Below are 72,089 nucleotides of genomic sequence, written 5' to 3'. Positions count from 1 at the left end.
GAGGCCGATGCCATGTCCCAAACATAGTCTTACACTCACTCTCATATCGATGCCGATGCCATGCTCCAAACATGGTCTTATATTGGCTCACATATCGAGGCCGATGCCATGTCCCAGACATGATCTTACACTAGCTCTCATATCAATGCCAATGCCATGTTTCAAACATGGTCTTACACTGGCTCACATGTCGAGGGCGATGCCATATCCCAAACATGGTCTTACACTAGCTCTCTTATCAATGTCGATGCCATGTTCCAAACATGGTCTTACAGTGGATCACATAACCCTAATGTCACGGTATGGATATCCGATCTATTCTTACGATTCAACAGGGAGTCTCACCACATCAAATTTCGTCATGCATATTCGTAACAAAATCGATAATTTCATGCAATATCAATAATTTAATGCATAATAACAATAGAGTTGTAATATTTACGTGCAACTTACCTTGGTATGCAAAAAGTGGGCGACTAGTTGGATTTAGTCTACTAGCTTGGCCTTCCCCCGGTCTAGGCCCGGATTTTGTATTTCTTGATCTAAAATTATAAAAATTCACTGATTTCATCATCATATTAATCAATGCATTTCATAATTCATATTTTTACAAAAAGACCATTTTGCCCCTAGACTTTCACAAAATTATGATTTTACCCCTAGGCTTGTAAATCAACTTTTATCAAATTTCCTATTTAACCAAACCTAGTAGAACCTTTATTACACTTATGGCATCACCCAATTTCAATTATTTCACACAATTACGACCTATTTTGTAACCTTTCCAAAAAGGTCTATTTTAGGTGTTTTTCATGAACACCACTTCACAAGGGTTATTTATTTCACAACTATAACTCATTTTCTTCCATAAATTTTCAGCTTATAACATAAATGCTTTCATGGAAAAACCCTAAACTCTCAACCATATTGTAAAATAGTCCACCCATTAGCTAGATTAAGCTACAAGGGTCCCAAAAAGACAAAAATTATCAAGAAAAGTCATCAAAATCACTTACTTATGAGAGAACTTAATGGCTGAAAGTTTCAAGCTTCAAAAACCCATTTCTTACTGATATTTTCGGTGAAGAAGATGAATGGTAAAAGGATGAAGCCCTTTTGTTTCATTTTATCTTATTTCTAGTCAAAATAAGCTACAAACTTCACCTAATTTTGAATTTTTTATTCTTCATTGTCTCTATGTTCGGCCACCCCTATTGAAATGGGTTTATTTTCCCTTTAAAGACCTCTAATTATGATTCTCTAGTTATTTAACACCATTTTCTATAAAAACAAAACTTTTGCCCTTAATGCGATTTAGTCATTTTTCGCAATTAAGTTCACAACCACTAAAATTAATTAATCAAAATTTTCACGCATCCATGTAAACATGCTATAACACATAAAATACTATTAAAAATAATTTCTCTAGCCTCGGATTAGCGGTTCCGAAACCACTGTTCCGACTAGGCCCAAAATCGAGCTGTTATAATTGGTGGGTTGCCCTTGACACCCACTAAGAAGGATTTTGTTTGGGTCATCGTGGATTATTTGACCAAATCTGCTCATTTTCTTCTAGTTAGGACCGATTACTCTCTACAAAAATTAGCTAAGCTGTATATATTCGAGGTCATTAGATTTCATGGTGCTCTAGTCTAGAATATCTCTTATAGAGACCCTCAACTTATGTCTCAATTTTGGAAGAAATTGCATGAGGCTTTAGGTACTAGGTTAGATTTTAGTACTGTGTTCCATCCTCAGACTGATGGAAAATCTGATAGAGTAATTCAAATTTTAGAGGATATACTAAAAAGTTGTGTTATCGACTTCTGTAGTAGTTGGGAGGAGTTTTAGGCACTGGCTGAATTCGCATATAATAACAGCTTTTAGTCAATTATTCAAATGACACCTTACGAGGTTTTGTATAGTCGTAAGTGCTGCACCCCTTTGTGCTGACTGAGTTGGGTGAGAGGCAGATTTTGGGTCCTGATTTGGTTTTTGAGATTGAGGATAAGGTTCATCTGATTTGGGATCATCTTAATGCAGCTTTCGATAGACAGAAATCCTTCGAGGATCTAAAAAAGAGAGATATTGAGTTTTGCTATGGGAGATCGAGTTCCCCTTAAGGTATCTCTATGGAAAAAGGTCATTCGATTTAGACATAAGGACAAGTTCAGCCCTAGATTCATTGGGCTTTATTGGATTTTGAAACATGTTGGGTTAGTTTCCTATCAATTAGAGTTGCCTCCAGAGTTAGATCATATTCATGATTTGTTTCACATGTCTGTGTTGAGATGATATATGTCTGACCCATCTCATATTGTGTATGTTAAGGAGATTAAGGTAAGATCGGATTTAACTTTCGAGGAGGAATCAGTTTAGATTCTTGATCAAGATATTAAGTGTTTTAAGGAGGAACACCATCCTATTGGTTAAGGTTCTATGGCAGAATCATGGTTCAAAGGGAGCCACTTGGGAACTAGAGAACTCGATTCGACAACAATACCCACATCTTTTTGAATAAGGTAAATTTCAAAGATGAAATTTCTTTTAAGGGGAGAGTTGTAATGCCCCAGAATTTAATTTTTTGTTTTGTTAAATTTTATCAAAGTTAAGTATCTGCTTTAGTAGTTAAGAGCTTTAGATGTGTGTTTGAGGTCATAGGTTTAAATCTCACTCTTGGAAAATTTTGCTATTTTTGTTCCTATCCCTATCTTTGATCATTTGACTTAAATACTATTTTTGCTCAACTTGTGATAGAATGAGCCTACTAGTTCAGTGGTAAGGTGTTAATTTACCCTTTGACCTTGTGTTTGAATCCCTGCGTGTGTAAAATGGAAATATTTTTGTTATTTCTGCTTGAGTCGCCCATGTGATGGAGTTTGGATGGGTTTCGAATTCTTTGGGACATCTGATAGGATTGGGTATCTAATTTAGTGGTTTTAGTGGGGGAAAGTGGCTGGTTGATTTTCAATTATTTTTTTAGAAAAATCCCAAAAAAATTCTCTCATCTTTCTCATGTTTAACATTTTTCCCTTACCCCCTATTATTCATCTTTTGTTTTTTAAATCTTCCTTCTACCCATCTTAATTTTCTTTTGTTCCTTCCTCTTTTGATTTTGCTTCTATTTTGATTTCCATTCTTCTGCATGGTTGACCGTTGTGCTCTTATCTAGTGAGTGGTTGTGGTTACAGTGTATTAAGTGTTATGGTTTTCCTCGATTAGTTTGGTGAAATATCCTTTTCGGGTTAACTGTTTAAGTGAGTATTGATTGTTAGTTTTATGATAGGAGAGGAACGTGTAACATTCAACGATCCTCTAGCAAATTAAATGCGTGTGTTGTTGTTTATGTGCAAGGGTAAGTGTTTACTGCTGATTTGGGGCTGTTGTAGTTGTTTGGGTTTTACATATTTTGGTTTGACTGGTATTTTAGGAATATTAAGCACTATATCCTCTTAATCAATTCGCTATTGTTGGCTAATTTGTTAAGTGTGTGTTGTTTTTAGGTATTGGAATATGTGATTTTTGAGCGTACATCGGATTTTGACCATGTGTGTAACGAAGAAACTGAACAACAACAAACAACACAAATCTAAAAATTTGACAATTGACGCCACATGTTCGTGTGAAACACACGGTTTGGGTCAACTGGGTATGTGGGCCACACGAGCTTGTGGGCCAAAATTTTAAATTTTTTCCCTATGGTCGTATTAGTTGTCCAAGTTGAATTTAGCCCTTCCATAGGGTTCGTATGGTATAAGTTTGTCTATAAATCATTATTTCTAATGCTCTATTACTGTTAAATATGATTTATGAATGCATGTGTAGTATGTTATATGTGATAGTATGATCTGTTATATGCTAATATGATCTGAATCTGATGTGTATAACACGTATGCCATACACACTTTAGATATCTATTTAATTTTGCATGTGCATTAGGATGGGATTATGTATACGGAGGAAGAGTTGACAATTTAATTTATCTATCTTATTTGGAAGCTAAACCACGTATATTTGTTTCTAGCAAGTTACCGCCTATTGATCTGGCAGCTAGACTGCCAAATTTTTGAACAGTGACATACAGTCACTTAGCAGTGTGTAGGGCTAGATGGGTATTTAATACCCTAAGTGATGTATAAGGATGGTCAATGATGGTGTGTAGCGGATGGGGGTAGGATCTGATTTTATATCTGATATGCATCTATACCTATATCTGATTAGGAAACATGTTTAATTTGTAACTGAGTATATATTTGATACATCATCTGATAAAAGCATGTATGTCTGATTAACTGTTTGAAATAAGTTACACACTGAGCTTGTAAGCTCACTTTTGTTTGTTTGCTCTCAAGTAATCCATAGACATAGGATGGATAGGTGCGACGGAAGCTCGGTTAATTATATTTGATTTTGTGATTCTTTTAACTTTGTTTACTCTTTTTTGGTTTCGTTGGACTGTTTTGGACTTTTGGAACTACTTTTAATTTGAATTGTTTTAACGTTTTTAAATTATATTAACTCTGTTTGCAAACTATTGAATTTCCAAAATCAAACTGTGTTTTCCAAAACTCTATGTAAGAAAGAATTTCCGTTGTAAAACTAAGGCTTCGTTTGTTTTCACAAAAAATAACTTTTGAAAAATGATTTCTGGAACATTATTTACTTTTCTGGAAAAGCTAGTATTTTCTGGTGTTTGGATGAATCTGTGTAAAATATTTTACATTGTTTGGTAGATTTTTAAAATATTTCATAAAAGTTGTCTTCAATTAAACAAACATACATTTGAGATTTTTTTTCATTGTTTAATTGAATTTACTTTTATCTATGATTTTATATTTTACATTTTTTGCATATATTAAAAATATTATGTTAAATTCAGATTCATTACAATGTCATTTTTAATTACATAACTACTAAGTGAGTATTTTTTATTTAAAATGTGACATCAACAAAATTGACGAAAAAAATTAACTATGTCAACAATTGGACTTGATTTTCAAATTTGAAAAGTAAAGGGACTAAATTCTTGAAAATAAAAGTACAAAGACTAAATTACAAATCAGAGTGTGTAAATAGACTTATGACATATTTTAACCTTTATACTACAAAACATTTATTATTAATATATTTATAATAGTAATAAATATTTATTATTAAAATATTAATATTGAATATTTTCAATAATATGTGAATAATATTATTTAAAATTATTATTTTAAAATTTATTATTAAAATAAAATTGAAATATTAAATAATCTATTAAAATAATAAATTATATTTATTATATTAATAATTTATTATAAGATTAAATATAAATAATTAAATATGTATGTTTAATAATATTGAAAAATATAATATTTTAAATATTTTAAAAATAAAAATAAAATTTATTATCAATATAATAATATTAAGCTTGATTTAAGTTAATTTTTATAAAAAATAAAATTATCTATAGATGAACTCTTTTCAAAAGGGTAAGTCATTTTACGGAAAAATGGTTTATTTTACTTTGACTTGTAACTCATTTTCCGTTGACCAAACTATTTTCTGTGAAATAAACACAAGAAAATGCAGAAAAAATTTTCGTAAAACTTTTTACATATAAACAAATAGACCCTAAGTGATTTTATTAGTATTTACCCACTAAATTTAATGAATTAGTTAAGAGAATGTATTTTCCCAAATAACTAGAATTTTAACCTTCAAAAGTAGCACTATTTATTTTACAAGTCTCACAAAGATTTCTAGATTTTCAAATGAACTTAGGTAACACTTCCAGATCTGATCATAACATCTAGGTCGAATTTGGTGTGTTACATTATACCATGTTCAACTTGATCATAAACATTTTATAGGATTATACAATTCAAATCATACATTTACATTTGACATAGTTTGCAATTGAATTCTTCATTTTCATATTCATTACTTACCTCAATACACCATGTCAAATATATATAAATACATATGTAATTTGAATTCAAAAAATCAATAACTTAAATAAACATTATACGAACTTACCTAAATCAAACAGCAACAAACACTCCCACAAAGACTACTCGACGATTTTTCCTTTTCAATGGTTATCGATCCATTGATTTGTTTCTTGATCTATATATAATAATTTAGCTCAATTATCCAATTAAAATACCCTAAAATAGATAAATTAATGTATTTGACCCTTTAACAAAATTTTACATTATTACCCTAAATGTTTACTTTTTATTCAATTTAGTTTTAAAACCAAAACTTACATATTTATTACAATTAAGCCCAAAAATCTTGTGCCGAAATCTATGTAGTCCTTTATCAACCTATAAATGACTAAATGTTTACAAGAATTACATGTTAAATTAAATCTTTATCAATTTAGTCCTTAAACTCAAAACTAACTAAATTTTTTTTACAAAATATTCCTGTTTAACAACCAAAGTCCTAAATTTATCATTCAACTTCATAAACATCAAAAAAAAAATCACCAATGGCTAATTTCAAAACCTTTAATATTTTTACAAAATAGTCCCTAGGTTAGCAAAATTAAGCTACAATGATCTCAAAAATGTAAAAATTACTAAGAACGAGTATTAAAATAGCCTACATGTAAAGAAACCTAGCTTGACCGATTCTTCTCAATCCCAAAAATGGTAAATTCGTTGTAGACTCCAAATGAGGAAGATAATGGCCTTGGTTTTGTTTTAGTTTTAGTTTTTATTTATTAAATTACTAATTTACCCTTTAAAAATAACTTCAATTTTATAAATTACCTCACTTTAACCGTCCACTATATTAACAAAGGTCTATTTATCCTTTAAAGCGCTCAAATCATGATTTTATAACCATTAAGCACATGTAAACTAATAGTAATTAACTTTTGCAACTTTTACGATTTAGTCCTTTTTTCTTAATTAACTACCCAAACATAAAAATTACCAGACCAAATTTTAATAAAACATTCTAAGAACCTTATAAGTATTTAATAAGTAAAATTTACTAACTCACCATTCAAAATTATGGTCTCGAAACTACTGTTTTCAACACCACTTAAAATGAGCTGATACATTTTTGTTTATATTAAAAATATCACACCAAAAATATAAGAAATTAAATTGGTGGTGTCCGCAAGTATACAGGTCAAATTGTAATATAGTAATTGTGTTACAATGGAACACAGGAAAGTATTCCAAGGATCGTACCCGAAAGAGGATGGAAGAAATCTATAGAAAATCTCTTTACAATAATAGGTCTAAATAGTAATAATTAAATCTTATATTATGATAGATCATAAAATAGATGAAAATTTAAAATTAAATAACTAAAATAAATTAACAATAAAATAGACAAATGACTAAATAGATTAAATCAATCAGGAAAATTAACTCATTTCAAGGTTTGTACCTAGCTTTGAATTAGGGTTTTAGGGTGGATTCATCCTCAATTAACCAATTATTACCTTCCGGCCTCTAACTAATTAATTAGTTGGTTGATACACACTTATATCTCGACCTCACTTTCTCAATCAGGATAAACTACAATTTAATCAGCCACACTTATCTCTCGATCTCATTTAACTTATGATTACTTCCTAAGGTTGTCGACCTAAGGTTTAGGAATGTGTAACTTATAACAACTAATCCTCTCAAAAAAACCCTAAATCCTCTATTAATCACGTCCCCGTCCACTCATTAATCTCCCTTAAGGAATTTATCCACTCATGTTATTCATTATCTTAATCTCAATTGAATAAAATATGTAAAAAAAACATGATTGGATCAACAAGAGAAGATATTAGAATGATCCTAGATTTGATGTCGAGTAAAGCGCAGAGTAATGAATCTCTCGATTGGAATAATCAAATATCATTGCTTGTGAAGAAGAAATAATTGAAATATTTCAATATTAGGAAAAAAAAACTCTTTGATCAAAACCGATTCCAAGAGGAAAGAATTAAGAGTTTATGAAAACTGAAAGAAAACTAAGTTTAATCCTACTCCTAATCTACGAGGGTTTTTGAAGGAGTCTAAGATGACTTAGTTACACCAAACTTCTAAGGTTTTATTTATAGGAGTGTTGGCAGCCTGAATTAAGCCTTCGTCATATCCTAGGTCTTTGTATAAAGTCGATTGTGAGGACGAAAATAGCCTTGTTATACTTGGGCAGCATACCGACCCTATGTCGCACCATACAAGGTCTATTTCGTGACACAACAATCAATTTGTTCTTTGGATGGTTCATTTCATGCTTTAACGGTTTGGAAAGCTTAGGCATCACTCGTCCCATGCTCCTACGTCAATTGGGCCTATAATTCATTGTCCTACACACTCAATTACACAAATTAGAACTACCTAAGGCCTATTTAGCCTAATAAGTCACAATACTCACAAAATGTGTTAAAAACACTTATTTGTATTAACTTTTAATACTAACTACTAAATACTGAAAATATAATATAAATACTAAATTGGCTAGACTCCTCAAGTGTAGAAATTTACTGAAATTACTACTACATTTGACAACAGGTCATTAGACCAGCAGTTCAAACACCTAAAGGTATAAAACCAATGGTACAAATGAATAAGTTTTGTAAAAAGGAAATAAATAAAATGAAATTTTTCATTAAGTCCTAGCATTGATTTTGAAATTTATAATATACTTGTGGTGGATGCAATAACCTTTAAATATCTTTTTAGTTTGATAGTTCATAAAGTATTTGACATGTGTCTTATGATTGTTATATGAATCACTATATAATGAATTTTATATTAAAATCCTTGAAGGGTTTAGAATGCTAGAAGCATATAGAAATTCTTAGGAATTTTTAATATGTTTCGTAAACATTTATATGAATTGAAATGATTTTAACATATGTGGCAAATTTGACTTAATGAATAGTAGTTAAAGGAATATTATAAAATGGTCTAAATTACCTATTTGTATTTTTATAAAAGGACCATGATCAAAGTTTGTTATGATTATTGTTGGGACTCTTGAAGAAATCAAAAAATATTTCCCCATAATTCTTCCTCACTCATGACTATTAGAAGAATGGTGGCATAAACGTTTATTAAATTTATTCAAATGATCATTTGAAAAGCTAATATTCAAGATTGAAAAACATAGAATATTAGAAATCGTGTAATGTTGTCATGAAGGGGAGTAATTACTCTTTTTTCCTTAATCGAGGTTTTGTTCCACTAGATTTTCCTAGTAAGGTTTTTAATGAGTTGACATGTTATGCGTATTATAGATAAATGTACTCTTTTTCATTCACTAAGAAATTTTTCTCATAGTGTTTTTATCTTTGTAAGAATTTAACGAGATACATTATCTATCGATGGACATCCAAGGGGATTATTATGAATATTTTATTATTAAGTGGATGTCCATTAAGATCAAGATGAGTTTGATGTATTTTAGGACTCTAATGTCCATTAGAAGTAAAGTTTTATATCATGTATACTTCTTATGTCTATAAATATAGAATTTTAAGAAGCTTTCTAAATATTCTTATTGATGAATAAAATACATTCTTCTCTTTTGCTCGATATTTCATGTTCTTTTATTCTCTTTATTATTTATTTCATAATAGAAATTAACATTTCTTGTAAATTTTATTATATAAAAAATCTTTAAATTTTCAAACTAAATTTCATTTGTTTTCGACCATTGATGAACAACACTTTCAATCACATCCACAACTTCATGTTGTTTTACCCAAAATTGCTTTGCAATTTTTTTTTGTTTTATTTTTTTTTCTCAAAGCCCTAAAAACCCTAACAATATACATCTTAGTGCAATATTCGAATTCCACTATTAGATTGATTATTTCTACTAAAATTTTCAAGAAATAAAAATATAGGCTTGCAACACAAGTTTCATTCTTGAGAATCATAAAAGCTTCTACCATCGACGGTTTATTTGTAGGATTTTCCTGATAATTATGAAAAAAAAAAATGATAAAGAAAAATAAGAAAGAAGAAGGTAAGAGATAAAAGCAAAAATTTTCTATTATATTGTCTAAGTTCTTTCGTAAGTTTCAATTTTTGAAATTCGAGATTTTTTTATTAATTTATAATACAAAGTACCCTACTTCTCTGTAACTATATTTACTAGATTGATTGAGTTTTTTTAGTAACTTTTAGTTTTAAAATTTTGGATATTTTAAATTTATAATACAAAGTGGTGTGATTCCGGTCACATCATATTACGATGCAATTCGAAAATGTTCAGATTGGCCCAAACGAGAATGGCCCAAGTGCAAAATGAAGCTTATCATTAAAATTGGGCTGAGCCCAATGTCTATGATGGTTAAATTGAGTTCAAGTGTGGACAAATTTAGTGATGGAATTGATTAATCATGAGACAATTTAAAGGACTTTAATTAAGTTTTCAGTTTAATAAGTTTGCATCTTTACATTATGACTTGCATTATGTGTTCTGCATTTAATTAAGTCATGCATTATGTAACTCATATGTTAATTAATTTTGAGCATGAGTTAATGTCATAAGTGTGTGAAATGTGTTATTTATTTTGACTATTTCTCTTTATAAATGTGTGAGTTATAGTATATTGATTTTTATCATAAGTTATATTGTCCATGTATGTGTTTCTAGTATGTTTTAAATATGTGTTAAATGTGTGTGTTTTAGTTAAATGTCTTAGTTGAATAAGAACACGAAAAGTTTCCAATGATTAATGTCTATTTACTTATGATGTAGGTGATTGTTCATTTCACTTTAACTTATTAACATGATTAAATTGTCTTAATGCATGTTTAATATGTCTTAGGGATGATTTAAGACAAATAAGAAGATCTAGGGGTGTTCACACACAAAGGCTATTTAATTTTGGCATGAAAGAGTGCGCATTCAGTCATTTAAATTGTCGGTACATGAAGAGGACGTTTTTTATGAGTTAAAGTCATTCAAGAATCAAATTTCCATATTGATTCCTTGTGACTGTTCAAATGGACTAAGAGTTACTCTTCAAGTCTGATCGGTTTCATGCACTCAAGCTAGTTATGGTGTCAATAAAAGAGATGAATGCCAAGCCATTGTAACATTCGACCATAAGGCAAGTGAAGGGACAGTAAACAACATATTTAAGGAGCATTAAGCCTTCAACAAGTGAAGAGACATGACTTTAATGTCAAATTTGAATAGTCATATTAGAGCCTATATATAGCTTGTAAAAGAATAGTGGTAAGGTTAGACTACTTGAATATAAACTTGATTTGTGACAATTTTTCTCTCTCGGTTTTTCATTGAACTAAACTGAACTTATCAAACTTTTACGAGTTTGTGGCATTCACCCAATTGTCTTATCACTTCGTTTCCCATCACGGAGTGTGGCGACTTCGCTTATCAAGGTTCTAGTATTCTATCAAGTTTAAGTGGGTCGTAATTTTAATATAGCTACAACTCCTTAAAGTATTCAAGTGCTTTGGGTCAAGGTTTCCACCAATTGAACCATTTCAAAACAGTCCTTCCATTCGAGCTATTTTCCAAACTATTCAAGCTCGAGAAATCGCATCACAAAGTGCTCTTTTTCTTCTTTAAACCCAACATTTATTCTCTTACAATTCAACTCAAGATTTTACTTTCAGCTATAAATAAAATATATATTACTTTTAATGATCTGAGAAGAGCAGAGATGATGTCAATTTGCATGAAAAAAGAAAAAAAAAATGGAGGGCAAAGAAAGATGAAAATGAAGAGAGCGTAAAGCAACAAAGTAAATGAAAAGACAAGAAGGACCAAAGTGAAAAAACAACAAAAATTGATTTTTTAAGAGACTCGATGTGGAAAAAATAGCTAAAAAACTCTTGGGCTTTCCTTGCTACAATTGATTTTTTATATGCATTATTTATTTATTTTTACATTTTTTAATTTTATTTACAATTATTGTTAAGAAAATTTTAAAAATATTAAAAAAATTAACTATAGCTTAGGGATCAAATTAGATATTAGTCCTTTGATTTGAAGTGAAACATTACTCTTTTAACGAAAGTTAATAGTTGAGTGATAAAAATTAACAATTTCATAATGTCACTTATTATTATGTAACTTTTAAAAGTTAGTTGAGTGAAATATAATATCAAACAAAATTTAGAGACAACTGGTGTAATTAAACAGTCGCACATCTTTGAAAACAAGATTTAAGTCAATTTTGACAACTTCCAACTCTCGACCTGACTCGACGTTCAATTCAAGATCATTTTCTACTAGTAATTTGTGTATCGTTAGGATATTTTTAAAATATTTTATATTTTATATAGTTTGATAAATTAGTAATATACATTATATATAAGATTTTGATATAATGGTATATCTTTTTATGTCAGTGTCATTTTAAAATAATGTTATGTTCAATTATTGATTTTCAAATTATATTTTAGTTTTGTCAGTTTCATTCAATTAAATATGATGATAGACATAGTTTTATCAGTGTCGCTATGATCAATGTCATGCTGGTAACACTAGTTAGTCTCAAAACTGCATAATATCATCTCAATAGATAGCACTGCAATTCAATGAAGTCGATGTTTGATAATAGATTAAGCAAGCTCCTTTGAATAAGGACTTATTACACACGTCAACAAAAATTGGTGAGATATAAGGCATTGCTTAATCTAAAATATAACATCAGCTACATGGACAAAAGGTATTAAAAAACTGAAATTACAAGTGCAAGCCTGCCGGATATGGGGTTCCAATTGTGGTCACAAAAGGCACCAGCCTTCTATATTCCCTTCGTCTCCCCAGGGCACAGCTATCGAGTACCCGCCCGAGGATCATTCTAGTGTTTTGCAAAGCCACCTCTCTAGGTGTCATACCTAACTCGGTGGATGATGTTGAACTGATCCCAGAACAAGCTCCGAAACCGTACTGTAGAGACCCACCTCGAGCCTTGAAGGAGGTCTGAGAAGCTAGCAGCTTCTCATCCGTCCCATTTTCAAATGACCCAGACTCATATGGGTGCGAAGTAGTCAATGAAGTACAACTCTGAAAAAGAGCTTCTAAAACACTTAGTGCTTCCCAACACAAAGTGCTCTCCACTAGCTGGGATACAATGGCATACATGTATGGGCTCTGAGCCGTATCAATGGGAGTGTGCAAGAGCAGTGCCTTAAGCATGAGCAATATAACGCGTTGATACTCGACAGGACCTCTCTCCAGTAGCCTTAGCAAGTGTCCAAAAGCCAAGGCTGAGTGCTTAGGGAACCACTCGTTGCATAACAAGGGTGAAACACAGGCAAGGAGATTATCAATGCTTTTGATGTCGCCTCTGGAGTATGCCATAAACACGGTAGCTAGTTCATCCATTGATTCTACTTGACACCAAATCGAGATGTTGGCAGCAACAGAGCAAGCTTTGTGGTACTGTTGTTGGAGTGGTGAAGCTGGTCCTACCAATGGGTCTTTGCAGAGTTGTAAACAAATCCAGGGAAGCAATCCAGTAATGTGCATTAGCAGTCTAGTCTCACGATCCCCAAAAATGGAGTCGCATGAGTGCACTGTCATACGAGAGAGGACCTCTATCGCTACACCATGACTAACAGTGGACATAAGGCCTTTAAGTACCAGAGGCTGCACACCTTCAAATGCTGGCAGATTGCCACTAGTTGCTGGCAAGTCATATAACCTAGATTCCATCCGCTGAAAATCACCAATATCAACATTACTTAGCTCATCTCGAGGCATGCTGGAAAGGAGAACATTTTCAATTGTTCTGTCACGAAACGATAAGCGATCAATCACGCGTGAGAAAAGCTCAAGGACCTGGCAGTAGATGTGAATGAAATCTGTGTGCATCATTGCTACACAACCCCAAAAGAGTTGTGGGAAGAGTATTACCTTCTCTGGATCCATGTTCTCAACCATTACTTGCAACGTCAGTAAAATCTCCATAATGAAGCCCAGAACATGAGGTACTGGATTTCCCAAGCATCTATGTAGGCAACGGAGGAGTAAAACACATGTGTCACTTGTTACACTAGGCCGCAATGCACGATAAATCTGGTGAGAACGACAGGCAAGGTGTCTGGAAGTGCACTCCATGGCCCATTTGAGTGCCTCAACTCCCCAAGTCTCACGAAGATCTCCTTGGAAGAAGATTGCATCAACCATACTCTGAACAAGGGCAGACAAAAGTGAAGCACTAGGAAGGTCAGTCCTTGTAACTGTAGAGTCCTCATTCTCCCACATCATGCTCCCTCGCTTTGACTGAACGTACTTTATCAGACTAACAACCTGTTGTTTGTTCTCTCCATCGTTGTTTTCAACCTCGTACAGCTCTAGATGCCTACCTGCAAGTGAGTATAGTAGATTAACAAGCAAATGCTGGCAGTGCTCCAATACAATATCCTCAGAGCTATCCATTGAAACAAATGTGACATGAAATAGCAGAGGTAAGTGCTCGCGGAAGTCTTCATCATTCTCATATGCAATTTCTGCCAGTAGAATCAATGCTATATCTGCACGAGTGAGTGAGTGCTGCTGGTTCCCTTGCAAAGCAGATTGAAGTTCTTTAGCATTGACACCAAGCATACCTACCCCAGACTGCATGATATCTTCGACAGAATTTGGAGTGTCAATTAGGTAATCTCCACTGTCCCTGGAAGCATGGTGGCTTCGTAAACTTCCTGTGGAATTCCGAGCCCCTATTAAAGGCCCTGGCATGTTTACCAATCCTGGTAGGAGCTGAGCTGACCTGCCTGCAGTTCCTGGAACTATGCTTAATTCTGGAGACATGGGAATTAGTGAGCCTGAGGAATTTCGCCCAGCAACACCAGGTGGACGCCAATTCAGGCTTCCACTAGTATTTCTCAAAGGACCATCAAAGGAACCCCGGACAAGTAATGGTGACATATGTGACTGGCTGTCCACAAAAGATGCAATCTGGGCAGTTGCAGGCCCCTGAGAGAACTCCAAAATAAAATTTCCATTGGCATCGGCCCTGTTTCCACTTGGCCGAATTGGTTCAATGCTATCTTCCAGCATCCGCTGTGACAACTGATAAACTAGATGGTCAATTGTCCGCTGTGGACATATACGTGCTAGATACAAACTTACTCGCTTAGCAACTGAGAAATATGTGGCAAAAGCACCACTTATTTCAGTAGAGGCATTTGAATCACAATCCTCAATTCCTTTGGTGATCAAGAAATCTAAAATTGGGCTAATGTTCCGGGGCTTGCTGGCAACTGTGCTCCAGAGTTTCTCAATTTCATCAGGAAACTGATCTCCATGCCTCCACGTCACATAATAAAGACTTTTTAATAATCTTTCACTCCAACCTGAGTCCTTGAGTTTCCAAAAATTTAGATTTTCAATCCATGGAGCCATACAGGTTAACACCTGGTGCTGAGCAATTATATCGACAGCATCAAGTTGTCTTTGCATGATCTCCTCACAGAGGAGTTGGCTCAACTCAGGGTGATCTTTGGCTAATTTGCAAGAGAGCTTGTACTGGAACTGTTGGTAGGAATCAGGGAGATTACCAACAACAGCAGCTCGATAGCTACCTGATCCTTCAATGCCGTCTTCAGCCCATTCACGTAGAGAGAGTGTTTCAAGCATCTGAAGGGCATCATCACGGATTTGTCTAGACGGATCTACAACCTTGTAGAGGATCAGGCTTAAGAGCCTTTGAGTCTCACAATTTGGTATCTCTTGTCGCATGTAGACCTCGGCTAGTACGCTGAAGTAACCATCGGCTATAGCAGGGTCAGAGTAATAGCACTGAAAATCACAAAGTGAAATGATTAAATGCAAAAACATAGGCCTAATAGGAAAAGAAAAAAAAAAAAACAGGATGATGCCGCATTCCACTAGCATACTTAAGAGAAATGTGCTAGACAAGAAGCAACCTAAAATTTAAGTACATCGTAGAATTGGCATACAAGGAAATGCATATGCTGTTTGCGGGGAAAAAGGTGCCTGACATACCTGATCGATGCAAGCAGGAAATAGATCCAAATTATTAAGAAGAAGATTTTTCAAAGCTAATTTTGCTAAAGCAACACGATGATGGCCACCTTTATGCCTATCTCGAGAAGCAGCTCCACGTCCTTCTCCTGTGTATTTGGAATAAGATGGAGTTCTTGGGTCAGGTGAATAACCATATGGAGCCTTGGCTGCAGGCTCATTGAACAAACTATTAATCCATACTATAACTCTGCCACTCATTTTTCTAGCATTGTCATCAAAACAAGGTCCATAGAGAAGTGAAGCCATAGCAGTCATAGAGGCCCACTGGATTGTGTCGGTTTGTTCACTCGATTCTTTGTCAAATGAAATTTTGTCCACAGAATCTTTTGACCTGTGTTGTGAAGCCTTATATCGTTCAACTTCACGTCGATAGTCACTAGAACCATCCTTTCCCCATGAACTTCCCGGCTCATCGCACCAGGATAAAAGAAGATCAAATAGTTTCTTCCTATATCTAAGATCAAATCGATCTGATTTTGAATCCACAAATTCAGGGGCCAGAGATCTTAAAACAGAAGCAAGTGCATAGCGAAGTGGTTGTGTTTCCTGAAAGCTGTCAGCAGATGCTATTGCAATCTGTTTAGATGTGTCTTCAATAAACCTGAGATAGTGGCGGCGAAATACAGGCTTTCGGCCCAAGAATCCTGGCCAGATGTTCTCGGCAACAGTGCGATAAATATTGGCAATATGGACTCGAAGGTCCTCACGCCGTGTCTGCTTTTGACTCTGCATCCAAAGCATCGGAGTCAACACAAGTATTCTGTAACTAGAATTACCCCTTTATTTGTCATTGGGATGAAATAGGTTTCATCCCAAGCTGGATTGGACATTTTCTTGTTGGGAGGAGCAGCCACAAACCCTGAAATATGGAGAATACTAAAAAATGCATATAATGTTACAACAGACATACATACCTTCCATTTCGGCTTTCCTTCTGTCTCTGAAGAAACCTCCTCAACAAAAGATGCGATTTCACTAAACATTATCTCACAACATTCCAAGTGTGAGTGCCCAAGAGCCATGGTGGCAGAATGCTAAGTTAAAAAGGAAAATATATCAATTAAGCAACAAACTTGGAATCGTCTAGAGTAGCAAAGCTAGCGGAAGAGCATTATAAACAAAAGCAAAAGCATACAGATGGCACTTTACCTAATTTCTAATATTCTAGCAGAAAGGGTATCTCATGGATAGTGTGCTCATGTCATCTATACATTCAACACTATGAAGTAGAATGATCTCATTAGCATGTTACTTACAATGTGTGCTTCTGATCCAGATTTCAAAGAGGGGAAAATAAGATGGTAAAGTTCTCTTGTCGCGACTATGCTTCCCGCTTCCTTACTATCTGGTGGACATGAACATACAAACATTGCATACATGAGCCACTGATCCAGTTTGTTATCTAAATCTTGTGACTGATGAGCTTTTCCACCTAACTCAGCAGGTGTAATATGAGCAAGACGCTGCAAAACCTCCACCCTGACAAGTAAAAATGGCTTAGAAGAGGATCTATGGATTCTTTACAGTATTAAAACTAATTAACTGGAAAATTTTATAAGAACGCAAATAGAAATTGAGCATCAATAAACAACCATTCAGAACTTCATGTTTATTGCAGAAAGATGAAACAATGAAACCCAAAGACCGCAAACATGTATAGACCATAGACATGGTTTTTTACATTCTTCCACGCATCCAGTAGACCAGTACTAGAAATGTCGCCAAGGCATAAAGGTTATTCCTCGTTAGGTTTCATTTATTGATAACATTACCTATCAGTATCACTAGAACATCCAATCGGTTCTAGGCAAAACATAATGAGACTATTACAACAGATTCCTTGGCAAAGATGCATAAGAATTATCATATTGTACGTACTTGGCATCTAGAACTGAGGTTGGGCAAATTTCAGCTGCATATTTCACAAGCTCACTAAGACATCTTGCCCACCTATTTTTATCAGGACTCTCAAATATTATAGATTGAAGAGAGACATCGGGAGGAATTGCATCAGATTCTCGTCTGTAATCAAACAAACGAGCAGAATCCCAGTAACAACTCTGAACTATGTCCTCCTGCAGTATTTAGTTTTAAGTTCTGAATAGCAGTTGATAGAGATTAAATAGAGGAAATAATAAAGTAAATATAACCCACCCCATGTTCTTCCAGCACGTCAATTATAAATATGGGTTCAACTTCATATCTTCTGTTATAATCTAGCTGCTCATGAAGTGAAAGGTCTCTTATGTCATTCCTTAAGGCACGTGCACAACGCAGTAACTCCAATGCTGTGTGACGGATCTGGCTATCCACGGAGCTAAGGAAGGTAAGACCAACTGCATCTATCTCTGATGCGCGAAACTCCATAGCTTCCGCTGGTTGATGGAAAGAAGACTTCTTGAATGCAGTGTTGTGCTGCACCGTCCGTTCTACATCTTGAGCATCTTGTTCCAGTCTATCATCAATCAGACAAGCTCTCCAAAATCGAATAAGTTCTAACAATCGCCCTAGTGATGTTTGAATCAGAAGAGGGAAGTCATCAGGCAACCGGAGGATGAAGTTGGCCATCCCTCTGATAACTGAAAACCGACGATGTGGAAGGTACCGTACAATGCGGTTCAGTACCTGAACTGCTTCCTCACGAACACCAGGATCAATGCTTATCCCATGTTGAGGGATTATTTCAGTTATCTTATCGCTTCGGCCAACTTCTTCAATCAGGTAAGGTATGCACTTAAGCGCTGATCGGAACAAATACCCTTGAGACTTTTCCTTGGTTACAGCATCTGGAAAGCATAGATATCATTTGCATCCAGATAAGGGATAAAATACGCAAGTCAAAAGTGGAAACCTAGCATTCATGGCACCAACACATCTTGAAGCAAGTAAGTGTTTGATGGATGCTCACAAAACATAAAATATATTTGCCAAACTGATTGATAGACAAATAAACTAAATGCTAAATACAGAAATTTTTGAGCTTCTTTGTCCTTTTTTGCTTCATATGATGAGAAGCCAATTTAGTTAGTTAAATACTCATTCTACAATCAATAAGATTTAAGAGAGGAATTACCTATTGTTGTCCTTGAAGAAGTCAGAAGAGCCTGACTATATGTCCTATGGCAAGACCTTAATATTGACTCAATTGCAGCCTTAACTTTTGGCATGTAGTGACCAATATCATGACCTGCTCATACAACATAATAGGCGAATATTTGGTATGAAAAATATGACTGTTATTTGGATAATAAAGTTACGAGTTACCTTTAAATATTTCCAAGCCAACATGCTGGCTTGAAGGTGACATAACTATCGCAAGCAAGGCACGTAAACCAATAACCTTTGCTTCACTTGGACTATCTTGCTTCAACAATTCCAAGATCATGTGATTCATGGCAAAATCAAGGTTATGTTCCGCTATAGTCACACAGAATTCCACAAGCTTATCATGTTGTATATCCTGAGTTAGCATTCCTTTCCTCAAAAGTATTAACAGTTGAGAAGTTACACTATCAAGGTAATCCCATATACGGTTTGGTGGTTGGTTAGCTGCATGAACGGTTAAGTAGAATCTTAAAACTTTATGAAGACAATCCAAAGACATGAAACGATGATTCTTGTCCTGCATATATAGTACCAGATGCTTCATTACAAGGACAGCTGAAACGGAAACTGATGAATATGAACAGAGGTTAAAAGCATAAGAAGAGTTGGAAATTTCACGTTATGCGTGCCTTTCCAGCACCCAAGGCCCAGACAATATATGTCTGTGTCTGGGTGTATAAAAGCCGACTTACTCGTAGAAGCTTGTAGAGTTGCTCCATGTGAGAGCTTAAGTTGCTGTGGAATATTTGAGGATCTCCAAGACACAGAAGTAGAGTCACCAAAGGATAACCAACCTAAAACAGAGAATTGTTTATGTGAAAGAGAGAGAAAGAAAAACTGATCACAATGCACAAAATACATTAGAGACAGATGAAGACAATGTTTAATAGAAATTTCCAACAAAAAGTAAAAATTTGAAACAAAATGGTTATTATAATCTTGGAAGCAGGATTACATTATGACCATGTGCTTTGTAAGCTTAAAAACTAAAAATTTAAGTGCTAAATTTTTAATATTGAATTTTATAAAATTGTTTGATGCATTTATAAAAATTAATTTTGAATATAATTATTTTGATTGATAATAATAAATTTTATTTTTGAAAATTCATTATTTTATAATTTTAATATATTGATATGGTATTATTTATTTTATTTTGAATAGCTTTAGAAATATTTTATTTCAATCATGAGAATATTTTCAATATTAACTAATAAATAGTTATCACTTATTTATTGTAATTAACACTTTTTTGAAAATTTAATATTAAATAAAAATTTAATATGATTATCAAATATAATTAACAAATTAAACCTTAAATTTTTCATTTTCAATAAAATAAAAATTTCTAATAATTTATCAAACACATCTTTATTTCACCAAAACTAATTTAATCATAATACATACAAATTCTATAATTCTAATTTCTACCAAAACTAAGGAAACTTATCACATAACTAACATCCTAAAAAATAGGGTTCCTATATGGTATATACACTGTTATCTAACATATACAATCCACCAAAATTTATATACTCACGTTATCACAATATATGATACTTCCACTCAAGTTGGTGAGTAATTATCCTCCATTCCAATATGGTTAACAGTATCTTGAAAAACATTTATTTGGTATTAGTTATCCTTTATTATTGAAATAAATGGTCTTTAAATAAATTCATTGTCCGAGTTTATCCTTGATAAAATGTTTATCTTTTTCAAAATGTTTGATTCTTTCATGTTGCACTACATTATATACAATATTGATTGCCGTTTGTTGTCACAATACAACTGCATAGGGCCTTTTGATAACTTCAATAACTTAGAATTATTTGTCTTTTATTTTATTATATTTTAGGACCAAAGTTTGGTTTTTAAGTTAATTTTAATAAATTATATGAATTATTATTATTATTTATGTTTAATTTATATTTTGGGTTTTTAAAATATATTTTAGTGTTGATTTGGACTTGTTTTATATAAATTTTTATACATTATAGGCGAAGAATGAAAAGAGGAGAGATTAATTTATGCAAGAAATTATTTACTCACTCTAACAGACTTACTTTAGCTAGAACCTGCATTTGATGCGAGTATTTTGATAACCAATTTTTTACTCCGACAAATAATTACAAGGCGATTCTTTAATGATACAAATTTTAAACAACTTTTAAAGGGAAAAAATACAAAACTTCAAGGGGAGAGAGTGAAAAGAGAAAAGCCATGAAAAAGCTTTGAAGCATCAATAATTTACAGAAATCCATAAAAACTCAATTTCTCCATCTCTGTTTTTGCTCTCTTTTTTTTATGATTAATTTTGCATGAACTAAATTTCCTTACTAGGGTTCATATTTATCCATTTTATTTTTTATAATAGTTTGGTGAACTATTAATTTGACAAAATTAAACAAATGTGAAAAATGACTTTACATTTTAGGTATGAATTTAATAACTTTTACTATAAATTAAATGGGTTAAATCTTAATCTATAATTAAGATAAGAATATACAGCTAAAATTGCAATTTATTCTTAATCAATTTCATTTAAATCATTGGCATAAAAGTATAGCTTAATAATTAGATTAAATTTGTTGTTTAATTGCATGGAAGATAATTAAGGAATTTTAATACCTATTTAGTAATCAACTTTATTAAGATAAACAAAGTGGAGATTAGAACAAATAACTATGCATTAGATGAAATTATAATCTTAAGATTTTATTATTATTTGATTATTTAATTAGATTTTAATTTTAATTTTATTTATTAATTTAATTTTAAAAATATTGTTGTTGATTTATTTAGATGAGTTACGAATAATAATTGGTGATTAGCATTTAATAATTCTCCGTGGAAATTATGTTTTATAATACTTATTACAATATGTATACTTGCATATGCGATATTTATCCAATACCTTCCAGTTTTATCTTTAGATGAATTATTTTAATTCACATATTCATAGTGTCATTTGCCTGAACTCTAACTTTATACTTGACCTTGCCATCACATTTCTCTTTTTCCTCATTAAGTCATTAGATTGCCAACTAGGAATGTATAATAGCTCAAAGTTGTCCTCCAGTCAACTAATGGTCTAGCATACTCAATGTCAGTTTAAGCTTCTATAGTCATGCTTTCTCACTTGAATAAAATTGTTTTTTAAGATCATCTTTCAAATACTGCAAAATTCTAAATAAGCCTTGAGATACATTTCCTTTGGATTGTGTATAAATTCTCTGCTACACTTAAAAAAAATGTGATTTTTAGTATTGTATCTGTCAAATAGATTAATCTTATGACAAGTCTTTCATAAGAACTTTTACCCACAACAAAGTCATTTTGAGCACCACATAGTGTATAGTTTTACTGTATAGTTTTACTCAATTGTCAAATCAATTAATCTAAAACTCAACACTCCTACTTGCTTCAATAAATTAAGCAAGCTTTTCTACTCTGAAATAAAAATTCCTTGTTTTGAATGTGCTACTTCAATACCGAAAAAGTAATTTAACTTTCCAACTTCTTTGATGTCAAAATTTTTCAACATGAACCTTTTTAAATTTTGCATCTCCTCCGTATCATTACCTACTATGATAATATCATCCACATATATATACCAACAACACTGTCATTCCCCTTAACTTTGAGTACCTTACAAACAAAATGTGACCTCCTTCACTTTATTTATATCCCAAGGTAGTTGTTACATCTATAAATCTTTCAATCCAAGCCCTTAATTATTGTTTAAGCTATAGAGGTCTTTCAACTTACAGACCATACTGTTTTTCTAGATTTAAACCTAGAGGAATCTCTTACAAATCTCCTCTTTTAAATCGCCATGGTGAAATTATTATTATTATTATTATTATTATTATTATTATCATCATTATCATTTTTGCATCAAACTGTTGTACGTTCCACCCTAAATTTGCAGCCAATGACAACATGACACGTACCGTATTAATATTTGCATTAAGATAAAAGATATGAAGGTAATCAATGACATAGGTTTGAGCATACCATCTGGCACCCAATTTTGCCTTATACCTTTCTATTGAACCATTAGACTTGTGCTTCATCGAAAAAACCCATCTATGTTCAACAACTTTATTTCCTCTCAACAATTCCATTAACTCTCGCATTTTGTTATTTTTAAGAGCTTCCATCCCCTTTATCATATCATTCTCTCACTTATCTCTTATTTCCTTAAACTTTTTGGTATAAGATTTGTGTGAAGATTGCTATGAAAGGCTTTATGGCTTTGGAATCATAAAAATGCCATTTGATCCATGGATCTGAAATCTATGGCACAAATCATTCAAGAAAGTTCCCTTGAGGCATTAACAAAAAAATTCTCAATTTTGTCCTCGTTGAACTCAAAAATTGAACCTTGTGAGTTTTCTTCATTATACAAGCAAGCACTAGCCATATGTGGTAGTCCTTTGTCACATCTCTATTAATCATTAAGGGTTTTCCATTGAGTTTCTGTCACTTATCTCTTATGTAGGATGGTTCTAGCAGTATGTGCAATAATAAGTCCCTATTAAAAGACTTGGACAAATTAGAGTGTTTCTTACTACCTTTAAATTATTGCAAAACTTTATAATCATTTAATCTTGCAATCTTGGTGACAACAATAGATCCATTTCCCATCAATGTGTCCAACATAACACTTCGTCATTCTTCTTCAGTCCAAGTGATAAGATATTGCCTCATTCAAAGGTCAATCCTCCTTCCCTAAAATTTGGGCTCTCACAACATCAAACTCAGAATTGAGGCCGTAGGAAGTTGTAGATATGATCCTTTTCCATGAACTGCTTTAAGGCTGCAATATCTCCTTTGGATGCACTAATAGATATCCATTTCCTACCATAGACCTAATAAGAGACTCAAATATTTAACAACAAATTGATTTTCATGCTTGGTTGTTGAAATTTGTCTTAACTTCACAGATTTGGACAATATCATTAACCTTGGAATATCTCAGCCTAATAAAATCCTAGATCTCTTTGGTAATGACAAGGAACATACATGTATCACTAATCTCCGAAAGCATCGATTCCACAACCATGGAATCCTGTACTTCCTTTTCCTCTAATCTAGGATATTTTTTGAAAGTTTTGTGCCCAAAAAATGACTTAATTTCCCTTGACCCTTCAAAGATGTATAAAGCAAATTGGGGACCATTTCAAATAATTCTTTCGTTCAATCGTTAAAATGACTAAATGATTTTCAAATTTTCAATGATTGAAGTAGTTGTGTTTTGAATCACGGTAGTCTTTAAGGTAGGACTAGTTTTAGTGGAATCTAACATGATTACTTAGAAATAAAGCAAACAAGGGTAAAGAAAGGAGTTGGGAATTGGATGAACAAAAGAAACCAGAAATTCAGCTAGTAAAGAATCTTTTCAAGAAATAACCAAAAACATCTGATATTGTGTAGAGTATTAATATAATCATTAAAAAATTAGAGATGTTACAGACTCTTATGCACATAGTTATAATCTCTTTCACACTAGGGAAAAACATCACTTAACTAGTATCCTGCAAAAATAGGATTCCTATCTGATCTGTACAGTCTACCAAAACTCAAATAATCTAGTGCATTATCCGACAATAGTGTTCAAGCATCATCAATATAAAAACTTTACAATGTTACAAAAAAGGAAATAATACATTTTAAATAAAAATTCATATCTAATCTAAATGCATGGACAAATTTCTATCACTATACCTGAAAATATGTTCATGGAGATATAAAATAAAGTATAGTATAGTAGTTAAGTAGGTACTTAAGCATTCTAATTTATGCAAATTGTTAATAATCTCAGAGAAAGTATGCAGTAAATAAACTTTTTAAAATGATAATGTGTTTTGAATGATTAATTCCTTACTCCTCTCAAAATTCCAGTTATAATGAAAATCAAAGAAACATACATGAAAGCAACACAAGTGAGAGCCCTAGTGAATCTGTTGAAGTTGGCTTCCATGCAACTCATGCAGCAAGGAGAAACACATGCAGTTGAGCCAAGCTTGCAGTAGCTGAAGCATGATGCTGCTGTTAAGTTTCATTTCTGTTTTGTTACTCTAATGATCTTTTTGTAATCAAGTTAGATTTGAAATTAGTTGGTAGCCCTTTCTTGATGTAATTAGGTGTTGATTGACTGAAAATTCAGCAAATCAATATGTACAAGTTAATTTAGCAAGTTTCAATGTAATTTAGTGGTGTTAGGTAGTTGTTTAGGTGAAAACTTGATTGTTTTGACTAGCTTGTCTTGTATATGTAATGGCTTAATGCCTTTGTTCATTTTAAGTTAATGGAAATCAATTAGTTTTCATCCATATACTCTCCATTTTTCTTTGCATTCAATTCGGTTCTATTCTCAAGCAAATTTCTGCTTTGTTTCTTCTCCAAGTCATGAATCTTGCTCTTCAAATTTTAACTGAACTAGCTTACTTGTTGTTCATAACACCAACAATTGGTATCTAGAGCTGTTGTCTCAGTGGACCTGTTACACTTCAGCTTTAAAATCGATGGCTATATCAGGCTTCTCACCAACTGCACCACCAATCTTCAATGGAAAGGGCTATCACATATGGGTGGTCAAGATGAAGACCTACCTATAGGCATTTGATCTGTGGGAGGTTGTAAACTCGAATCCTGAACCAGCACCATTAAGAGCCAATCCAACAGTGGCTCAGATAAGGCAGCATGCTGATGAAAGGACTAAGAGGCACAAAGCTATGTCCTGCATTCAAAATTGTGTATCAGATGTCATCTTCACCAGAATTATAGCCTGTGAAACACCAAAGCAGGCTTGGGACAGATTGAAAGAGAAGTTTCAAGGGGCAGAGAGGACAAGGCAGCAACAGTTATTAAACTTGAGAAGAGATTTTGAGAATCTGAAGATGAAGGAGGAGGAAAATGTTAAATAGTATTTAGATAGGATCACGGGTGTAATAAACAGCATAAGATTGCTAAGAGAGCAGTTCAGTGAAGCAATGATAGTGGAGAAAGTGATCTCTACTTTACTTGAGAGGTATGAGGCTAAAATTTCTTCCCTCGAAGACTCAAAGGATCTGACAACCATCTCATTAACTGAGCTAATTAATGCTCTGTATGCACAAGAGCAAAAAAGGGCCAGCAAACTAGAGGAGCACCAAGAAGGTGTCTTCCAAGCTAAAACTAAGCCATCCTCGAGCACCTCTGCCTACAAAGGCAAAAAGACTTGAAGGTACAAGTCTAAGTCAGAAACTCTAAGAAGAAGGGTCCAACCCTGCAGGCATTTCAAAAAGTCTGGTCATCTTGAGACAAATTGCTGGTTCAGGCTAGAAGTGCAGTGCCAACACTGTAAAAAGATAGGGCATGTTGAAAGGGTTTGCAAAAACAAGGGCAAACCAAGACAGAACCAACCCCAGCAGTTAAAGGTTGAGGCTCAAGTAGCAAAATAAGACAGTGACCATGAGGAGCAAGTTTTTGCTGTGTCATGCTTAGCTGCTCAGGAGCAGGTCACAAATGGATGGCTCTTAGATAGTGGTTGCACCAACCATATGACACTAAATGCTGCTATCTTCAAGTCATTAGACAGAAGCTGCAAAACCAAGGTAAATGTTGGTAATGGCCACTTTATCAAGGTAGAAGGTAAAGGAGATGTGTTGATATGCACTCCTACAGGTAACAAGATTATTTCAAATGTGTTGCTTGTGCCTGAGATTGACAGAAATCTTCTTAGCATAGCTCAACTGCTAGAGAAAGGCTATTCTGTTGTATTCAAGGGTAAAGAGTGTCAAATCAGTGATCCAAGTGGATCCAGGCTCATGTCAGTAGCAATGACTGACAAAAGCTTTGTTGTGAACTGGAATAAGGGTCTACACACTGCCTACACAACCTCACTAGATGAATCTAAGTTTTGGCACTAAAGGCTTGGTCATGCCAACTACAGATCAATAAATCAACTAACCAAGGAAGATCTGGTTGAGAACTTCATCAACTCAGTTGAGAAGGAGGATGTTTGTGAGGTATGTCAGCTAAGAAAATAGACCAGGCTACCATTTCCTTCAAACAAGGCATAGAGAGCCTCAGAAAGGCTGCAGCTTGTGCACACTGATGTGTGTGGCCCCATGAAGACTAAATCACTGAATGAAAGCAGGTACTTCATTCTGTTTATTGATGATTACTCAAGATTTTGCTAGATTTATTTCTTGAAGCACAAATCAGAGGTGGCCTCAGTGTTTTGGAAGTTTAAAGCTGCCGCGAAAACTAAAATAGGCTTCAAGCTCAAGACCCTAAGGTCTGATAATGGAACTGAGTATACCTCAGCTTAGTTTCAAGCCTTTTGTGCTGAAGCAGGCATTAAACAGTAGCTTACTAACATTTACACACCTCAACAGAATAGTGTTAGTGAAAGAAAGAACAGGGGCTTGATGGATATGGCCAGGTGCAAGAATAGGGGCTTGATGGATATGGCCAAGTGCCTATTATTTGAGAACAATTTGACCAAAACCTTGTGAGTTAAGCAATTAACACAGCTGTGTACATTCAAAATAGGCTCTCAACCAAGGCTTTATCTAAGAAGACTCCATTTAAGGCTTGGTTCAGGTTCAAACCTTCACTGGCTCACCTGAGGGTCTTTAGAAGCATATGCTATGCACATGTTCCAGTAGTGAAGAGGGACAAGTTGGCCAAGAAGGCTCAACCCGGTATTTTGGTAGGCCATAGCACAATCAAGAAAGGCTATAGGATCTTGGACCCTTCAACAAACAAAGTGCTTGTGAGTAGAGATACTGTCTTCGATGAGAAATGAATGCTGGAATTGGGAGAAGAATGAGCCAGAGACAGTTACTGAAGACCTTATAGTAGATCAGACTGTGGCTGATCAGAATGGTCCTGAAATAGACATAGATGATGAACCAGTCAAGGGCACTAGATCTTTGGCTGAGATTTATAAAAGGGCTCAAGTGGCTGAGGTAGAACCAAACTGTTTTCAGAAAGCAGAAGCTCACCAAGACTGGAAACAGGCCATGACTGATTAAATCAATATGATTGAGAAGAACTAGACATGGGAACTAGTTGAGAGACCAGCTAACAACAAGGTTATTAGGGTAAAATGGCTATTTCGAGCCAAGCACAATGCTGATGGGAACTTGAACAAGCTGAAAGTAAGGCTAGTTGTCAAAGGGTTTAACCAGAAGTATGGTTTGGATTACTTAGAGATTTTTTCACCAGTGGCCAGGCTAGACACCATTAGACTGCTAGTTGCCTTAGCAGCACAGTCGCAATACAAAATCCACCAGCTCAGTATGAAGTTAGCCTTTCTTAATGAATTCATTAAAGAAGAGATCTATGTTGAGCAACCTCAAGGTTTCGAAGAGGCTGATAAATAGGACATGGTTTATAGATTGAAGAAAGCCTTGTATGGCTTGAAACAGGCACCAAGGGCCTAGTATAGCAGAATTGATGGTTACTTGGTCAGTTTGGGATTTAAAAGGAGTATTAGTGAGCGAACATTGTATTTTAAGAATGAATGAATAGAAACTTAGCTCATTCTATTCTTATATGTTGATGACCTATTGGTGACAGGAAGAGACCAAGAAATGTTGGCTGATTTCAAAGCCAAAATGCAACAGATGTTTGAGATGTCTGATTTGGGACAAATGTCCTACTTCCTTGGCATAGAAATATCCCAAACTCAAAGTGGAATCTCTTTGAGTCAGAAAGTATTTATAATGAATATTCTGACCAAGTTCTCTATGCTGAATTACAAGAGAACAAACATATCAATTGTTATTGGAGAAAAGCTATCGAGCCAAGGTGATTTTGAATAGGTTAGTGAATCTGTTTATAGAAGCCTAGTTGGTTGCTTGCTATATTTGGCTACCAAGATTTATACACTGCTGCAATGAAAATCACTTTAAAGCTGCAAAAAGGGTGTTCAGGTACAGCAAAGGTAGCCTAAGTTATGGAATGCTATATAGGAAGGTTGAAAACTTTAAACTGGTTGGCTATGCTGATAGTGACTGAGTTGGCTCAATGGATGATATGAAAAGTACCTTAGGGTATGTTTTTTCTCTCGGCTCAGCCATTTTCTGTTGGAGTTCGAAGAAGCAATCTATTGTTGCTCAGTCAACAGTAGAAGCAGAATATGCGGCAGCTGCAGGAGCTGTGAACCAAGCCATATGGCTAAGAAAGATCTTAGCTGATATGAATCTGCACCAAAGGAAAGTAACAGAGATCTATTGTAACAACCAATCTGCTGTTGCAATTGCAAAGAATCCAGTATTCCATGGGAGGACAAAGCACTTTAAGATTAAGTTCTATTTTGTTAGGGAGATGGAGCAAGCTCAAGAAGTAAAACTGATTCATTGCAATTCTGAAGAACAATTGGCAGACATTTTGACAAAGCCTCTTAGTGTGTCAAGGTTCGACAAATTAAGAAAGCAAATGGGAGTTTGCAGCATGGAAACCAAAGAGAAGTGTTGAAGTTGGCCTCCATGCAGCTCATGCAGCATGGAGAAGCACATGCAATTGAGCCAAGTTTGTAGAAGCTGAAGCACGATGCTGCTGTTAAGTTTCATTTCCATTTTGTTACTCTAATGATCTTTTTGTAATCAAGTTAGATTTGAACTTAGTTGTTAACTCTTTCTTGATGCAATTAGGTGTTGATTGACTGAAAATTCAGCAAAGCAATATGTACAAGTTAATTTAGCAAGTTTCAATGTAATTTAGTGGTGTTAGGTAGTTGTTTAGGTGAAAACTTGATTGTTTTAACCAGCTTTTCTAGTATATGTAATGGCTTAATGCCTTTGTTCATTTTAAGTTAATGGAAATCAATTAGTTTTCATCCATATACTCTCCATTTTTCTTTTCATTTAATTCGGTTTTGTTCTAAAGCAAATTTCTACTTTGTTTCTTCTCTAAGTCACGAATCTTGCTCTTTAAGTTTTAATTGAACTAGCTTACTTCTTGTTCATAACACCAACAGAATCTTTCTTTTCATTCCAACTAAGCTTTAGCATATAAATATAACTAATCCTACACAGTTGAGAGTCCTAGTAAACCTTTCTTTTCACTTTAACTAAGCATTGAAATTTAAAAATAACTAATTCTACACTTGTACTGCTTATCATGAACTTGGTGGTGAAAGGAATAAGGCCCTTAGAAAGGGATAAAAGTTTTATTACTACTCTCTCTACATTAGGAATTCTACAGAAACAAAATTCTTAGAATTTCTCTTCCTTTATAACTAATTTACTGATTTTTTTCCTAGTTTCTTAGGGTGTGAAATCTAGAACATTAACGAGTAAAAATGGAGAACATATAAAGACCTACCAATGACAAAGTGACATAAAAAAATATGTTCAACAATGTAATATCTCCTTTACCAAATAACACAACTTCTTATTTTATGATTGAGTAGATTTCATTTTTGCCTAAACCTTAGAAGCATCTATTAGAGATTAGTCAATTTATTCCTATAGACTGTGTAACTGGTAGATGATATTTTTTAAGCTGTGAAGTAGAATTAAAGGCTAACCTTTATTCTGTTATCTTATTAGACAACCAATTCAAAATTCTAAGAAAAATAAAAAAACAGATGCCCTTACACCTATATGTTTGCTCTGTTTGTCCATCCAATGCATGAGGTTCTCTCTGATTCGTCCAACAGCTTCATACCATAGAGTGAGAGCAAGGTCTACACCTGTAGGAGGCCATTGGTTTTTCCCACTATCTGCAAGTGGTGCTAGAATGTTTGAAAGCATGTTGCATAGTGCATGATACAACTCACTTTTTCGTTTATGTGGAGCACGGTTAAGAGGATTTGCTTTTGCCACGAAAGAAGCTGATGCATTCAATCCTCCCTCAGTTTTAACCTGGAAACTAGTTATTGTCAAACGTTGGTCATCATGATGTCTTTTTCTTTGAGGTAAGAGAAAAACATAAAAACAAAATGTATCATACCCCTAGCTTTAGGTAGCGCATCCCATTTATAATACTAAGTGTTTCACTTCTGGCAACACTACTATCTATTCGACGAGTATTAGATTCCATGAAAAAGCGCTCAGTTACAGAAGTAAACCTGTGAAAAAAAAAAGAACAATTAATACGTATTAATAGAATAACTTTGGATACCTACTATTAAGCATTTCACCTATTTTTAAAATAAGTTTTTAGTCATAGCTTAGATCTTTAAGAAGTCTAGAAATAATCAAAAACATGATTCTCTTTTGTAGATACATGAAAAGTAGATAGTTATTCTCATGCATAGTAGATTAAACATAGTAAAACAAACAACTAAGTTACAAATAAACTCTTCCCTTCACTCGCTAATATTACCTTTGTTTTGAGTACATGGAAAACCTATTGGGTTTGAGCCAGAATATGTAAAAGAAGGTATTCCATGAACCTAATACCAACCTTTCAATCCCAAATGCTCTAATTTAAGACATCCAATATATATTCCAAGACTGTTCATGAGAAAAAAAAAAGGAAAATAGAATAAATCCCCTAGAGATGTCCTCTAGTAGACAACATTATTACCATCTTTTGACGTATAGATCTGATTCTTCATCAGATATTTCTCACTAATGGGAAAGGGGAAATATCATCAAACAAATTTCTTCCAAAAGATTTCATCAACCGTTTTATACTGGTATGACAAGTACAACATAAACAACATCCCCATCAAATTCTAATGCCACCAAACAATAACACAAGTACCTGATCCGAGATAAGGCGCCTAAGAGTTGTGCAACTAAGTCAAGAAGGAGACTCCGCAAATCAACTAGTGAGGGATAGTCAACCTGACTAACAACCCTATAATAAGAATGCATTTTCAAATCAATAATCCAGCGAGATCAAGCTAAATAAATTGTTCAAAAAATTAATCTATGCAAACCCTATATTATAATAATACTTCAATGACTATAATATAATTCATGACAACGAATACAAGCTAATGCCTATAATTTTTATATAACACCTGAGCACTAAAAAGAACATAATTAAATCCATAACTTCAATTTGAGCAAGTCTAGACTCATCTTTTCACTGCCTTACCTGTCAGCATTGATTAACCAATCAAAAACAAAGTTCTCAAGACCAGACCAAAGCTTCTCTGCAATGAAATTCTAACATTTCACCAAAATTTCAATAAACAAATGTAGAATTGCAAATGGGAAAAAATGGAAATGAACAAACCAGTAAGTTCTTCTTGTGGACAGCACTCAACAAAACGAATACAAGCTGAACAGAAAATGCACTCCACAGCAAGCTGGTCCCCATAATGACAAATTAAACTCACAGTGAATTAAACAGAATAATTAAAACCATTAGGCAAATTTAAAAAAGCTAAAAGGTAAGCATCATTATATAATGGGTCTAACATTCATATTTAGTTTCCTTTAACTTGCTATTTCTTTCTTTTGGATGGAAAAAAGACACTTTTTACAAGCCATTGAATGAATTAAAAAAAATGAGCTTTACGTAGTAAAATCTATAAGCTATTAAAGAATACAAACCTTTCTCTGGAAAGTAGATGCATCATTTGCACCCTTTGGGGGTTCACTACAACCAAGATCACAAAAGTAAAAGTAAGACAATGAAATCCTATAGTCATAAAACAATTAGAATTAATGACCATATGACTTGATTAAACGACATTAACTTCACATTGGCTTAAAGAAAACATGAGATGATTGATTATTAATTATTGAATTAAGTATATTGATACTCATACTTAACCTGTAAAGTAAAGTCCACTTTAACTCAAAAGCCTTACTATTTTGTCCCACTAAAGGCACTTCACAAGTATAGGTTTAAGTCTCCACATATAAATTATAACAAATCCTCTAAGTTTTTCAAACCAGGATTAGGGTGTTACAAACTCCCCCATTAAAGCTTGACATCCTAACTAAACCCAACATAAAACATACGAAACCAAAATCAGACAAAGAGTTGGGATTCTAGAGATGGCTCTCATTATGTAGCATTTATCTCTCTCAGGGTTTTAGAGGTGCTTTTCACGATATAACATTTACCTCCCGTATTCTAACTTAATTGATTTGATACTACTTTTAGATACCCAAAATAACTTACAAGGTACTATCCACTTCAAACTAAAAGTTTGACGATTTTTCCCTAAATGTGCATTGCAGGCATGGAATTAAACTTTACATATTTATCATAGTAGATCTTCAAAGTTTCCCAACATAGTAATAAGGTGTTACAAGCTTTTTCTGATTAAAGTTTGACATCTTTGTCAAGCTCAACATAAAGTAAACAATACTAGGATCACATCATTTTAGAGGTGGCTCCCACACAACACATGGCTCTTATATTCTTATTGGTTGTTTCTCTAGTACCATTAACATGTGAGGTATTGTTAACTTTGACATAAAAATCCTTATAGTTTTGTGTGCGTGTGTGTATGTATATATGATAGTGGATCCTTTGAACTTTTCCACTCTTTTTTTTTTGTATGAAAAGTAGTATTAAACTATCAATTTCGTCTTGTTTTACTTTAAAACAAGATATCAATCAATAATATTACAGTTAAAAATAATATAAGAGACAAATGATACTAAGACAAATCACTATTAGAAACTAAAAATAGATTTTAGAATAAGAATTTGTAAGAAGAGTTAAATGGTAAAGTAAATAAGAAAATGATCTACCTTTCTCGCCATCTTAGAAGGGTTTCTAGAAGAGGAATAGGCATATGTTGTGCAACCATAGCCAAGGAATCTAGTACTTGTTCATAAGCAGGGTCGGATGGTCGAAGACACTGTCCATCCTAAAATTTCAATAGGAAGAACAAAAATATATTTTTAAGTGTATAAAATGCTAGAACCGAAATAACAAAACACTACGAGAATGAAAGAATGAAATTCTATGTATTATACACCATCAAATAATACATATATATAGGGGTGAGCAAAACTCGATTTGATTCGAAAAAATGAAAAAAAAAGTTCAATTCCAAGTTAATTGAATCGAGTTATTGGAATTATTCGAGTCAACTCAAATAACTCAGTTCGAGTTTCGAGTTCGAGTCTTGTTGAATTTCACAATTTGAATAACTCAAATAATTCAAATAATAGAATGGTGTAAATACATTTTGATCTCTATCAACTTTGAAAATGAGCAAATTGATTTCTCTTAACAAAATTACAAATAAAATCAAAATATTTATAAAAATTTCAAAATTTATATTTAAAAATATATAATTTTTTAAAAATTCTAAAAAATATTTAAAAAAGTTACAATTTTAAAATGTTTCTAAATAATAATTTTGGGGACCTAATTAATGATTCAAATTTATCATACTCAACTATCTTATTTTTATTATTTTTCTTTGAAATATTTTTCAAATATATAAATGGTTTGTGCTCTAACATAGAATTTGTTATACTATAACAATGTTTTTATTTGACAATTTTAAATTTTTTTTAATTTAACTCGAACAATTTCACTCTATTCGAATTTTATCCTGATTCGAAAAAATTTCAAATTGAGTTAGGATGATAAAATAGAACTTGTGAACTTTATTAACTCGAAATTTTTCATTCAATTCGATTGAATTATATATATACAAGTTAGAACCTACTTTATGAGGAAAGAAATAAAATCAAATCAAATCACAATAAAATCAAATCCCTAATAATTAGCTAACCTACAATTACATATCTACACATTCTTTAACACTCTCCCTCAAGCTGGAGCATGGATATTAATCTTGCCCATCTTGTAACAAATATAATTAATACAAGGTCCATTAAGAGTTTCTAAAAGATATCTCCTAATATATCTCTTATTTTGACATAACTTATTGATATAAGTTTTTATTGAATCTTTTCACGAGTGAAATGACAGCCGATTTCAATATGCTTGGTTCGCTTATGAACTACTGGATCGAAAGATATATAGAGAGCAACTTGATTGTCACACCATTTTTTTACTAGTAATGACACTTTAAAACTCAGTTCATTCAACAACTATTATAACCACATAATATCACACATAGATTGTGTCATAACTCTGTATTCAGATTTTGCACTAAACTGGGAAACTACACTCTGCTTCTTGCTTTCCAAGAAATTAGATTCCCACACAGAAAAACACAAAAATTTATTTATCTATCTTCAATCTTACCCAATCTACATATATGAAGCATTCAATATATATGTTCCCATAGTTCTAATATAGAAATCATGAATTGGAACCCCTTTTAGCTAACATAAGATTTTTTCTAATGCTACCCAATGTGACGAGTAAATGTGAGATAAGTCAATTTCCTAACTAGTCCGCTATACCTCTCAGGATCCTCAAAAGGATCACTATCTTTCTACATAATTTGCAAATTGGAATCCATCAGTATGTAACAAGGTTGGCATCTCGACTTTCTAGTTTTTTTCAAGTAAGTCAAGGATATATTTCCTCCTAAACAAGAACATACCTTTCTTACTCCTAGTAACTTCAACTCCAATAACATATCTCATCTACCTTAAATCATTAATTTCTCTTAAACAAGAACATACCTTTCTTACTCCTAGTAACTTCAACTCCAATAACATATCTCAACTACCTTAAATCATTCATTTGAAAATAAGTATAAAAGAATGATTTCAAAGCAAGAATGTCAACATCATCACTCCTTGTAATAAAAATATCATCAACATAAACTACTAGTAGAATTATACTTGGCTCCGAGTGTTTGTATAAAACCAAGTGACCACAACAACTTTTTTTTAAACCAAAATCTCAAATCACCTCACTAAAACTTCTAAACCATGCTTGTGGGATCTGTGTCAAGCTATATAAGGATTTTCAAAGATGACACAGCTTCACACACCATCTTCCCTTGGCACAAAATCGAGTGGTTGTTCTATATAGACTTCCTTCTATAGTTTACTATGCAAAAAGGCATTTTTTATATCAAGTTGGTACAAAGGCCACTAATATGTCGTCGTCATAAAAAAGAACAAATACACAGAAGTCATCTTAGCCATAGGATAGAAAGTGCCCAAGTAACTAACCTTATAGGTCTGAGCATATCCTTTATTAATAAGATGATCTTTTAGCCACACAACTAATCCATCATAATTAACTTTGAGTGTAAACACTTATTTATATCCAATAACCTTTTATCTAGTAGGAAAATTAACCAATTCCCAAGTACCATTACTATCTAAAACAATCATCTCCTCTATTATTACATCTCACCAACCAAGAATACACAAAGCTTCTCAACAGTTTTAAAAATTGAAATAGAGTTCAATGAAGCAATGAAAGAGCTAGCAACATGAAATAATTGATCATAAGAGCCAAAAGAGAAAATGTGATAAGTAGACTATCATTTACCTTTTCGAAGGGTAATGAGAAGGCCAATACTAGTGTTACAGGTCATGCAAGGGAGCCTGCGACCAAGGCACACTTGAAAGATCCATCTTGTTCACAAAGAGGTCATTTGGCCCAATAAGATTGATCCATTACTTGGAAAAATCGTAGGCCCATCTACATAGCCGAGTATATATGGAAAGTAATATTAGAAGATTTGATTTTGTAATCTTAAATGACATTGTAGCAAGACCCCTTAAGAATCCCAATTTGTAGATTGCCTTTAGTCTCGACCATTGATGTATTTTAATTTGTACCATTGGATCTAGGGGAGCTCAACTATAAATAGAAGTCTTTCCCCCTCATTTGTAATCATTTCATACTTAAGTAATAGAATACTTTGAGAGCATTGACTTAAACACTTTGTGAGTATTTCTTTCTTGTGGATTTTATGTTATTTCATTACTCTTTTTTCGTTGAGTTGTTTCTACTTTATTTGCGACGCCTTAGAAATTTTATATCAAGAACTCTCATTTTGTGAAAGTTAGGCTGACTTACATAGATTTGGACCTAAGAAATGGCCTAAGGCTGCACGGATTGTGAAACGGAAATTCTAACCCCATGAGAACTGGTATCAGAGTCAAGGTTTCGAAGACACCCAGCAAGATGTCAAAAGGAGTGAAAGAACAAATTGAGACTTATGGAAGGGAAAGAAAGCTATCCAATCGAGGGATACAAAAAGAGGAATGGTCAATCTCAACTAATTCATAGGGGATGTGAAGGAAACACTCAAAATAATGGAGGGATGCACCAATGAGCTGGACTCAATGAAAGAGAAACTCAAGGAATATATGGTGGAGGCCCTTAGCTCTAATATGGGTCCATTTCAAACACTCCTCAACAATACTATTAGCAAGTTGATAGAAAGGAATGAGACTCTAAAAGCTGTGATGATAACTATGAAGGTAGAAAATGAAACTACGGTGACATCTTTGAACACAAAAATTGAAGAGCTCGAGGGGGAGCTCACTATGTGTTGATTTGTTGTGGGAAAGAGGTGTTGGGTACGACACCAAACTATAAGATTTTTATGTCCCCAAGCAGGAGAAGTTCGATGGGGTAAGGCCTGTGAGGGAAATGGACAACTTTGGAGATGGAGTAATACTTCCGTGCTATACGTATTAAGAATGATGATGCTTAGGTAATCATTGTTTCTATGTATTTTACTGATGTTGTTTTGTTTTGGTGATGTTATAGGTCTATAAAAGAAAAGCAAGGTGGGATCGAAATTAGAAATTGGGAGGAGCTCCAAAAAGAGTTCAAGGTTTTACCCATAATATGCCGAGAAGGAGGCCTAAGCTAAGTTGTGTTGGTTTTCGCAACAAGGCACAATTAGGGAGTATGTCAAGGAGTTTAGTGAGTTGATGCTCCAACTCACTAATCTAAGTAATAATGAGACATTATTCTTTTTCACTGATCTAAGTACTAACAAGGCACGATTTTCGTAAGAATTGGAACGTCGTGGAGTTAAGGAACTTACTAAAGCCATAACTATTGTAGAGTCGCTTCTTGAGCTGGGTGCTAAATATGTGGAAAAATATAAGTCTTTTAAGTTCAAATTCAGACCAAATGGAAATGATGGAGGAGACAAAAATAAGTCAATAAGGAATGACGATGGTAAGACCCAAACTGTTCAAAAAGCTAAACTAGACAAGGCTTGGGAGAAGAAAAAACCAATGAGTTTCTTTCTTTTTAAAGGCTTGCATAAGGTATGGGATTGTCTAAAACGATCTTTGTTTTTTCCGTCAACAGGGATAATGAGCCAGAAAAAACACCATTGAATTTTAGTTCAACATTGAATGGCGTCGAAGTTAAGAAGGGTCATAAGAGAAAAATGTTGATGTTTGTAGACATTATTGTGGCTAGTAGATGATTAAGTGCACTTGTTGACACAAGTGCATTAGATTTATTCATGTCTAAAGAGCCTATTCAGAAACTTGGTCCTAAGGTTAAGAAAGAATCGAGTTGGATTAAGATGATGAATTTAAAAAGCGTCCCAACAATTGGTGTTGCAAAGAGAGTCGAACTTCAACTCGATTGTTGGACTGGTAATGAGACTATTGAAGTAATATCATTTGATGATTATGAATTTGTGGTTGGAATAAATTTTCTTGGCTAGATTAATACATTTCTCGTTCCTTTTGTCGATTGTATTTACATCTTGGACTCGTGTCAATTTGTGGTTCCAATTAAACGGGATGACAAGGTGGAAGCCAAAGTACTATTGACAATCCAGTTCACTAAGGGAGTACTCAAAGATGAAGTTTCCTACTTAGCAACCTTGAAAGTCGATGAAATTATCAAACCCATTAGTGAGATGCCTAAATAAGCAGAATAGTTACTACAGTTTTTTTAGATGTGATACTTGTCGAGTTGCTCAAAAAGTTACCAACAAGTAAAGAGGTGGATCATAAGATCTAGTTGATCCTAATACTGAGCGACTAGCTAGGGCCCCTTATCAAATATCTCCTCTAAAATTAGAAAAGTTACAAAAATAATTGAAGTAACTTTTAGATGCTAGGTTCACTAAACCAACTAAAGCCCCATTTATCTTACCAATTTGTTTCAAAAGAAGCACGGTGGGTCATTAAGATTGTGCATCAATTACTGGGCATTAAACAAGATCATTGTGAAGAACGGGTACCTAATTCTACTCATTGCAAATTTGTTTGATCAGTTTGGTAGCGCAAGGTGGTTTACCAAGTTGGATTTGCAGTCAAGGTACAATCAGTCAGGATAGCTGAAGGGGAGGAGCCAAAGACTGCTTGTGTGACGCGTTATGGCTCGTATGAGTTCCTTGTAATACCTTTTAGACTAATGAATGCTCCAGTGACATTTTGTACCCTAACGAATAAGGTACTTCAACCTTTTTTAGATCATTTTGTGGTTGTTTATCTTGATGACATTATGGTGTACAGTAAGCAACTTGGGAAGTACATGGAACATTTAAGGGAAGCATTCCAAACCTTGTGTGAAAATGAGCTTTATGTCAAAGAGGAGAAATGCTCATTTTCTCAATGCGAAGTACGTTTCTTAGGTCACATTGTAAGAGGTAGGAAGAATTTGGATGGATGTGAGCAATAGGCTATTATTGATTGGGAACCATCTATCAAGATAATAAAGTTGTAGTTTTTTCTTAGATTGGCGAATTATTATCAACGCTTCATTGAAGACTACCCTAGGATCACTGCACCCTTGACAAATTTGTTGAAAAAGGGAAAGATACGAGACTGGGTCCTCAATGCCAAAATGCCTTTAATTAAATAAAACAGGTAATGAATGAGCTTATTCTTGTTTTTTCATATTATTTGAAACTGTATGAAGTACATGCGAATACATCAAACTATGTAATTGGAGGAATATATAAGAATTCGGTTGCTTTTGAGAGTCGAAAACTTAATGATACAGAACGTCAAGATACGGTTCAAGAGAAAGCAATGACCATAGTGGTGCATTGCTTGTGCATATGAAGACACTATTTGTTAGGTTTCAGGTTCATAGTATTTATAGATAATGTCACAAATAGTTAACTTTTTACCCATAAAAAGTTGTCTTCCAAGCAGGCTTGTTGGCAAGTTTTCTTGGCCGAATTTGATTTCAACATTGAGTATGAGCTAGGGAAAGCGTAGTGGTTGATGCATTGTGCTGAAAAAAGAAGTTTGCAGCAATCAATCAGCCTGATAGCTTTCTATTGGAATGCATTCAAGAGGGATTGTCCCATGATCCTATGGTCAAAACTTTGATAGAGTTTGCCGATGAAGGGGAAATAAGGTGATTTTGGCTTGAAGGAAAATTGTTGTACACTCAGGGGCATCGCTTTTATGTGCCTTAATATAAGAATTTGTACAAGAAAGTTATTAATGAGTGTCATGATTCGAGATGGGTCGACTATCCAAGTATGCAACACATAATTTCTTTTTTAAAGGAAAATTATTATTCACATAGGTTATGATATTGAGACCTATTTGGAAACTTGTCTAATGTGCCAACAAGACAAGGTAGAGTTAAAGACTCTGGCTAGATTATTGCAATTTTTACCTATTTCGAAATTCTCATGGGAGACTTTATTTATGGATTTTATTATTAGTTTGCCTAAATCTAACAGGTTTACGAGTATTATTGTTGTAGTGGACATATTTTCCAAGTATGGAATCTTCATTCCAGAAACCAATGAGTACCCTGTTGAGGAGGCATCTCATTGGTTCATTTGACATGTAGTGAAATATTGGGGCATGCCACATTCTATTGTTAGTGATTGAGATGGGCAATTCATTGGTTGTTCTAGAAAGAGCTGTTCAAGTTGATGGGATCAGACTTGAACTTTTCCACTAGCATGCATTTGTAAACCAATGGACAAACTGATAGAGTAAATTATTTCCTAAAACTGTATCTGCTACACTATATAAGTGCCATACAAAAGAACTAACCGAAGATTTTGGATATAGCCTAATTTTCTTATAACTTGCAGTAAAGCGGGGCTACAAATTAGAGTCTATTTAAGATAGTGATAGGGGAACAATCACTCACACCCAACGTTGTTGCAACCTGTTATGCAGAACCAAATTCAATAGCTTAACAATTTTTTGAAGGATTGGTAGGAGTAGAATGATTTAGCCAGATATTGCTTATACAAGGCAAGTAAGTGCAATAAGAAGTGGGCTTATCAGACTCGTAGGGATGTATAATTTTAGGTTAGTGACTCAGTCCTTTCAAAATTACACTTGATTTTGCACTAGAATGGCTTGCACGAGGGATCTTTTCAAGTTTTGAAAAGAGTAGGGAAGGTGGCCTACAAACAAGAATTGGCAGCGAAACTCAAGATTTATCTGGTGTTCCATGTTAGTATGCTTAAGCCTTTCCATAAGGATCAGGAAGATCCAGATGATCTACGTCTATATGAGTGCCAATAAGGGTAAAGGTCTCCTATGATCATGAATTTGAACACATAATGGAAAACCGGGTGATTCAATGGAAGTACTATAAGCTAAAACATGAATATATTGTTCAATGGAATGGATATTTTGACAATGAAGCTAGTTGGGAACCTGTCGAGGCTTTGTGGTAGTTTCAAAACAAGATAAACTAATTTCATTTCGAAGATGAGATGAGTGTGTCGTAGAAACATATGGGGGAGAATGTCACGAGTCATGCAATGGAGCCTGTGACCAAGGCACACTTGAAAGATCCATCTTATTCACAATGGGGTCATTTGGCCTAATAGGACTGGCCCATTGCTTGGAGAGATTGTAGGCTCATTTACATAGCTCAGTAAATATGGAAGTAATCTTAGAAGATTTGATTTTGTAATCTTACAAGATCTTAATATTAGAAGATTATAATCTTAGAAGATTTGATTTTGTAATATTAAAGGATCAAGATCCCTTAAGAATCCCAATTTTTAGATTGTATTTAATCTCGATCATTAATGTATTTTAATCTATACTGTTGGATCTAAGGGAGCTCAACTATGAATATAAGTCTCTCTCACTTATTTGTAATCACTTCATACTTGGGTAATAAAATACTTTGAGAGTATTTACTCAAACACATTGTGAGTGTTGCTTTCTTTTTTTTTTATTCTTTCGTTGCTATTTTATCTTTGAGTTGCTTTTGCTTTATTTTTAGTGGCTTGGAGAATTTTTATCGAGAATTCTCACTTTATGAGTTACTTAAGGCTACGCGGATTACAAGAAAAAAGTTTTAGCCCCCTAAGATTAGGATCAAGTTGACTAGGAACAAAATCTTCTGACAAAGAGACTGGTGGCGGGTATATGTCTAGAAGTTTTTGCCATCTTAAATAAAAATGAATGATTAGTAGTCAAGTTGTTTCATGTTCTAGCATACCTATTTTAGAGGAGCTAACAAAACAGTTTACAATATATAAAAATATATCATCATCTTCTAAGGAAGTATTATAAACATACGACACAAGATAAAATGGTGTGTTTTCAGGAAAAGTGACATCAATAGATACAAGACACCTTTTAAGATAAGAAGAATAACATTTATAACCCTTTTTCAAATGAAAATAATTAAGAAATATGCACTTAAGAGACTTTGGGTCCAATTTTGTAACTTGTGGACAAACATCACAAACAAAGCAAGTGTTACCAAATATTTTGGGCACAATAGGAAACAAAGGTTTTGAAGGAAAGAGGATATTTTAAGGAATGTTAGCTTTAAGAAAGAAAGATGGCATACAATTAATAGGAAAAGAAAATGTTAAATCGGCATCATCCCAAAAACATTTAGGAATACTCATTTGAAAAAGAAAGGCTCTGGCTACTTCAAAAAAGTGTTTGTTTGTTCTTTTATCTACACCATTATATGACGAAGTATCAACGAAAGATGGTTGATGAATAATACCATTCTTTATTATAAAAGTTGAAGGTATCAAAAAATATTCCTTTGCATTATCACTTCGCAAAATATAACATTAACATTAAATTAAGTTTTTATTTCAGCAAAAAAGGTACAAAAAAATAAAAAATAATTGAGAATGATTTTTCATTCACAAAAATAACAACATAACAAAACTCAGACATTGAAGTAATAGGACTCGAACCCCAAACATCGAAATGGACTAATTCAAAATTAAACTCAACTCTTTTATTGACTTTAGGAACATAAAGTAGACGGTGATGTTTAGCAAATTGACATCGCTCACAATCTAATGATGAAAAACATTGAAATTGAAAACACAACTTCAAGGAATGTAATGACGAATGACCTAATCGATAATGTACCTCAAAGGGAAACTCCATGCTAGAATATGCGACAACTCTCGAACTTTTGTATCAAGTATATAAAGACCGCCAAACTCATAACCCCTACCAATAATATGTTTCGTCATAAGATCCTGAAAGAGATAATGATCAAGAAAAAATGATACAAAATAGTTGAACGTGTAAGCTAACTAATAGATAATAAGTTAAAAGAAAAATCGGGTACGCTTAACATAGAATTGAGGGAAATAGATAATGTAGGATTAACAATACTAGATCTAAAAACACGAGAGGTGGATCCATCATCTAAAATAGCTTTAGGAGTATGTGTATTGGGTTTAAGGGTTGAAAAGAGATTTGGATTACTTGTTATATGATCTATAGCACCAGAGTCAATGACCTAGTTAGAGGATAACGAAAGGAGGCATTTAGTGGAGTTACCTAACTTGGTAATAATAGTGATAGGATGAGCAAATTTTTTAGATGATGAAATGGTTTCAATACTTGTTGTTGGAACATGTGTTAACTGTGCTCTTCTAGCCTTATTATGATGCTTTAGGCAATAATGCTTAGTGTGGCCAAGCTAGTGACAATAGTAGCACACAACTCCCTCTATCTCGCTATTATCACCACTTTTGTCATGACTAGTTGATCCTCGTATCTTATTGCCATGACTCATCAAAACATTACTATGAGTATGAGCAATACATGTCATGAACCATATCTTGTGAAGGCATCCTGTAGAGATGAAATTTTAGAACCCAAAAGAATGTGAGATTTGGTAGCCTCAAATTCTAGAGGAAGATTAGAAAGAAAACTCATAACCACAATTTATTCCTCCTAAGATTGTTGCACTTTAACGTCAAAACTAAATGAAAACAACATATTGATTTCTTTATACGCTCTCTTGAAATCCATGAAATAAGCTGTGAATGATCTATCTTGCTTCTCTAGACAATAAAAGGCCTAACACACTTCGTACATACGAGATATGTTACCTTTCCTTGAGTACAAAAAGTCCAAATAATCTATTAGCTTTGTTTTCACAAACTCATAATAATTGATTAAAGAAATTACCTCATTATCAATATAATTGTGAATTTGCAAAAATAGTTTGGTATCGTCTCTTAGCCATGTCTACTTTTCTCATCAGTGAGTAAATCATCAATCAAGTGATTGTCTTTGTCAATGCTTCTCAAATGGATAAAGATCATCTTACTCCAATCAAAATAATTGGTTCCGTTGAGCTTATGTTTTGTAATTTTTGACATTATATGATTCATCTCATTCACCTTAACTTTCATCTCCTCTAATGTATTTCTCAGTAAACAAGATAATTGAAATCATACCAAAACGAGCAATCCAATCCAAGTCAAACAACAACAAAAAGGGTATTGAAACAGTAACCAAAACTTAAGTAGTACCAGAACAATGTGAAAACTCAAAAACAACAAACGACCCATAAGCCTTTCACTGATTGAGCACTCAGCCATTTAGCTATGCTCGAAACAGAGAGTGACGTTAGGGACGAAATTTGGTGGTTAAAAAATGCTCCACATCCTCATGCCCACACATGTCGGATCGTGAAAATGAGCTATTGACCTTAAAGTGGTGCCTAAGCTTCACACGCAAGGTTTCAATAGTCGAAATTTACAGATCATGTGAAGAGATGACGGTGCACCTCTTTATGCCAACGATAAACCCAAAAAGTCACTTTGCACAAGTGACCCACAAAAAATCCAAACTGTTCGCGTTCAAAACAACAAAACACAAATTCACTAAATTTAGCCGAAAGACTCTGATACTTAGAGGCTCTAACACCATATACGAAATGCTAGAATTGAAATAACAAAACACTAGAAGAAAGAGAGAATAAAATTCTATGCATTATACACCATAAAATAATACACAAATACATATATATATATATATATATATATATATATATATATAAGTTAAAACCTACTTTATAGGAAAGAAATAAAAAGAATAAAATCAACTCCCTAGTAATTAGCTGACCTTCGATTATAAATCTACATATTCCTTAACATTGAGATAGACTAATCCAAAGGGAAAAAATCAACATTCATTAGTTATACCATCAAATCAAAATTCAACAATTTTTTAATTTTTAAACCAAAAATTAAATCAAACAATTCAAACCAATCTTCAATTTTTTCAATTTTTTTCACAGCCCTACTATCTTCAACTAAGGTGGAGGAAGAAAAGTAAGCAGAAAGTCAACCTTCCTTCTCCTCCAAACTCTTTTTTATTTTATTTATGACACTATTTAAATATTTTGCATTATAATTATAAAAAGATTGTTTTGATTTCTCAAAGAAATCTATAAACTATAAATAAAAGGGCACTGGGGCCTTCCTTGATTGACTTGTGTCTTGTTAATTCTTTTTCACATTCTAAGAAAATGATAATATTTTAATTTTGTTCTCTCTACTATATTTAGATTTAATATTTAATTTTTTATTTTAATTTCTAACCTAATTTAATTTTTATATTTTTAATATTATTAATTAGTTCAAATAATTAATATCATCAACTATTTATATTAAGATATTGAGGTAAATTTTATTAGAACTATTAAAACAAAAGTTCTATTTTGACATTTATAAGTATTTTTAAAACATTATGTTTGCTAACAAATCATCAAGAGTGCTAATTATTATTATTATTTGAATAATCTCATTATATGTTCTAATCATATCTATTTTTTTTATACAATTTTAGAACTACTCATAGTTACTCCTAACCTATAAATAGGAAGATAATGTGCTTCGACGCACTCGAATTCACATCCTTTTGTATTGACAACAATGCAAATACCAATCGAACTAAGACTCAATCAACAAAAGTGTTAATTATTTAGACTAACTAATAATATTATGATAATTGACAGCAATTTAGATCAAATAAAAATATATAAATTAAATCATAATTTTAAGCATAGTACAATGATCAATACTATAAAATGACTTAAGAAAATATTATACCTAACGCAATCATTCATTAAATATATTATAAGTTAATGTATTATAGAAAATTAAATATTCAACACTTTTCAATATACTTTTTATGGATTTATATATATTACATATTTGAATATTAAATTTATTGTTTGATATTAATTTATAGTGCATAGAAAAATGAGGCAAAAAATTTTATCACTTCAATTTATTATGATTTTAATACAAATATTTGGATAGTTGAATTTTTAACAAAATTCAAGTTACTCGCAAAAATAGAGATTTCATATATTTAAACCGAATACGTATTTTATTTTTAAAAATAAATTAATAAAATTTAATATTTTCGAAAATCTAATTAATGTATCTTATTTCGTATTGTAATTATATAAAATAAACAAAAAAATATTATCTTTTCTTTTCAACTATATCTATACTTAATTTTCTTATATTTTGTATTTTTTATCTTTTGAGTAAAAAGATAATTATAGAAGTCGTCAGCTTTCATTTTAACAAATTAAAAAATTGAAATCTTAATAACGAAAAAATTGAGGTAAATTCTAATTTTATAAATTTGTAACTTAATTTAGTAATAAGTTGATTTCTTTTCTAAAAAATCGTTCTTATTTAAACTTTGGGAATTTTTTTCCACCGTTTTTTATTTTTTTCTTTTAAAATTCAACAGTTTAATATTAAAAATAAGATTTAGTTTAGAGGACAGTATGTTTAACTACGATTAGTATAAAAGCAGAGATGACGATAAGATTATTTATTATAACAATATTTTAGCATGAAACAAAAATTAAACTAAATATACCATATCACATTGTACTGCACTCAATTACCCATTTAAACTCCACCTAAATTTTTAAAAGATTTTAAGCCATCATTAAATTTCTTATGCGGACGTGTGTGCATATGATCAAGTAAACTATACTCATGGTAACTCTAAAAAAAAGTTTGTCTTATTATGATTACTTTAATTTTTTTAATTTAATTACTCTAATTAAAATAAAATTTTGAATTAATTGCAACCATTAAAAGTTTAGTTAATCGCTAGAGGATTAAGATTATCAACAATCTTCTCTCAACTGAGAACCCCAACATCCCCTTTCTGTCATCAATGCCTTCGCGGCCTAAGCTACAGCACCGTCGTTCGACCTCCAATTCCCTTCGGTCGTGCTCACTGTTGTTGTCCGCTTCTATTCTTTCTTTCACTGTTGTTGCCCCCTTCTATTCTTTCTTTCTTTATTTGTTGATTTTAAAACCCCTGGTTGTTGCTTCCCAACTCACCGCTACCATAAGTCCCCTTCTTTGAGTTCCACTTTGAGTTTTTTGGAACTCTTCAAAATAAGGGAATATATTTTTATTTTATTTTCGATTGAGGCTTTTTGGTTATTGGCTCACCGTTGCTGTTGTTTGAGTATGATAATGGGCACAGGGACTTCAATGGGTGGGGTGATGGTTCACGAAAATGGCGATGGTTTAGGAAGCAGTAAGTGATGGTGATTAGTTGGGAAGCGACAACCAGGGACAACTCAAAAGCTATGTTCTTCCTTTTCTTGTTTTTGTTTCTCAAAAGATTAAGACTAATGTTGAACACAACGGTGCCTATCCTTTTTCTTATAGTGTTGAGTCTGAGATTCTTGGCACCGCAATTGCTTTTCTCCATTTCCAATCCAAAGCCAGATCCGGATTCATTATCGAAGGCGATGGGACCAAAATCCATGTCTGTAGGGTCGTAGGCGTGAGGAAACAAAGGAGACCAAAGCATGCTTTGGGTGTAATCAAAATCAAAGGTAGAGTTGTCTGGGAACTTTCAAAGAATCTCCCTTGACGTTGTTGGAGCTTAGGCGGTAGTGGCATTGGTGGCACGAATGGGAGTTAGAGTTTTCAGTTGAGGCTAGGATTTTCCGTTAGTGATTAACGAAATTTTCTGATTAATACAATTAAATAAATCCTATATTAGAGTGACTATGATGTAGTTTATCCTTTATGATTTTACCTTCGCATGCTTCAATGCCTAGTACAGACCTTTAATCTTAAGCAGTGCAATTTTCACAGTTCTTACTCCTTATCTTGTTTATGATTTAGGTGGGTTAGATAAACCATAAAAGAAATTCTACTTTTAATGAAATGAAAATTTTCAACATTTAAAATAATTATTTTAATTTTACTTAATATAAAAAATTTTAACAAAAGAGCGTTGAATAAGATAAGTAAGTATATAACTACTTATCACTGACAGTAAAAAATATTAAGTTAATTTTATTTTATTAAAAATTTTAAAAATAAGATATTCAAAGTGCCATATATATTTTATTCAAAATTATCTAAAATAATATAAAAAATTATATTAATAAGATTAAAATTTTTAAAATTAATATTTACATTTATCAAATAATATACTTATATTCACTAATTTAATAAATTTAATATATATAAAACTTAACAGTAAATATTCAAAACTTAATTTTTAAAATTTTAATTTTTCAAAAACTTTGTAGTTTAATCTAACCCCATTTAAAATTTGTGTGCATTGTAACGACCCACACCAACCTCATGTAAAACAAAGCCAATCCACATTAGATACTACCACCAAGGACAAGAGTGGTTTTAATTCATAAGATTTAAGCATGACAGTGCCGTTATAGAACAACAATATTCTTATCCGAGCATTTTACTCGTTATAGAGAATAGTCAAACTCATGTTCTAAGAACAAAGTATGCGCATCTAATTAAAAATTCCTTACTCCACGAGTTTAAAAGAATTGTCATTTATAAGCAAAATCCATTCTTCTTCTATGAGAAACCACTTTTTAATTCAAATTTTGGTTTTAAACAAAAAAAAAAATTAAACTGTGAGATTTTAATTCAAAATTTTAATTTTTTATTTTTAGAAAAATATTTTTCTAATTGAATTACTTTTTTATCCATCTTAAAATTTTCAACAATGATCAAGTTTTCTAAAAAAACTTTTTTCATATAAAAAACATTTTTCAAACCAAATGTGTATTTTCTGCAGGCCCAATACTATACTCCAAATCTTTTTTCACTAAAACATTTCCAAATGAAAGAGGTTTTGAGTTAAAACATAATAGAAAAAGAAAAGAGAAAAACCTGAACTTGAGCTGTTTCGATGCGGCGCCTAGCTAGAGGAAGGAACCGCTGTAGCAATGCATCTACGATCAGCTTGGCAGCACTTCCTGCCTTCATTTTTTGTCGCTTTTGTTCTGAACCTACAAATTTTCAAAACATTAAGAAGAAAATAGTGTTCAAAAAGCAATTACAATATATGTATGTGTATTTGCTAAATCAAAATGCAGGAAACGAGTTAAAAATGGGAAAGAGGTGGACAAAGTAATAACCAAATTTAGGGTTCGTATGAATAATAAAACATTTTAAATTTGTAGAAAGATAGAGATGAAGAGGATCAGACCTGTTGTTACTTCCTTTTTCCTGATCGATGATGGTTAAAGAAGAGTTTAATGCTTTTGATTTTAACGTCTCTAATTAAAATTATTGGCTTCAATTTGATGTCGGTAATTAAATTAATCGAGCTTTTTGAATTAAAAAAAAAACTAATCGTCATTTTTCTCTTTTTCTTTTTATGGAAATAAATAAGGCGTAATTTCAAACTGCAGATACGATAAATTCGGTTTGAATCCATCAAATTTTGAAATTTTTTTGGTTAAATTAGTCTAATTTGATTAACTATATTATTAATTATTAAACCTTATTTTCAAAAAAAGTAATTATAAAAATATATAACTATGAATATAAAAGAAATTAAATATTTTAGTATATTTCAATATAATAAAATGATATTTTTGTAGAATATAATAAAATGATTTTAAACTTGACATATGCAAATTTAATTAATGAGATACACTCTAAAATGACATTGTTAGTAAAAAAAATGTTAGAATTTCTTTTTTTTTCATAGTTTTGCTTCTGCAAGACAACTTGGTATGTTAGATGTGTTTCCAAATTCTACATTAAATCGGTATGAATGAGGAGAAATGCAATTTGGTTATATAATTTCTAAAAAAATAAAAAATTAGAACCTAAGGTTTTACATTGGAATCAAAAGTTTATTGGTGAGAAGTGAAAGGGTAAAAATATCATGTAGGTCTTTTTATCGGGAGTCAAATCTCATTTTACCTCTTTTACTTAGAAAATAAGTAAATTAATTTTTATAAGTTAGATAAAATAGCAAATGATTCTTTTTGTTTAAAATTTCATTCATTTATACGGTTAAAAACTAACATGGTTGATAGAATAATCAGACAGTAATAATACCTCGAGTTTTACCTATATAAATGAGTTAAAAACTAATTTATTTATTTATTAAATAAATGGAGTAAAATGCAATTCTGAAAGCATGTGAAGTTAGTTGTACCTATATTATTAAGCTTTACAAGCTTTTCCCACATCGATATTCCATAAGGGGAAGTAAACAAAGTAGGATTTAGATGTGGGAATAATTAATTAAGATTCATCTGAAGGCAACACTAGTGTAGTTCTTAGAGGCACTTCCTCCTGTGTACTCCCCACTATCTAGTTTTTAAGGCTCGAGTTTCTAACTCCCCACTAGTGTAGTCACCCGAGCTGTTTTGGGACTTCCAAAAGTCAGACTGTCCACGTTCCATTTCCTTCGAATTGTACTCACTACTATACATGTCAATTTCGGAGCTGTTCTCAGTACTACTAAGTCCCATCCTTCTGAACTCGGCAATTTCTTCACTATACTTGCCTGAATCATATGCTATGCTGTCACCGTATTTCACCCCATTTGAGAGATCGGGATCCCCCTCGAAGTCCAAAGCTCTTACCACCTATAACATACATACGAACATACATACATGATCAAAGTGTAATTATATATATTAGAGGCAGTTGGCTAACGTTATTACCAGTGCCATGCGAGGCCGCTTTGAAGAAGAATGCCGAACGCAAGCTGCAGCTGCCTCGACCATCCTAACCATCTCACTCTTTACATAATGTTTTTTAAGCCGTGGATCTATTAGTTCACCAAAATCACCACTCTCAAGGGCTTGTATAAGGAGCGGTCGTGCCTGCCAAAATTATATAATATGATTGACATTTCTCAGTTCGATACCGATCGTATCTTATATAGCAGACTCAAAAAGACATGGTTATTGGTCTAATCCCTTCGTACCCATTCGACCAAACTTTCGTCTCCCAAAGGTCGAGTTGGATCAATTGGTTTTCTCCCTGTAATAAGCTCTAGAAGCACCACACCAAATGAGTAAACGTCTGATCTATCCGTTAGCTTCCCACTTGAAGCATACTCTGGTGCCAGGTACCTGAATAAACCCTTTAATTATATCTCCATGCATAGTCTTAACTCGGTTTTTTAGTATAAGAGGTTATAAAGATTGCGGATTATAGAGACACAAAATAATGGTCGGAGAAAAAACACAAGAGTTCCAACCCATGAAAGAGCCTCAACTGTTGAAACCATTACCTACCCAAATGTCCCCATCACTCGAGTTGAAACATGCGTTTGACTAGTGTCGTTAAGTCTGGCAAGCCCAAAATCTGCAACCTGTTTTCAACAAATTAGTATTTGCATGTAATGCTAAGCTTCACAAATTAGTCTTGCGGGTTCACAAGTTAATTAGTTATCTTGCCTTTGCTTCAAAATTGTCCTCCAATAAAATGTTTGCCGACTTAATGTCTCTGTGAATGATTTTTGGATGACCTATATCACATGATAAGAATGGTAAGAAATGCTAATACGATTAACAGAGATATGATTATCAGTTGAGTACTAATTTCTGAAGGGTATGTAGTGCTTCTAATATGTAAATCCATATGTTTAGGAGTAGAAGGAAGAGATACATACAATCTTCATGTAGATATGCCAAACCCTTTGCTGCTCCTAAAGCAATCTTGACTCTTTTGTCCCATTCAAGCAACGACAATTCTTTAGCTGGTGCACAACAAGATTCACAATATTATAACCTAAACAAGTATATGGGTTTTGTTCTAGGGGCAAGGGGATGAAACGATTCTTACCATGTAAATGATGCTCAAGAGTGTTATTTGGAACAAATTCATAGATTAGCAATCTTTTTTTTTCAGCCATAGAATATCCAACCAAAGAGACCAAATGTCTATGATGAACGCGACTAATAATCTCAACTTCAGCTCGAAATTCTCGCTCCCCTTGCCCACTACCTGCCTTCAATTGCTTAACGGCCACAACTCTCCCATCTGCCATCCAACCCTTGAAAACGCAACCGAACCCACCCTCACCAATAATGTTCTGACGAGCGAATCCGTTGGTCATTTCCATCAACTCTTCGTACGTGAAATATGTCTTAGAACCAGCCATAATACCCGAGTCGGGACCATGGTAATTCTGTTCCTTTTGAGGGCTGTTTACCATACTAGATTCTTGGCCATGTAATTGGGAATTATAATAGAAGGTATCATGTTGGGGAGAATGTCCCACTTGAGCATCTGTATGACTAAGATAATTATTAAAATCAACTAAAAATTAACACACCACACACAAAAAAGAGAGAGTCACGTTTATATATACCTGATGTCACTAAAAAGTTAGTCGGTGGTGGCCTGTTATAATTAGCATAGGGACTTTTTCGGTTCTTCTTTCTTCCCCTTAAATAAAAAAACAAGATAATGAATACAACCACCAAAACACCCACCACCGTCGCAGCAATTACACCTTCATAGTTGAGAGTTTTGTCATGACCACTAACATTGTTTTGTTTACTATTATTGGAGCCTCCTGAAGGGGAGGATTCATCGCTTGAGTTAGAGCTGGTACTTTTTGATGTACTTAGAGTCGTAGGGCCTAATGCTTTAGGAGAAGAAGTAGACGATGATGTAGTAGAAGATCCATTTGCTGGAGCAGATGAAGATATTTGTGGAGACGATGAAGTGGAGTTGGCTGAAGATTGTGATTGTGAGGTTCCGGGTGAAGGTCGGGGTGGTGAAGGACTACTTTTGGTGGAATTATCTGGAGAACTAGAGGAAGAAGAAGAACTTCCCGACGAAGACTGAGATGATTCCTTAGAATGGGTGTTGGGAGCTGGTGGTGATTGATGTTTCTGCTGCTGCTGCTGAGGAGGGTTTTGCGTTTGAGGTGTCGCTGGCGGTGATTGCTGCTGTTTAGGAGTTTGAGGGCTAGGAGGTGGTTTGGAGGATGATGGCGTTGAAGAAGACAATGGAGGCGGGGGTGATTCTTTTTCCTGTGGCGCAGGGGGTGGAGAGGTTTCAGGTGACTTCTTTTCTGAAGATGACTGGTTATTTGAAGAATCATCGGGAGGAGGAGGAGGTGATGATGAAGTTGACGTTGAAGTCGGAGAGGGTGCTGTTGGTGTATTCTTGTTGGTTTCGTTGCCAGCGCCGCTTGCAGGAGGGGAGGAGCCTGACATCGCTGGCGGAGAAGAAGCACCCCCCGATTCTGACATTCCCCAATTCTACCTTCCTCTTTAATTAATTCCCTCTTTCGTTCCTTTCCTATCTCTATATATCTCAATCACAATCCTAATGTTTCTATATATGTTCAGAGACCAAAATGCAACAAAATCAATAATATGTCCCTCCCCACACGGACAAAAATTGTGTGTTTCAATATCCTATACCCATCCAACTTCAACTCCTTTTTATCTCCTCAGCCTGGTAAAATATAATCTATCGGCACGTATAATCATTGAGGAAAGAAGCAAAATAAAAAAACCATGAGAAAACCCTTGTCTTCAGCGCCCAAAAGGAAAAAAAAAATTGTTGAAACCAAATTAAAGGTCGAGAAGAAGGGCGTTGAAGGAGGAGAAAATGAAAGAGAGAATCCAGGGAGCCTAAACCATGAGAAATTCTCGGCTTTACTTAAATTAAGGAAAATTTTCATTATGTATAGTTAGTTAATAGTTGTAGCCTTGTAGACAGGCACAATGGGTTTTTGTTAGTAGTAACAGCCGCTCTTCTTTTTTTGAGAGAAATTCTCCTAGAGTTTCGGCTTACCGTCCAACTTAAATGTGCTTCTATCTCTTTTGTTATTTTGTTGTCTTTCATTACATTTGATATATGTAATAATCCCAACACACTTGCATATATTGTTATGTCTCGTTTCATTACCAAATTATGTATCAACATAGAAAATTTTGTTCTATTTTGTAAAAATAAAATCATCCATCAACAATGTTTTGTCTGTTCATTAGCCGTCTCATAATATCTATGTTAAATGATAAATTTGAACCAAAATATAAAATAGTGCAGCTTAAAATGGAATATTGAGAACCAAAACATGTCCTTAAACTCATATCTAAATTCAGGGTGAGTTTGGATAAGCGGTGGGGTGCGATGCGATGTATTTAGCTTTTTTTTGTCTTACGCTACAGTATTTAATCTCACCACCACCATTGTTTTTACACTAACCGCAGATAAATGCACCGTATATCTAAGCTCCTCTCAACCTATGAAAATGTTTTAGTGGTAAAAATATTATGAAAGCCCCTGTACTAAGAGTCAAATTGTATTTTGCTTCCTCTATTTAAAAAAAATAAACAAATAGTCCATGTACATTAGACTAAAGTGCAATTTGGTCCTTGCTATTAAAAATTTCATCTATTTTTACTGTTAAAAACTTATGTGGTTAATGGAATAACTAGAAAGTGACATTTGTTGTGTCAAGTGTATCCCATGTTGAAGTACAGAAATCAATTTTAATTTTAATAGCAAAAATGGATAAAATTTTTTAACGTAAGGACCGATTTACTCTTTGATTTAAAGTACAGTTATTAATTTACTCATTTTTTTAGTAGAAAGAGTAAAATATAGGTATAATTGCAAAAAAAAACCCTCAACGTTTGAGGGCTTTTGGTTTTGTGCCCTTGACCTTTTTATTTTTTGATTGACACCCTCAACATTACGATTTTTTAAGAAATTAGCCCAGTTTTACACGTTGACCGTTAATCAAACAATTGGTCAACATAATAGCCCATGTGGCATGCCACATAAGCGCGTGACGTCATAGATGATGTCATCTATTTAACAAAAAATTTTCTCTCTTGCCAAACACCATTTTTGAACATAAAAACATAAAAACAGATTCCTTAATATAACATAAAAATATAAATAAATTTTCATTTGACGAATGAGGAATAAAAAAAAAAGAATTATTAAACAGATAAGAAAGAAAAAATTAAACTATAGAAGTATTACAGTTCCTCTAAATTCTTGGGTTTCTCTTTCATTTTCTACTAAAGAAGCTAAGGGAGCAGTTCCTTCCAACTTTTTTTTTCCCTCAATGCTCCCTTCCCTTCAATTTCCTTCAACTTTCTCGCCAATTGCCCTATGCTTTTCCCTCCTACCAAACAGATCCCTTCTTTATACTCCTGTCTCCAACCCTCTTTCTCTCCCTCAATCCCTCTTTTCTTCTTCTCTTTTTCAATTCCTCATCTCTGAAATTATAGCTTTAGCGCCCCAACCTCAATGCAGCTCCCCGATTCCACCGATATCATTGACAACCTCCCAGAGAAGTCCGACCAAAAACCCAACCAACCCAAAGATGAAAACTACGCCAACGATAATGACTCTAATAGCACAGCCGAAACTGTCGCCGTCGATGGCAACGATGACAACAACGACCGTAGCAATGGTTGTATTGATGGAGACTTGGTTCTCGATGTTTACAGGAAAAGCGTGGAGTTTTCTATATTGGGGGACTCGAAGGAGTCCGTGGACGGGCTTTATTTGTACAAAAATGTATTCAATTTGATTTCGAAATCAGTTGGGGCGTTAAGTCGATTAAGGAATTTGAAGTTCTTTGGAAATGAAATTAATTTGTTTCCATCGGAAGTGGGGGGTTTGGTAAGGTTAGAGTGTTTACAGATGAAGATATCATCATATGGTTTCAATGGGATGTCTTTAAGCAAGTTGAAAGGGTTGAAAGAGCTGGAACTTAGTAGGTTGCCAACCATATATTTTGAAGAAGAAAAATGGTGTTTGGCAAGAGAGAAAATGAGAGAAAAAAAAATGGCAACAACCATGTGTTTGGCAATAGAGAAAATGAGAGAAATTTTTTTGTTAAATAGATGACATCATCTATGACATCATGCGCTTATGTGGCATGCCACATGGGTTATTATGTTGACCAACTGTTTGATTAACGGTTAACTCACGTTGACCATAAAAACTGGGCTAATTTCTTAAAAAATCGTAACGTTGAGGGTGTCAATCAAAAAATAAAAAGTTCAAGGGCACAAAACCAAAAGCCCCTAAACGTTGAGGGTTTTTTTTTACAACTATGCCAAAAATGTAATTTGACTCTTAATAAAGATAGATTCATAATACTTTTACCTCCTCTTTATTTGAAACACTTCTATTAGTAAACATTTGACATTCTATATTAATTAATGTTGAGTGTGATTTGATTTTATAGAATGAATCAAATTATCCCAAAATGTAATAATCATATTACCCAAAATATTTTTCTAAAATCCATATTACCCAAAATAGCATGTAGCAATCTGGTATTATTCTTCGTGAAATACACCAAAATTAGGTCCCATTATTTGCTTAGAGCAGCCTATATCAAACTTGAGTTATGCTTAATGTGGAAGCCACCATCCGTACTAAGTAGAAAATGTACAACTGATTATGGATGCTAATTAAGGCACAATTTAGAGCTTGAGTTGTGCTTATGAAGCTCCTAATCTAGCTTTTTCAAAACTGACTCAACACATGAAAAAAAAGACAATTATATGATCCCATGTCTCATGCTTTCATGCATGCATTTGAAGATCAGCAAAATGGTTTGAGTCTTGGGTGATTAACTCCTCGGTAATAGTGGTGTAAATCTGTTAATCGCCTCAAAGTTTATTCAAAAATCCAAACGATTTGAATTAAAATATTAAATTTAAAAATGATTTTAGATAAAAAATTTATTTAAAATATGAGTTAGGTTCATATTTTATTTTTAAAAATTTGAGTCCGATTCAACTTAATCTATTTTTAAATTTATATTTTATTTTATTTATTTAATATATTATATAATTTATATCATATTAAAAATACTATACCGTAACGTAAATATTAAAATGTATTAATTTTTTATATATTTATTTTTTAATTACTCTTATAAGACACTTATCAATCCATGATCCTCTTGGTAGAGTCTAAAAACTTCACAATATACTAAAAATTTCTCTAAAATAATATATAAGTTCATTATGATTTGGATATTGATATTAATATGTTATAATTTAAAATATTATTAAGAAATGTTTTACAGGTTATTTATTAATTTGTTTTAATGTGTGTCAATGTAATAATTTTAAATAGTTTTAAAAATTACATTTAGTTAGTTTTAAACTTTGATTGGTTGACTCTATATTAATAACAAAATCAATATATGTTTTATTCTATGATTTCCAAATATTATATTTCAATGGTAATAATAAATAAATATGTCAGTAGTTAAAATAAGTTTTAAATGCACTGATTAAGTACGAAAAGTAAAATATGTACACATTATTTTAATATTTAAAAATAATTTAATAATTGAGCATATTAACTTTGAATTAAAATTTTGTTTTAAAATATTCCTATTTATGAGTTGGGGAGAGATTATGGATAGTTCTATGTATTTTGTTAAAAGAGCAGATATGACTAGAACCTATTAATAACTTCAAAATATATAGACCTTTGTAGCACTTTATGACTAACAATTCATGTAAATTCCGAGAGTTTTTTTTATTTATCATGTTTTAGTAATTTTATTACAAAATATCTAAGTTAGACAAAATTAAAGACAAATCTCTATTTTGAATTATTTATATGTTAAACTTACCCAATTTTGCCAATTTGAAGCAATTTGGTGCATTTGAAGAAATGACAGTTTTGGAGGTCACATTTTGGAGCTCAAATGTTGTAACATCCCTAAAGCATATGTAATGACCAATTTCAAAGAAAATCGAGCAGTGGTTTCGGGATCACAAATTAGAGGTCAGAAGAAATTTTATTTTAACATTATTTTATGGTCTATAGTATGATAGAAATATCGTACGAAAATTTTGTTAAGAAATTTTACCGGTTACATGTTTAATTTGATAAAAAGGACCAAATTGCATAAAATGCTAAAGTTACTAAATAACTATGGAATTCAAAATTTTAGGTCCTTATATGGCAAATAGACCATTTAGTGGAGTTAGTAGATAAAAATAATTATTCATCATTGGAAATTAGTAAATTATTAAGGTTAATTTTGGAAAGATGATTAAATAAAAGATGATAAATGAATTAAATAATAAGAATATCATCATTTTCATCATCGTTCCTAAAATAAGACATGGAAACCCTAGCCATGATAGTTGAGCTCAAGCAAGCTTATTTTGCTTAATTAGGTAAGTATTTTGGTCTCGTTTTTAATGATTTTTATATTTTCGATATCGAAATAGCTTAATCTAGCTATCTTGGGGATTAATTTGTAAAACTATTAAAGTATTAGGGTTTTTCCATGGATGAATATAGTTGAATTATGAAGTTTTATGGTAGAAAATAAAAGGTTTTTGATAGATAAACAACTTTTGTAAAGAGAATTTTGATGAAATTATGATTTAGGGACTAAATTGAAAAAATAGAAAATTCATGGAAAATTTCTAAATTTTGTGAAATACATGGGTTGCTATTGTGATAAATGAAAATCGAATAGGCATGGAATAATGATTAAATTATATGAATTTCATTTTCTGAGCCTAGGGATAAAATCATAATTAATTAAAAGTATATAGGCAAAATAGTAATTTTGCCAAAGATGTGTATTGGACTGAATTGAATATGAATTCTATTAAATTGAGTTAAATTCATTTGTTTAGATCTGGATAGACACAATACGTAGTTAGAACGAGAAAAAAGAAAGTATCGGATTAGTAGCATTTGTGTTTACAAACACTTGTCAAGGTACTAAATTGTATGTTTATATATTTAAATTGAATATTATGTTTGTGAAATGTATAATTGCCATGTATAAGTATTGATCACATATCCGAAGATATCTAACAAGTCCTAAATCCCGTTTGAACCTAAGAAATTCGATGGATACAAATGACATTGTCATTAAGGGTTCCCGAATTGGTTGTGGTCCTGCATGTGTTGTAGATACACCATAGCTCGCAAGAGCGTTCCGTTATTTAGCTATTATGAGCATCCCGATATATGGCTCTCTTGAGCTTCCCGTTATTTAGCTCTCACGAGGTTCTCGATAATTGACTCTCATGAACTTCTCGATTAATGGCTCTCCGGAGCTTCCCAATATTGGCTCGCATGAGCTTCTTGATTACGGCTCTTATGAGCTTCCCGTTACATGGCTCACATGAGCTTCCCGTTTTATGGCTCGAAAGAACTTCTTGATTATATGCTCGTATGGGCATACTTGTATATGAATTGACGGATTACAGATTTGTACACTTTGTGTGTGCTACCTGTGTATCCAATAATATTTAAATGTTTCAACGGGAAAAGTTCTGATATGAGACAATCTAAATTCGAGACAAATTATTACGAAAATATATTTGAAATACATGGATATGATTTGTACATGTTATATGGACACATTGTGTGGAAAGTATATGTATATGGAAATTTGATTATTGTTGAGCTCATACATGTTTCTTGATATTCATATGAAATACATGACTAACATGGTTGATGAGGATATGCGTTAACGTTTTGGCCAATTTGATTTGAATATCCTTAGAATGCTTACCCTTAATATGATTAAATGGTAAGTTAAATTCCACGTTATACGGACTTACTAAGCATTAAATGCTTACTCTATTTTATTTTTCCTATTTTATAGTAACTCAGAAGCACGTTAAGGTTGGAAGCTGGTCGGAGCCACATCACACTATCCATCGTCTCATTTCGTTATATATAGTAAATTATTTTGATTATAATGGCATTTATAGGCTAAATTGGTCGACGTTGGCATATAAATATTTCATTAAGATTAGCCATTTGTTTGGTTTTTATATGGTATGTATATATATGGCCTTTTTATGGTTGATATGTGTTGATAAGTTAAATGATGGTAAAATTATAGGTATGTGATGATATGTTATGTTTTGGATTTGATTATGGCTTGTTTTGATTACTTTGTTATGGCTTGTTAATGAGTTAAAGTGTTAATGTAAGTGGTAGACAAATTGGGTGAGAAATATGGCTAGAAAAATTGGCCTATTTCGTCCACACGAGCAAAGAAACGGGCGTGTATCTCAATCGTGTGTGACACGTGGCCAAGTAACGCGGCCATGTGTCCCTTGTATTTTAAAATTTTGCACAAACAGAATACTCAAATTGTTCACACAGCCTAGTACATGGGCATGTGGCTTGGCTGTGCGACCCTTGCACCTTATTAATGCAAGTCAGTATGCTCACATGGCCTAGCACACGAGCGTGTGACTTGGCTGTATGACCCAAGTCAAAGAGCTTTCAAGTTTGGACATGGGCTGGGACACGGCTGCATGTCCCTATTTTGACTGGCCACACCGCCTGAGACACAGGCATGTCTCTTGACCGTGTGAGACACATGGCCTGGCCACAAGGGTGTGTGTCCCCTACACCTTTGAAAAATTTTAATATTTTCTGAAAAAAATTTTGAGTGCCTAGTTTAGCCCCAACTTATTTCTAACATGTATTTTGAGTTACGAGGGCTTACATAAAGAACAATATGAAGAATTTGGATTAAGATCTGATATGAATGCTAGTTGATATGAAATGTCTGTTATTTGATCTGTAAATTTTGGTAATGCTTTGTAACCTGTACTGGAAACAGATTCGGGTTAGGGGTATTACATTTATTGGTATCATAGTTACGGTTAGTCGATTCTCGGACTAACGTGATATATACGAGTCTAGCTATACATGTCATTATATAACCTGTGATAGTGTGATATCTCCTCACCATTTTAAAACATTTTTTTTCATATAACAATGTCATTCAACCGAGCTGATTCTGAAGAAGCTGAAAGTAATGCTCAAGCCTTTATGCAAAGAGCAGTCCTAAGCAGTGGAAGGCCCGTATCTGATGGCCAAGGAGGTGAGGTTAAAGAAGCCTTCTTCCAAATGATAAATGAATGGTTTACTGAATTTGTATGAACAAATCTGGCTGTACAACAACCTCCACCCCCTCATGTTTCTCAATCGATTCCTGATATACCTCAAGGTACACAACTTATTAGAACTAGTAAGCCTCCTGTTGATAAAATCCATAAATATGGGGAAGAATAATTTTGAGCTACAGTTGAAGATGATTCTGAAAGAGCTGAGTTCTGGTCAGAAAACACTATTAGAGTTAGTGATGAACTATCTTATACACCAGCTGAATGTCTTAAATGTGAGGTGTCTCTGTTAAAAGATTCAGCTTATCAATGGTGGAATACACTAATTTCTATTGTACCAAAAGGAAAGGTCACTTGGGAATTCTTTCAAATTGAGTTCCGATAGAAATATATCAGCTAGAGATTCCTTGATCAGAAACGTAAAAAATTTTTAGAGCTTAAACAGGGGCATATGACACTATTTGAATATGAATGAGAATTTGTTCGACTCAGAAAATATGCTAGAGAATGTATCTAGACTGAAATTGCAATATGTAAGTAGTTTGAAGACAGTTTAAATGAAAACAAAAAATTGTTAGTTAGAATTCTTGAATTAAAAGAATTTGTTGTACTAGTTGCCTAAGCATATAAAGCAGAAGAACTAAGTAAAGAGAAACGAGAAGCTAAGATGGAGGCCAAAAATATAAGTAAAAGAATGACAGGAAAGTTATACCGGTTAGCCTCAAAGAGATCAAAGAAGTATCACGACCGTTCTACTACCTCTGCAGGATACTTAGGTAAAGACAGAGGTACTCGACACTCTAGTCCAAGATCTCAGGCTACATTTGTAGCAAGTACGGGTAGTGTTAGAAACACCAAACCTAAGTGCAAGCACTGTAATAAGATACATTTTGGCGAGTGTAGAATAAAGAGTGGAGCTTGTTTCAGATGTGGTTCCTTTGACCACTATCTTAGATATTGCCCTGAGATAGTTGAAAAAAATACTATTCAAATTCGAGGTTGAGTAACTCAACTGCGAAAGGTAGGCTGCCTCATAATCCTGGAAATAGAGTGGTAGTCGTGGTGTGATAAAAGAATCCACTGTAAAATTCGAAGCACGAGAACCAGCTAGGACCTACACTATTCGTGCACGTGAAGATGCCTCTGCGCCAGATGTTATTACTGGTTCTTTCTCTCTTATTGATATTGATGTAACTGCATTAATTAATCCCAGTTCAACTCATTCATATATTTGCACAAATTTAGTATTTAGTAAAATTTTACCTATCGAGTCCACTAAATTTGTGATTAAAGTATCGAACCCCCTAGGCTAGTATGTGATGGTTGATAAAATTTACAAGAATTGTCCATTAATGGTACGGAGTTCCTGTTTCCTAGCTGATTTGATGCTATTACCATTTGATGAATTGGATGTGATATTGGGCATGGATTGGCTAATTCTACATGATGTCGTGGTAAATTGTAAACAAAAGCATATTGTATTGAAATGTTAGAATGGTGATGTAACAGCCCGTTTTTAGTCAAATCAGAACAGTGGTTTTGAAACCACAAATCTGAGGTAAAAATAATTATTTTATTATTATTTAAATTTCTACAGTATGATATTATGTTGGTGTGAAAATTTCGTTAAGAAAATTTATCGTTTGAATGGTCAATTTGATAAAAAGGACTAAATCGCGTAAGGTGCAAAATTAGGGTTTTATAAGTTAAAGGTGTTAAATAGCTAAGGAATATTAAATTGAGGTCTTTATGTTGCAAATAGACCATTTTAATTATAAGTGGACATAGATGGACATCATTTGGATGATATTAATGGTTTATAATTAAGGTTAATATAGTAAATTACAATTAAAATGATAATTAACTAAAACAAAATAGATATTTTGTATTCATCTTCTCCAACATGAGAAAACCAAATCGATTCCTTTAGAAAAAGAGGGCTAGGGTTTGGAATTTTCATTTCTATCAATTAGGTATGTATTTTTTATTTGTTTTTGATGATTTCTATGTTTTTGATATCGTTGCAGCTTAGTCTTTAACAGCCCGGTTTTAGCTAGATCAGAATAGTGGTTTTCGAACCACAAATCTAGTGTTGAAAAATTATTTTAATATTATTTTTTGTGTTTACAGCATGATAGCAAGTATGTGTGAAAATTTCGTGAGCTAATTTTATCGTTTAATTGCTCAATTTGAGAAAAATGACTAAATCGCGTAAAATGCAAAAGTAGTGTTCTATTAGCTAAAGCTAATAAATAGCTATAGAACCTTAAAGTTAAGGTCCTTATGTTGAAATTAGACCGTTAACATGATAGTGGATGATAGTGGCTTGGTAAATTTGAAATTATTAATGTTCATTAAGGCTATTTTTGTAAACTGGTTAATGAAGGTTTAGTAAATAGAAACAAATGTAAGTTGTGTCCATCTTTCTTGCTATCAACCGAAATTGGGGAAGAAGTGTAACATCCCAAAATAGGGCCTAGTCGGAATAGTGGTTTCGGGACCACAAATCTGACATCAAAATATTTATTTTATGATTATTATGAGGCATAGAATATGAGTATATGCATGTGTTAAAGTTTCATGAAGAAATTCTTTGAGTAAGGTGTTCAATTGGAAATTAGGGACTAAATTGAATAAATTGAAAAACTTGAATTCTAGAAGCAATTTGTATGAAATTGCTTTGGGTTATGAATTAGAAGGTCTTGGAGAGTAATTTGCCCAATTTCTAAATTTTTGGACAAAAATGGGCTTGCATAGATGAAATTTTAAAGAAAGGGCATGAGGGCATTTTGGTCATTTGGCTTTTTAATGAAATTAAATGGGAAAAATCAAGCCAAAATAACCATTCTTCTTCCCCATGCTGCCAAAATTCTCTTGTCACCATATCTAGGGTTTTCAAGCTTTCCAAGCTCAATAGTAAGTGCTCCCAAGCCCCGTTTTTAATATTCTTTGTATTTTTGAAATCCCGGTAGCCTACTCTCTCCATTTCTACCCATATTTCATGCTAGGGTTTATGTTTAAAAATTTACCCATGCATGAGTTATTTGTATTTTGATGGATTATGGAGGAACATAAAAGATGAATATGGGATGAACACCTTTTCCTAGATGATTTTCATGAAAAACCCTTGTAGGGACCATTTTGCAAAAAAAATTATAAAATGTGTGGTAGAAGTGTGAAAATAATGGAAAATGAGGGCTACCATGAGAAGGAAAAGTGTTCGGCGGCTTGGGTAAGGTAGAAATTGCATGAGTTTCATTATACGAGCTTAAGGACTAAATCGTAAAAATATCAAAGGTTAGAGGCAAAACGGTCATTTGGACAGGGGGTGAGAAATAGACTTGTGATGTATAATGTGGGGTATTAATGACATAATTTTGTTGTTATAGACCCCGAGGAACAAACTCCGGAGGTCGATCGAGGTAAATACAAGGTTTCAGAATAACTAAAACACAACTCCAAAAAAAATACCAGGTAAGTTCGGATAACTTAAAGTAAACCCCTAATATGCATAACTGTATGATTTATGAATGCATGATAATTGCATTTATTATTGGCATGAAATATCATAGAAATGCATATTTGATGGTAACATGTGAAAAATGTCTCAGTTGAGGTTGACAAAGGGAATTCAATGGTAACCCGTAATTACATGTGATTTGAGATCTTGCATGTGTTGCAGTAAGGATTTAGTTCGGGCGGGTAATCCGTGATCTCAAGTATGAAAAGGATCTAGCCTGGATGGGTGTTCCTTGAATGATTGAGCCTCCCGAAGAATATGTGTGCATTATGGATTTAGCCTAGACGGGTAATCAGATTAGGGTCTGAATTTAGCCTGGACTGGTAATTTAGATCCGAGCTTAGTAAGGGTGTATGTCTATAAGGGATTTAACCTGGACTGGTAATCCCGACATCACCTTATGAGTTCATGATATGGGGAATTTAGCCTGGACTGGTAATCCTCCCATAAGATGTGAGGTTCGCGGGAGTGCATATATGTGAAATGATCATTCGTAAGAATTGACGGATAATGGGTATTCCATCGAGATTTCCTAGAAACTCAACGAGATTAATATGATGTATGTCAATAAGATGATGGATGGTGAGCTCATCTAAATAAATTATATGATGTTTTGTTATATGACTAACTCATTGATTGAGTGCATGTGATAGGGAATCATTCCATGATTGATGATTTCATGATTTAAATATAGATGTATGATAATTACTCGGTAAGTTTACTTTCTAGTTATTCGAGCTTACTAAGTATGTAAATGGTTACCCCTCTCTTTTTCCCTATCTCACAGAGCTTGAGGACTCATAAGGATTGGAAAAAGATTGGAGAGTCGACACACTATCAACTAGTCAAGCTTTGGTCTAAAGACATTTTTATTTTGTTCAATGGCATGTATAGGATTTTTGAGCATTTTGTTATATGTGTCATTTGATTTGCCAAACGAAGGCATGTAAAAATATGTTTATCTTTTTGTATATGGCCATGAAAATTTGGCTTAATTGAAGTAGGCTATGACCTACAAATTTTTGTATGGTTTTATTTAAAAGTGATGGGTTGTTACCAATTGGCAATGAGTTACATGAACGAGCCAACTTTGGACGAATTAAAGTGACATGGAAACCCATAAACACTAAATGAGAAATAACCTTTCATGCATGAAACCAATGATATGAGGTTTCCATACAACTAGTTTTATCAAGATTATTTACAAGTGTAAAATCATGTTTTCCTTCAAACTTGGTAACCACTAGGTATAAGGAGTAGAAAGGGGTGACTCAAGGCTTGGAAAATTGCCTATTAGGGTCTACATAGTCAAACACACGGGCGTGTGTCTAGGCCGTGTGTGACACACGGTTCCTTCCCATGGGTGTGGGCTATGGCCGTGTGTCCCCTGCACTTAAAATTTTAAATCAATAATGCACACGAGTAGGCGACACGGGCGTGTGTCCTTGCCGTGTCTAAAAGACAGTGCTGCCCATGGGCAGGCAGCATGGATGTGTGCCACGGCCGTATTGATAAGTCAGTGTTGCACATGGCCGTAGGGCATGGGCATGTCCCAAGTCACACGGGCGTGAGAGTCCACATAGCCTATCTACACGGGCGTGTAACACTTTAAGATAAGGAAAATTTTCCAAGGTGCCCAAAAGTTTATCAAACGTTCTCGGTTTTGTCCCGCGCCGCTTCTAGACATGTTTTAGGTCTCGAAAGCCTGTTTAACGGAAATGATATACATATTTGAAAAGTTTAAAATTAGAGCACAACTTAGTGACTTGTTTTAATATGTTTATGAACGTGAAATTTCGGTAACGCCTCGAGCCCTATCCCAGCGTCGGATATGGGTGAGGGGTGTTATAAGAAGAAAGCCAAGAAATTAGGTTTTCCATTCGGCACACTCCTAGCTTGATTAAGGTACGCTTTCAGCTCAGTTTTTGATGATTTCTATATTTTTGTGATCGTTGCTTTGTGTTCTAGCTAGCTCGTTGTAACACCCTTTACCCGTATCTAACGCCGGAATAGGGTACGAGACATTACCAAACTAAAACATAAACAACCGCATAAAGTTGAGCCATAAAATTTTGTTCAACTAAAAAACTTTTCAATTTCATGCAAATTGTCTCTTATAAGGGCCTACGAGGCCCAAAACATACATCGAGAGTGGTTTGGGACTAAACTGAAAACTTTCGGAACCTTTTTGGCACTTAGAAAATTTTCTTGCTTTGGAGAATCACTCGCCCGTGTGGGTAGGCTGTGTGGTTACACACACCCATGTGGCTTGGGACACACCCGTGTCCTCAGCTCGTGTAACTCTCTGACTATGATTTCATCTATCAAATAAGGTCACACAGCCGAGTCACACGCCTGTGTACTTAAACCGTGTCGCAAATTAAAATTTCAAAATTAAATGCTGACTTCACACGGCTTGGGCACACGCTTATATCCTAAGGTCGTGTCCTCCACATGGAAAACACACGGCTGTGTCTCTGCCCGTGTGTTTACTACTGGGCATTCTGTTTGCATTAATTAGGGTGCAGGGGATACACGGCCAAACCACACGCCCATGGGACTGAGCGTGTGTCACACACGGCCTAGACACACGCCCGTGTGTCTACCCATGTGGAAAACTTGAGACTATTTTCCTAGCCATTTGTCACCCTTAAATGTCATTCACTCATTCATCTTTGATGGCATGCAACATGGTATATTTAATCATTTAAATACTCCTAAACATGATTAATCCATGCCTTTGTAATGTTAACGTACCTCCTACCTAAACCATCATGCTTACATAAGGCATTCCACACCAATTTCATATTCATTTATCATGCTAAACCTACTTTCAATTTACTCAATTATATCATAGTTCTGGTCATACTTATTAGCCATGATTCATTCATTTAGCACATGTGACATTCATCACACATCTCATACGCAAATAATCACATCAGGCATAATATATTGCATGCATGCATAATTGGTTAGGGTTACAACCCAAATAATCAATATGAACCATATCACATGGCCATATACAAAATGAATCAAATAACACTTTAAGCCAACACATTTGGCTAGACCACTATGACATATAACAAAAAGACCAAGTCCCTATACATGCCATACTCAAAATGTTGAGACTAACTATACCCAAATGCCCAGTTGATAGTGTGATAAAGTCTCTAACGTCCTTCGATCCCTGAGCTAGCTTGGCGATACTATAAGAAAATGGAAAAGAGGCGAGTAAGCATAAAGCTTAGTAAGTTCACATGCAAATAAATAGCAACATAACCATATGTATAAATACCATTGACTTAATATAGTTTACTTATGTGTTATCATAACTCCATAGGTATAGCTTAATTTGTAGACATAACTTACACAATTCAATCTTACCAAAAGTTCATCACATATCGAGCTTATTCGTATGAGTTTATCGTACATACATGTACCAACTCGTAATACATTCTCATATTCCTCATCAATTACTTACTTGTCGAATAACTCACTGATTTACCCGTTGAACATTTTGAATACTATCGGATACATGGAAAACTTGCACATAGTGCTTCAAACGTAGCCACATGCTACCTCACATCATAATCACACATTGCTCACTCTCGAGTTAACCACGGGCCTGCTCACACAAGCTGACAGTCAGAACGTAACTACTTGGGCTGCTCACACAAGCTGGCAGGTACTCGCAACACATGCGGGGCTACCCAGTCACCGGTAGAACGTATAAGACTAGCACTCGGATTCACAAAGTCACATATACACATAATCTCATGAGTTCATAATCACATAGTTCCTACTGACATGTCACATTGTATCCTAAATTTTTCCTAAGGTTCAAACGGGATTTTTCTCAATATCACATATTCGTCGAACTCGTTCTCAATGTCATGCTCATAGACTATAACATCGTTCATAAACTTGTCATAATAATTAATCATAGAGACTCATACATTAATAAGATATTAAAAAATGATATATAATTGCATTATTTACACATGAACTTACCTTGGTACAAAATATGGACAATTAATTCGATTTAGTCCAAAATCTTGCTCTTTTCTTAGTCTAGGTCCGGACTCCATTTTTATTGATCTATAATAGCAAATTTAACACATTCAATCATCACATTGTTCAAAATAGTCCGTAAATCACACTTTTGTAAAATTACACTTTTACCCTTAAACTTTCACATAATTACAACTTAGCCCCTTGGCTCGTAAAATGAAATGTGTTCATTTTATTTGATACGCAAGCCTAGCCGAACTTATATCATACTCATATCAGCCCACATTTTCTTTCAAATAAAAATTTTAACCACTTATTTCACAACTTTTACAAAAAGGTCATTTTTAGGTGTTTTCATGAAAAACCATTTAGTAAAAGATGTTTATCATGCATGAAACTTTCATATTCCTCCATTAAACATCAAAATACAAACATGTCACACATAGTTCAAATTTCATACATGAACCCTAGCTCAAAATATGACTAAAAATGGATAGATCTTGTTTCAATGACTTCAAAAATGTAAAGAACATAAAAAATGGGGCTAGGATTGACTTACTTTCAAGCTTGAAAAGTTGAAAAACCCTAGCTATGGAGAGCTTGAGAATTTTGGCTATGGCATGGAGAAGATGAACACAATTTTGACTTATTTTTCCCTTTTTATTCTTTTATTAACCAAATGACAAAAATGCCCTTAAGGCCTTTCTTTCAAAATTTTCCTATCCATGCCCATTTTTGTCCATAATTATAGAAATTGGGAAAATTACTATTTAAAGACCTCTAATCAATAATCCATGGCAATTTCATGCCTAAAGCTTCTAAAACTCACATTTTGCAACTTTTGCAATTTAGTCCTAAATATCAAATTGGACGCTTTATTAATAAAATTTCTTCATGAAACCTTCAAAAAGCATGAAATCATGTCATAGACCCCATGAGAATCATAAAATAATCATTTCTATTTCAAATATGTGGTTTCGAAACCACTGTTCTGACTAGACCCTAATTTAAAATGTTACACCCGTACCTTAATTTTTGAAACTGTTAAAGAATTATCATGTTGCCATTATTGAATACTTGATTATTTTGATGATTGATGATAGATTATGAAAGTTTGTTAATAGTTAAACTAGTTTGTAAAGTAATTTTTGACAAAAAGGTCAAAAAGGGATTTATTTTTAAAATGTGATAATTGTGTGGTTGAAATGTGAAATATATGAAAGTTTTGGGCTGATAGCGGTCCCTATAAAATTCATCTAGCATGTATTTGGTTTGAATTATGTGAATTTTGTGTATTTGTGAAATAAGGACTAAATTGATAAAACGTGAAAGTTTAGGGGCTAATATGCAAAAATGCCCAAATGTGTATTTTTGGACTAAATCGAATGAGTATAAGATTAAATGAGTTAATTTTGAATACATATAGATCAAGAAAGAAAGAATTCAGTTTTAGATTGGGGGAAAAGCAAGGTTATCGAGTAATGGATCTGATTCGTTAATTCCGAATACGAGGTAAGTTCGTTTGTGATAATTACATTATTAAGGTATGTTATATGCTTTGATATTGCATTAACAGTGATTATGAGATTACGGATAATGATTGAATTGTGAATACGAACCAACGGATGTGTTCGACGATGAAATCAACAGGTGAAACTTCCCGTTTGAACCTTAGGAATAGTTTAGGATGCTAGTGACATGTCATTAGGTTATTGCGTTGGCTTCGGGCCACGATATTGACACTTTGAGTGCGAATGATACCTTGATTTGGCTACGGGCCATGGTATAGGTATTTCAATGAGGAGTTACCTTGATTTAGCTACAGGCCATGGTATAGGTACTCCAGGATAAGTTACCTTGATTTGGCTACGGGCCATGGTATAGGTACTTATTGATTGTGATCCTTGAGTATCTGACTTCTATCTCGAATGGCTCAACGGGTAAACGATTGATATGGTTGAGAAAGAGGTTAGTACGAGGTGATACAGGTACGTACAGAACTTATTCGAGTATTACATTGAGAAAGTTCAATGAGATGGTATTTGATCATGTTTTGAGACATGAGAAAGGTTTGTGGTTAATGTGATTTTGATTTGGTAATGTATAAATGTTTGAATTACATTTATTTGATGAATTGAGTTATTCACTTGCGAACTTAGTAAGCTATGAAGCTTACTTTGTGTTATTTTTCTATGTTTTATGTGTTACTTTGTGTTGTCGGGAACATCATCGTACTATAAAACACCTAAGTTCGTACTTTTGAGTTGTATATATATGGTATATGGCATGTATAGGCTAGTTGTGAGGTTGTGAATATAGCCAGGAGAGTTGACTTGTAAATGTATATGTTTGTTTTGTGTATATAGTCATGAGTGATGACTTATTTTGGTATGTTTTGGTATAAATGTGGTTATGGTTTCATAATTGCTCAAATGGTTAAATTTTAAGTTTGGTAAATGATCTATATGGTGTGATTGAAGTTGATAACTTGAGAAGTTATGTGCTTGTGAATTAATGCTTGATGATATAAGTATTTGAATAGGTAATTGGCATTAACTTGAGTATTGATTTTGGTTGGAATGGATATGGTATGAATTGTGTATATTGATAATCATTTTGGCTGCCTATTGTTTGATGAAAGGGTACCAATTTGGTTTATTAGGTGAACATGAGTAAGGGTGGCAAATTGGCCTTGCAAATGACCTATTTTTTTCCACACGGGTAGGGACATGGGCATGTGTCTCAGCCATGTGCGACACATGGCCATGCTACACAGCCGTATGTCCTCTGGTGTTGAAATTGAATTGAAGTCAGTATGCTTTACACGGCCTCACACACAGACGTGTGATTGGCCGTGTGGCACAAGTAGTATACCCCCTAAATGGCATACGACCTAGCACACGGGCGTGTGGCTTGGTTGTTTTACATAAGTCAGTATACCCTTCAGGATTGGTAGGGCCTAGTACACGGTATGGCACACAGGGTTTTGTGGCCACTTCGAAGGGCACACGGGCTAGACACACGGACTTGTGATCGGCCATGTGACCCAAGTCAATATGTATGCCCTGTTTTCATACGGCCTGAGACACAGGCGTGTTTGGAGCCGTGTGAGGCACATGGTCTATTCACACAAGCGTGTGACCCTTATTTGTTTGAAATTTTTCTAAGTTTTCCAAAATTTTTGTATGCTATTAGTTTAGTCCCAAACAACTTCTAAAGCATGTTTAAAGCCTTGTAGGCCCTTATAAGG

At 33.5% G+C, this 72,089-nt stretch overlaps 3 protein-coding genes and 1 long non-coding RNA gene across 6 annotated transcripts; all 4 read right to left on the bottom strand.

Moving 5' to 3' along the window:
- Positions 1-12,484: 12,484 nt before the first annotated feature.
- On the bottom strand, positions 12,485-18,141 carry LOC108482857 (uncharacterized). Of its 3 annotated transcripts, none has more exons than XM_017785943.2 (5): positions 17,869-18,141; positions 17,247-17,469; positions 16,905-17,024; positions 15,949-16,716; positions 12,485-15,741 (listed from the first exon to the last, which is right to left on the bottom strand). In XM_017785943.2, exons 2-5 carry the CDS (start codon positions 17,367-17,369, stop codon positions 12,679-12,681), a joined length of 4,074 nt encoding a protein of 1,357 aa, XP_017641432.2. In that variant the 5' UTR covers positions 17,370-17,469; positions 17,869-18,141; the 3' UTR covers positions 12,485-12,678. The 3 variants fall into 3 exon arrangements, with proteins under 3 accessions (XP_017641432.2, XP_052884630.1, XP_052884631.1); XM_053028670.1 differs by lacking the exon at positions 17,869-18,141 and adding an exon at positions 17,583-17,714; XM_053028671.1 differs by lacking the exon at positions 17,869-18,141 and having other exon boundaries at positions 17,140-17,264.
- A 15,622-nt stretch (positions 18,142-33,763) lies between these two features.
- On the bottom strand, positions 33,764-49,779 carry LOC128293143 (uncharacterized). The gene is made up of 3 exons (XR_008283221.1): positions 49,635-49,779; positions 49,316-49,434; positions 33,764-33,886 (listed from the first exon to the last, which is right to left on the bottom strand). It is a non-coding gene; the product is annotated as an uncharacterized LOC128293143 (long non-coding RNA).
- A 739-nt stretch (positions 49,780-50,518) lies between these two features.
- On the bottom strand, positions 50,519-52,730 carry LOC108481704 (proline-rich receptor-like protein kinase PERK12). The gene is given in 8 exon segments (XM_053028667.1): positions 50,519-51,033; positions 51,112-51,273; positions 51,378-51,525; positions 51,691-51,767; positions 51,853-51,923; positions 52,064-52,091; positions 52,093-52,148; positions 52,232-52,730. Coding segments are annotated over 8 exon segments (1,206 nt in total). The 5' UTR covers positions 52,614-52,730; the 3' UTR covers positions 50,519-50,751.
- On the bottom strand, positions 52,714-54,143 carry LOC128279980 (uncharacterized). The gene has a single exon (XM_053018497.1). The coding sequence runs from the start codon at positions 53,659-53,661 to the stop codon at positions 52,714-52,716; it is 948 nt and encodes a 315-aa protein (XP_052874457.1). The 5' UTR covers positions 53,662-54,143.
- Between the last annotated feature and the right edge of the window lie 17,946 nt (positions 54,144-72,089).

This window comes from Gossypium arboreum, chromosome 1 (genome assembly GCF_025698485.1).
Source record: "Gossypium arboreum isolate Shixiya-1 chromosome 1, ASM2569848v2, whole genome shotgun sequence".
Classification (NCBI taxonomy): domain Eukaryota; kingdom Viridiplantae; phylum Streptophyta; class Magnoliopsida; order Malvales; family Malvaceae; genus Gossypium; species Gossypium arboreum.
This window is presented reverse-complemented; position numbering and strand designations above follow the sequence as displayed.

What these genes read in the sequence shown, in the direction of transcription:
- LOC128279980 (XM_053018497.1), bottom strand. Translation starts at nt 53,661, where the DNA reads ATGTCAGAATCGGGGGGTGCTTCTTCTCCGCCAGCGATGTCAGGCTCC.
- LOC108482857 (XM_017785943.2), bottom strand. Translation starts at nt 17,369, where the DNA reads ATGTATGCAATGTTTGTATGTTCATGTCCACCAGATAGTAAGGAAGCG. An exon ending in AAGGAAAGCCGAAATGGAAG is followed by an intron (nt 16,717 to 16,904) that starts GTATGTATGTCT and finishes CTTTGGATGCAG; the next exon opens with AGTCAAAAGCAGACACGGCG. An exon ending in TTCCTGCTTGCATCGATCAG is followed by an intron (nt 15,742 to 15,948) that starts GTATGTCAGGCA and finishes TGTGATTTTCAG; the next exon opens with TGCTATTACTCTGACCCTGC.